A 72,089-nucleotide genomic window follows, 5' to 3' on the forward strand; every position below is an offset into this window, starting at 1 on the left:
ATGCATTGAGACTGACTTGGTACTTAATTTTGAAAAATGTCATTTTATGGTTGAGCATGGTATTGTTTTAGGACACAGTCTCTAAGAGAGGTATTGAGGTAGATCCTGCTAAAGTTAGAGCTATATCTTCTTTATCTTACCCCGCATATGTGCGGGATGTTCGAGCTTTTCTTGGCCATGCAGGATTCTACATGAGATTTATTAGGGACTTCAGTAAGATTGCTCTTCCACTGTCTCAGTTGCTTCAAAAAGATGTGGAGTTTCAGTTTGATCAGAGGTGTAAGGAAGCTTTTCAGAGATTGAAGGAGGCTTTAATTTCTGCACCTATCATTAGACCACCAGATTGGGCTTTACCTTTTGAGCTGATGTGTGATGCTTTGAATTTTGCCATAGGGGCAGTACTTGCACAGAGAGTAGAGGGAGCACCACATGTGATCTGTTATGCATCGAAGACCTTAGATTCAGCTCAAGCAAATTACACCACGACAGAAAAAGAGCTTCTTGCCATTGTTTTTGCTTTAGATAAATTTAGATCATATTTACTTTGTTCTCATGTGGTTATATTTTCTGATCATGCAGCTTTGAAGTTTCTCCTCAAGAAGCCAGATGCTAAGTCCAGATTGATTAGATGGATGCTTCTCCTCCAGAAGTTTGATTTGGAGATTCGTGATAGGAGTGGGAAGGAGAACTTGGTTGCAAATCATTTGAGCAGAATTGAAGGGGATTTGGACGACACGGTTATTGATGATGATTTTAGAGATGAGCAGCTCTTCAGGGTGCATGGTGAGTCTCCATGGTATGCAGATCTGGTTAATTTTTTAGTAGGTAATGTTTTTCCTGCACAATTTTCAAAAGCTCAAAAGGATAAATTGAGAAGTGATTCGAAATATTATGTGTGGGATGATCCTTATCTGTGGAAATTTTCTAGTGATCAGATTATTAGGAGATGCATACCTGATTTCGAGTTCCAGTCGGTACTTACATTTTGTCATTCATTCGAGTGTGGGGGACATTTCGGACCACAGAGGACTGCAAGGAAAGTTTTGGAGTGTGGATTGTACTGGCCCACCCTTTTTCATGATGCCTATGTTTTTTGTAGATCATGTGATAGGTGTCAACGAACTGGGAACATAGGACCTAGAAATGAAATGTCTCAACATTTTTTGCTATTTTGTGAGGTCTTTGATGTGTGGGGTATTGATTTCATGGGCCCATTTCCTGTCTCTTTTGGATTTTCATATATTTTGCTAGCAGTTGATTATGTTTCCAAATGGGTGGAGGTCATCCCCACCAGGACTGATGATTCTTCAGTTGTTGTTAGTTTTGTCAGGACACATATTTTCTGCAGGTTTGGCATGCCCAGGGCAATAATCAGTGATAAAGGGTCACATTTTTGTAACAGCCGCATGAAGCTATGCTCAGCAGATATGGAGTTTCACATAGAATTTCTACTCCCTATTATCCCCAAACAAATGGACAAGCAGAAGTATCAAATAGAGAAGTGAAGTCAATTTTGGAGAAAACAGTGAGACCTGACAGGAAAGATTGGACGAAGAGATTAAATGATGCACTTTGGGCTTACAGGACAGCTTTCAAAACACCCATAGGGATGTCTCCATATAGGATGGTGTATGGTAAAGCTTGTCACCTTCCAGTGGAAATTGAACATAGAGCATTTTGGGCAGTGAAAGTTTGTAATTTTGATGCTAGCACAGCTGGAGAAGAGAGGAAATTACAACTCCAAGAACTTGAAGAAATTAGACTAGAGGCATTTGAGAACTCAAGGATCTACAAAGAAAAGACCAAGAATTTTCATGACAAGCACATTATAGGGAAGGAGTTCAAAATTGGTGACAAAGTGCTTTTGTATAAATCCCGGTTTAAATTGATGAAAGGCACATTGAAATCTCGTTGGGAAGGACCCTTTAGTGTGACTAACATTTTCCCCTATGGAGTCTTGGAGATAAAGGAAGAGTCTACTGATCGGAAATTTAAAGTGAATGGACATAGGCTAAAGATATTTCATGAAGGAGCAAAAGGGATGGTGATGCAAGAAATGAACAGTACCGAGGCCATCTATTCAATGTGAAAGGGAAGTCTTGTTATTTCTCATTATTTCATGTCTTTGAAGATATAAATGTCTTTACATATTTACATGAATAATTCACTTGTTCGTTTTAGTAGTCTTTATGTTTTCTAATAACGAATTCGGTCATAGTGAATAAGATGTCATCATTTGGTGGCCGGTTTAACTTCTTAGTTTTCTTAGTAGTTTTACTTTCACATATAATAATTCAAATTTTAGGAATCATGTCCCTGTAAAAACCATTGAATCAAATTTGGTAGTTTTGGGTTAATAATTGGTACCCCCCCTTACACTTCTTTATATCATTTCAGAGGTTTTAAAATAGAGTTACATTTGAGCATGAAGTTTCAAGTCTTTGTTGCATAAATGAATTCTAGGCTTGCGTAAGGTTAACATTTAGTGATGGATTCTAATTGAAAATTTGAGATAATAACTTTTGCTTGCCTAGTGAGGATTGAGCCTAATTGTGTGATGCACTGATGGTTTTTGTCACTCTAGTACTTGCTTGAATCTTTTCAATATTCCACTTGATCAGAGATTAAATCATTTGAATGAAGGTTATTCCAATTCCCCACTAGTTATCACTAATTGTCTTTTCCTAAATCATCATATCATTTATCTTTCCCTTTGTTTTATTATCTTGGATATGGTTACATGGGATGTTGTGTGATGCTTTTATTTTGACCGGGACGCCAAAAATTTAAGTGTGGGGGAGATATTTAGTCTTTGATTCAGCAGAAGTAATCATTTACAGCAAATGAAGGACCTGTTTTAAGGGAAGAAAGTTATGATTTCAATTTATGGAATAATCAGCATCAAGATTTGGATAAAAAGCAGAACTCAGATTCTGGAATTTGCCATTTTGTGAAGAAGAAATGAAGTGCTGGTACTTAATATGAAAAACATTCTGCTGATACTGAATTGCTGAAGCTGAAAAATGATGTACAGTTTCTGAAATTTTCAGAAACTGAACCTTAATTCCAAATTGCTGCAGAAGCATAATTCGTGTTCAATCTGTGCAGAATTGGAATGGAATTCTCAAGCAAATTGGAATGAAATGTCAACTGTTTAAGACATCAGATTAGCAAATTGAAAAAAAAAAATGGTGAAATGCAGAAATTGGTAGCTGAATTCTGGATTTGGCCAGTTGCATTCAGTGAAGTTGTAATGCATTGGAAGGAAGTTACAGTAGAATTCCATTTCTGAAATTGAAATCTATGGTTGCAGAATTCAGAAATGGCTTCATTTGGTTTAAACTTATGGTCGCAGAAATCTGTAGAAGGTTGCTGTTGTTTGTGTTTGCACATCATGTTTTTCAGTAGTCAGAGGTGATATTGATAGTTTCAGACAGAGCTGGAATTTAGTATCAAGGTGTATCGCAAATCTGATGCAGCATTTCAATGACTGAAACGTTCAAGGGAAGCCTTGCAAGATGCAGAAACAAATGGTATTTCAGATTTGTCATGTCCATTTTGATCTCGAGAAACTGAATACATGTGTGCAGGAAATAGTGGCCAGTTGAGGAATTGGATGAAGGCTAATCTGTGCAAAATTGAATAAAAAAAAAATGATCAAGAGGCAGCAATGCAGAAACAAAAACAGAATTGCAGGAACTGAAAAAAAAAATAGAAATGTATTCAGTTTTGTGCAGAAACACAAAACTGCAGATTTGTGCAGAGTTGCAAAAGCTGAGAGCTGTTAGCTGAAGTTGAAATATATTCAGTTTAATTGACTCTTAAGTGCCGAGGGAATGAAATGGGACAAATAAGATCAGAGAAAAGAGGGCAAAGATATTATTCCTCAGATGGAAACATATGCAAGGACTGTTAATCACAGAAATGTGATGTTATTTGCAGGAATGTGCAAGACTGCATACTGAGTTTTAGACATCAATTAGTTGAGCTTGATTGGATCAAATGAGAAGATAGTCTTTTGAAGGTTCAAGTTCAAACAGTTCGGGAAGGTTAAGAGCAATTAAACAGAAACAGAATGTTCAGAATTTCAGCTAATAGTCATTTCTGTGCCAATTTGGGGATTAAGTTGTAGCCATCTAGAATTGCTGAAACTTGTAATTCTGTGAAGTATGCATCAATAGGGATCACAAGAAGCTAGATGAAAAGGAGTTGAGATTTTAGGGCAGCTAAATGATGTGTAGTTGGTACAAAGTCAGGGCTGTAGAGGAAATTTAGAAATACACTAAAATCAGCTACATGTTATCAAGCTACTGGATACCTGAAAAGCATGATGCAGCTGTTGTTTGATTGTGGTGAAATAATGATCTTGTTTCTTTATAATTTGCATGGTTTTTAGACTTTAAAATGGTCACAAAACAGAAACGTGAGCTGAAACTGGGAACTAAGATTTTCAGCAAGGAATGCAGAATTTTCCACACTATCTCTAAGCAGAATCTGTAAGCTATCAGGAATTTGTTGTTTTTGATATAGAATGGATGGAATCAACAGCATGTAATGGCTGAATCAAATTACAGCTTAACCAAATGCGTGAAAGAAACTTTGGAGCCACCTGCAGAACCAAATCTGTTTTGGCTGAATCAACAGCATGTAAGTTCTGAAAAATTGTTGAATCTGCAGATTTAAAGAGGGAATGAAGGATATAGCAAGGAAATGTGCCAACTTTCGAATTCAAAGCAGAATGCTGGAAACATATGTGAGACCAACAAGGGAAGTGCTAATTGAAGTGTCTTCCATAAGAAAAATCTGCAAAAACATTAATCCAGACTAAGAGTACAGAATTGGAAGCCATGGCTGAAATTTAGTATCACATAGCATCCTAACTCCATGTCTTCCACTTCTACTTTAACCTCTGTTCTCTTTATGGTTTTTCTAATAATAATGATTCCATTGCATTTGCTTTTGTTTTCTCTTATACTTCTCATGAACCTTCATAAGAATGAATTTTGATATCTGTGATGGAGGTGAGAATTAGATGAAGAGCAAGCATATGGTAGTGCTTTTGCCATAAGTAGCTTGAGTGGTCTCTACCATTACATGAAATTGAAATTAGGATGAGAGCTACTGAAAAATACCATGTGAGAATTAGTTGTGTTATTATTTTCATTTTATTCATGATGGATGAAATCATTGAGTGAATAACCGGAGTAAAAATGGAGTTCATGATTGCTTGAATCTTTGGAACTTCATGATTTTAGGCGACTTCTTTTTTACTATCTTCTGAATATGATTAAGAAAGGTAAAGGGGGGTGCAATCTCGGTCATTTCTTTAGTTTGTATACTTGCCCGGGACGAGCAAAAAGATTAAGTGTGGGGGAGTTGATAGTTAGTATTTTTGTGCATAAATTTGGCTCTTTAATTGAGTATTTTGCATCTCCTCATATGATGAATTCTTGTTTTATCTTATATCTTATGAGTCGAGAATTATTTAGAGCTTTATTGCATTTTCTATATATTTCTTGAGGAATCCTATCTAACAATGGTATTTTATTTGTTTTGAAGGAATAGGCTTATTGGACTACAAGAATTTGGATTGGGCCCGATCCATTAAATGGAGCTTTCCTCTTGAGCTAACCCATGTCAAACCTTCTCATCAAATCCCTAATTTTCCTCCTAAACTAAGCCCTAAACCAAATGCAAATCCCGGTTCAAACCTTGGTATAAAACCCAAAAGAATTGCGGATGAACAGTGGCTGCGTCTACTGTTCATCGTGCCATCGGCGATTTCTTCTCCGTTAGCGCGCGCAAGCCCCCGATTCCAGTGATAATCTCATCTTGAGCTACAGATCCATAGAGGAAGATGCAAGGAAGCTGCTGACCTATTTTTCCTGAAGCTGGAAGTTCGCCGGAGAGGTCTCGACGGCAAACTTTGCTGGGATTCGATCTTCATCTCCACTCCTGTTTGAACGATGATGATAGCAGGAGTTCATCCTCTGTATTCGGGGAACATCAGAGAGGTTTCTCTGATGGATTTCGACTTACATCAGTCCGCCATCCACCATCCTGCAGCAAGCCGTTGCTGAGCACAGAACTGAATCTCAGATCCAGATTTCGACAATTCCACACAGATCTGAACCTGTACTCTTCCAGAGAGGTTTCTTTGGTCAAGATCAGCGGAGTTCAGATCTGAAAACAGATCAGTTGCGTTCTTTTTCTGCTTTTCTGGATTTCGCATTTGAGGTTTCAAGTGAGGACTCTTGTGTGACGACAAGAGTTGTGATTCAAGAATTGGTTGTGATTGGAATTGGTTTAGTTTTAATCCTGCATTTCATTACTGTTCTTAGCTACATCTAGATCTCGTTTGTAGCACAGTTTATTGCATAGATTAGTTTCTTTCCAGAATTTTGCTTTCAATCCCTGTTCTGTAATGCAGAAATACCATCAAGTTTCTGATAGTGTAATCAGTTTTCAATCTTTGAATTTGATGCGGTAATTTATAGAATCTGTTTAGTGTAATGATTTGCTGATTTTATATTTGCTGCAGATTTTAATCCCTGTTCTTTGCTGCAGAATTTCCAGCATGTTTCTTTTAATGAAAGTAGTTTACAATCCTTGTTTTAGATGCAGTAATTTCAGTAGTTTATGTTGGATTAGTTAGTTTTTATTTGTGTTCGTTGATACAGCAATTTCAACAGATTTCTTTTAGTGTAATTAGTTTCTAATTTTGTTTCAGAGAACAATGTTATCGTTTTATCATTAAAGAGTAGTTGTTGTTTGATTGCAATTGTTTTTGCTTGTTTAGAATTACTTGAATCGTTTTAATCTGGAGTAGTTGACAATTTTAGAGAATTGCTTAGTTTTATTTTACTTCTCTTCAGATTTTAGTCATGAGAATTCTGCAATTTATTGTTTTTGCATTTTGTTTCCTTAAGAACTTGATAACGAATTCCTTGTTTCTGCCAATTTGGACTGAGTAGTTATAGTGTTGTTACTCTAGATCTAATTTCTGCAAATAAATTTTGTTTAATTTGTTTCTTTAGCTGAGGATCTGAATTTTTTATTCTGCAACTTTTATTTCTGAAGTTACAATTCAGATTTCGAGTTCTGCAATTTAACTTTGTTTCAGAATTTTTGCATGCTTGTTTTGAAATTAATTCCTGCAAATTTCTGTATTAGCATTCAACTTAGATTCTAAAATTCTCTGTTAAGTTTGATTTCAGATTTTAATAACTTGCGTAGTTTCAATTCTACTACGTTGAAAATTGTTCTACAAGGTTGTTAGTTGATAAGTGGTTGAGTTATTCACTTAGATTTAATTTCTGCATTAAAGCACACTTCATTTCTCTGCCATTGTCTTTGTTAGTTGGCACTTCTTCCTTTATCTAGGATTTATGTCAAAAACATAGATTTGGATCTAAATCAAGCACTCACTTGCTAGGTTCCTTGAGAAATCGACTTGGGCCCTATGCCATATCTTTGAGTAGTTGAGGGGTTTCAAACATTGAATTAATTTGAAGTTCATTCGTGACACTAGTTATGGACGTACCATTCATCTCCTGATTAAAAAAATAAACCAAGAGATCTGCTCCTAGAAATGAGTGGGAAGACAAAGGATGCGAAGGTGAGTATTTAAAGAGGCACAAGATAATTTTCCTTATTCAACATCATTTTAAAAAAGTAAAAAAAAAATGTTGTCATATCCTTGAAAACGACAATTTACCAAATGACGCACCTTGAAATCTTAATTGACCAAAAGACATATGTTACTTTGGTATTTATCAAAGGACACTTTTTCAAGTGTACTTTCCTTTTTATCCTTCTGACAAATCTAATTTTTCTATCGTTTTTCTTTTCTCCCTCTTCTCTTTCCTATCTCCTCTGTCATCTCTCATATGCATGCAGCTTCTTTTATTTTTCCTTTCCTCTCTTTCCTCTTTTTTATTTGCATGCATGCATAGCATAAGTCTGATATACAAATCATATCAGTCCAACGATATTTAAGATTTAGTTAATTTTTTGATAACATTTTAATACATTTAGAGAATCTAAAATAAACCATGAATAACAAATTTGAACTCCTTGTAATCTTAGAAATCCACAAGAATTAAAATAAGTGCAATAAGAGCTCTCTAGGTCCATCAGTGAGTTTCGGTCAAAAACCACTGCTGGACCTAGAGACCTCAGATTGCACCCATTTTAGTTTCTGTAGAGTTCTAAGGTTGCAAGAAGTTCAAATATGTTATCCATTGTTTATTTTGACTTATTGGAGGTGTTAAAATAGAATAAGAAAGAACCGGTAAAAATTTTCACGTTGGGTCTGATATGTATTATATCAGGCCCAACGTGGAGAAAATTAATATACAATGCCTAATAATAAAAAAAATCTATTTTACTTCTTTGAGGATATAACAATGAAAAAATACTTGAATAAACCAACAGGTTTATTATCTGGACCAGCTAAGACCCATGATGATTTGAAGTATGGAAGGATTAAGTGCAAATATAAAGTTCTTCATTAGAAAAACAAAGACAATTAACTGACAATGAAATGCTCTAAAATGCCAAGCTAACAGGTTTGTGCTGAAATTATAAATTTTATACAAACCAAACAGTATAGAATTACTCATGGTTCACTAAGGGTTAATGGCACAAATTTTAGATAAGAGAAACTTGGTAAAAGTAGGTAGGTATCAACAAAACAACAAAACTATGCAAATAAATCAAAATTATTTAAGCATAAAAAGTTATAAATCTCTATAAAGAAACCTTATGTGGTTATAGAAATCTGATCTCTCAATATGGTAAGCTCGTATGAAGGTTCATATGGCTCCAAAAGTTTTAAATACTCCAATGCAGTTGTCAAAAGCCCTTGGTTAGCTAGTAATTCAGCATAATTCTCAAAAATCCTCAAAGAAGTATAATAGAATTTCTCATTAATAGGCATTGTACATTCATTGTCTCCACGTTGGCCCTAATATTTAATCATATTAGGCCCAACATGGAGATTTTTACCGATTCTTCCTTATTATATTTTAATACATCCAATAAGTCAAAATAAATAATGTATAGCATATTTAAACTCCTTGTAACCTCAGAAATCCACAGAAATTGAAATGAGTGTAATCTGAGGTCTCTAGGTCTATCAGTAGATTTTGATCAAAACCCACTGATGGACCTAAAGAGCTCCGATTGCACTCATTTCAGTTCCTGTGGATTCCTGATATTGCAAGGAGTTCAAATATGTTATCCATTATTTATTTTAACTTTTAAAAGGTATTAAAATATAAGAATAAAGAATTAGTAAAAAATCTCCACATTAGGCCTGATATGAATCATATCAGGCCCATGTTAGGCTTGATATGATTCCATATCAAGCCCAACGTGGGTCTGCTATAATTTTATATCAGACCCAATGTGGGTCTCATTCTTCATATGATATACTATTCTTCTGGAAGTCCTATTGACATGGGAGCATCATGGTCTCAATTATACATTGAAATATTTTCATTGTTTTGCACGTTAGTCAACAATGATGTTTGTAGTTTATCTTGTTGACATACAGTTAATCTTCATTCTTACCCAAGTTATACGATGTCTGTAATGAAAATTCTTTAACACCATTAATTCATTCTCTAGCTAAGCCTAAAGCTATACCATACTAGTGGTGACAACCCTGTCTTGTATGACCATGATTTAGAATGGTAATTAGTTTGCCTACATCTAACAACATGTTTTCTGACTCTTGATGTTTGGAGATTTGGTAGATGGTTATCAGTTTGATTATATGTTAGCAAAAAAGACCATAACTCGTAGAAGATGTGATTTTTACTACCATGAAGAGTTTCAATTAAAGTCTTTGGTACACAGGACGTCCATTTTTTTTTTTTTTTTTTTTTGCAAGATTTCAAAATATCAGGAAAATGACTATGTGTTTATGGTAGAAATTGGGTGGTCATCCTATAAGCTTGCGCCTTTGGTATAAACTCACAAGTTAATACTGTGAAAATTATTCTCTAGAAAGATTTCAAGAAAATTAAATCTAATATTCTCTAGAAAGATTTCAAGAATCATATCAGGCATAACGTGGAGGTTTTTTACTGATTCTTGCTTCTTATATTTTAATACCTTCTAAAAGTTAAAATAAATAATAGATAACATATTTGAACTCCTTGCAACATCAGGAATCCACGGGAGCTGAAATGAGTGCAAGCAGAGCTCTCTAAGTCCATCAGTAGATTTTGATCGAAACCCACTTATGGACCTAGAGAGCTCCGATTGCATCCATTTCAATTCATATAGATTTCTAAAATTACGAGTCCAATGGTGCTGTCCATTACATATTTCAGCATCTTGAAATGTGTTAAATTATTATCATAAAAACTAGCTAAAATATAAACTAATTCATATCAAGTTCACATTAGGCCTTATATATTTCATATCAAGCCCACGTTGGGTCTGATATAGAATATATCAGGCCCAATGTGGACCTAATATTAAATTATATCAGGCCCACATGACTTAATTTGTAATTACATAAAGTAGACTCCTATAAATTGCTTTGGAGAAGGGATTTTAATCTCCTATAAATATGCACATAAGAACTTTAAAGTGTATTCTACGCTATACTTGTGAGTTATCTCAACAAAATATAAAGACAAATATTATGGATACTTATGCTAAATTTGCATCTATAGTCTACGCTATACTTTGTTAATAAAAAGAGATAGCAAGACATACGGGAAAATATGTTACTTGGTAGCCAACATGGATATAGATCTAGGTGTTTGACATCTCAATTTCATAAAGTTCTTATGTGCATATTTGGTATTGGTACTCAAATCATCCATCATGCATATTAAATTCCAAATTCCTATATATTACATAAGGTAGACTCCTATATATTACTCTTATTTTCACTTTGGAGAAGGGATTTTTAATCTTCACGTTGGGCCTAATATCATTCATAAATAACCATTTTTCATAAATGATGGTCTTGGATTTAAACAAAACTCAAGGACAAAAAAAATAAAAATTTTAACATAAAATTGTTATCTTTTGAGTATTGTTAAATAAAAATTTTCTTATAGTTTTCCCCTCAAAGGATTTTGACGTGAAGTTTCTCTCGAAGATTCCAAGGATAACACCCATATAGTTGATGTCCCGATTGGAATGGGAATCATAGCCTAAGGCATTTTGGTTGGTCGAGTTGACCATTGAGGCACTTGCGGCACTTCAGCCTATCGGGGTGGCATCTTGAATGGTGGAAGATTGGGTACTAGCGATGTCGACTGTTGGAATTGTCCCTATAACATCGCCTGCACTGTAGCAGCAATTAGCTTGTCGAAATCATTTGTTTCCATGGCAACGATGTTAGATCTTCGGGTGTCATCTATCTCAATGTCTCAATTCAGGTCAAAACTCAATTTTTCCATAGACAGCTGCAATTTGATCCTACCTGAGACAGTCGATGAATGAACTACCAGTGAGTTGGCATTGAAGAGGACTGAATCATCGATCACCCATGAACAACAAGGACTAGTGGAGGGATTAGGCAAAGTCTAAATGGAAGAAAGTAGGAAAGAGAGCCTTAAAATGATGACGGGGTGCCCCAGTTAAGCCATTTCGATGCTTAAGTAAATCTTCAACAAAAAAGAATGGAGAAGAAGAAGAACAGTAGTTGGCTCTCAAAACCAAGATTTGTGTGCATGTCCTTGCACCCGCAAGAGTGAGCAACTTTTTATAGAGCTATAGTTGCGCCCTCACATTCTTCACATGTTCTGAGATTCGTGCTTATGTTTATCCACATTTTCTTAAATAAATGGCTACATTCTCTACCTTTTCCAAGATAAACGGTTGCATTTCTCATGTTCTTTGGAAAATAACGACTACATTATCTATATCTTCAACAAGCAATGGCTCAACGCCTTGGTTGTGTTATATTTGAGAAGTGTCCTAAGATAATTGTCTTATATATTATGTTATTTATTAGATAAATAAATTCACTATTTGAATATACATTCTCAATATATATGATTGAATCTTAAACTCATTTACTGAATGCCCGCAATATGATTCATCGTACAACTAGTGAGCATCTCTACATGTGTAATTATAAATATATTGAAAGATTCCTTAGTCGATGAATTGATGAGTTCGGACATCATCAATTCTGAAATACTAGTACGTGTTATACTTCTTAGTTTATTCAAGCAGTTGCTTCTCATTAGCTAGAGACATTAGAATATAGAGAGTTAAACGTAGATGCTAGTTAAGGGTAACTAGCTCATTGGAGTGACCTACTATGAGACTTCATACGGTTATATATATATATGGATATGTCAATGAAGATCTTATTGTGGCTTAAGTGTGAGTTTCCTTTGACTTGCGATATTTAAGTCACCTTGGTGATAGAGATTTATACTTTGATAACTTAAAGAAGCATTTCTTTTGATATATGAATCTAGGATAATTAGGTATAAGTTAAAATGATCGAAGATGTTTGAATAGCCCACAGAAAATTCACCGCTCTTTGTAAAAGGAGATGTATATACCTTATGGCCACTTGCCAAAATTGTTACTCGAAATCTTTGGTCAAAGTATCACATGTCAAGAGTATGGTACTCTTAAATACATGTTTGAATAATTTGAATCCATAAGATGAAGAAGTATAACTTGGGCTAGGAGTAACGTAGTCAGCCTAGTGAAGACTAACACATGGATCATATTCCGAATCAAGTAGGTATAAGACAAGTGAAAGGAACGAGGCATGACTCACTATAGCTTCCAAAACGTTCAGAAGTGGTTCTATAATAAAATGTGATGTTTTGATTAATTTGAGATCATGATGTACTACTAGGTATCACTTATTATTTGATCCTGCCCGAAAATGGTGAAGACAGCTGGCTAGGGATGTGGCTCCTCGGTTGACGACATGAAGACTCCGCTCGGCTCTACAACACAAAGAACATCAGTGCTTGGCCAGGGAAGAGGTCGTCGGCGTTGACCCTTCGACGCTCAAGGCAGTCATTGGAATAGTAGAAAGACGGTGAAACAATGTAGCGGTAATGAGAGCACAAGCACAAATAACTTATCTCACCTACCTCCATCGATGCATGGACCCCCCTTTATATAATGCTCCAGTAGGCAACGTGCATGCTCCTTAAGGCGCGGGCACATTTTCCCAACTGTCCTATGAAAAGAAATATCAAGAAAGTGTCTCTGATACCATACCTTAACAGAGCGTGCAAATCCCTGACATGATAGTAGAAGCTTCCGTCGTACGATTTATCGGTGGACCATGTCTTGTTGTCAGCAACACTAACTCCCAGAAGGATCTGATGAGCTACATAGGGGTCCCATTATTTGGGTGAGCGGGGATGCCGCACGGCCTGGAATCCCCCTTTGTTGCTCAAGTCTATTCTCCTCTACGGTCGCTCAACTCAGTAGGTCACCCCTTGCCCGACCAGACAGCTCAGACTATCATTCGCTTGGTCAGTTGTGAGCATCTAATGTCTTCTCTATGGTCATCTCGGTCGGATGAGCGATCTGCTCGGATGAGCCTCCGGGCCGCTCGACCCATTGCTGCCAGCTCAGCCAACTTTAGGGAGCTCGTTGGTTCCCTAACGTTGACTGCCTTGACTTTGACCTCCACGTCGGCCGCATTTCCTGCCTCTAACTCGTCCTTGGTATGCACCATTTACCACCGCATCACAAGTCTTCCCCTCAAGTCTAGTCAAAGGAGGCTGTAAATTCGATTAACTAGACAGGTAATGTCTTCAGTGACCTTTTCGCTTGTTAGACATTCTCTTTTCTAGAGCTGCCGATCGGCTCACATCTTCTTTATAGTTGTCACTTGACTTTGCGTCCCTTCGATCAAGGTTTTACAGTCGTCGGTCAACTTTATATTGCTGACTTGAGCTTAGAGTCACCGCTCGACTGTCCGTTGCTGACATGGGTTTAGATCCGTCGCTCGGTTATATCTTGATGACATGGGTTTAGAGTCGTCGCTCGGCTATATCTTGCTGACATGGATTTAAAGCCGCCGCTTGGTTATGATGAATGTTAACAATGTCTTCGCTCAACCGCTTCTTAGTCATAGATTTTTGCTAGTTGGGATGGTTGGCGATGACACTTAACAATTTTTTTCACTTCTCGCCGCTTCCTCAAACAAGTGCCTTTTAATGGTCGCTGACGTCCTTCCGATTTCTGGAAAACTATACAAATCTCGGGTCATTATTGCCGAGCGCGTTACCCATGCCTTTTAATTAAGCATCATTAATGCTTCCCGATCGGCAGCCACCACATGTCTTGCTCTCTGTCGTCGCACGCTTGATATGACAGGCGAATATATGTGATTGATATGATAAGCACGTTTTTGAATTCCATGGTTGGATCTTAGCTTTGTTTTTTGTAACCCTTGATCGGACAGCTCAGAGCAGCCGTCCCTAGGGTTTATAAGCCCTCACTCGTCGTCTTTCTCCTACTTCATTGCCCTTTTTCTCTTGTGCACGCTATCTATTGATTCCCTCCTTCCTCATCATCGCCGGCGATATTTCTCAGTAAGCTTTTTCTTTCTTGCTCTCGTTGAGTGCTTGATCTTCTTCCCTCTTTGTTTTCTATGGCCGCATATCCGCAGCCTCCTGAGTCCATCCCCGGGATGTAGTACACTTCTACTGGGTCTAAGTTTAACGGCGACGAAATCAATCAGATGAAATTTACCTATAGTTTCTCCACTGATTATCAGATAGTCATCCCCTCTGCTTATGATCGACCTTATTTGCCTCCCGACGATTTTTTGCCCTTTTTTAAGGACCAGTTTTACCCCGGTCTTCACTTTCCCCTTCACCCTTTCTTCTTAGAAGTGTGTAGATATTTCCACATTTTCCTGCACCAACTAGTACCCAACTCTTTTAGGCTACTGTGCGAGGTGGTCGTGTTATTCTGTTTGTATGACATCACCTTAGTACCTCGGGTGTTTCATTATTTCTATTATCTCAAATTGTTCGAGCCGAGGACCTTTCTTTTTCAGGCCCGAGTAGGTGCTGGCTTTTTTAATAAATGTCATCCTTCAATAAGCACAAGAAAGAGCATTATTTTTTTGTTCGTTTCCTCGTTCGACCCAACTTTCTGACTGGCTGGCAAATGAAAGTGATGAAGGCTCCATAACTTGGAAGATATCGAAGTCGATCAGACTACCTCCAAGCAGCCTCCAGTCTAGCCGGTCAGAAATATCACATACACCGGCTACTATTGGAGAGTGTCTTATATGTGTTCAGATTGAGCCCAATCCGAATGCGGCTGCCCCTTACCCTAGGTATGCCCTTTCTTCTCCCCATCTTTGAATCTAACTAATTTCTCTTCCTTTCTTGCAATTCAAATCATGTTGAGGGCACAACTGAGCATCAAATGCAAGCTCGCTAACACAGAAATTAACGCCAAGGGCATTGCCAAGTTGGAAAGTCGTGATCTATTACCGGTTGACCAATTTGATGATCCGACCAACGAAGCAGGAGGAAGCCACGTGGCAACTAGCAAGGCAGGAGGATGCTAGACGGCGGCTAGCGATGCCATGGTCGCCACAATAGAACTCCATCCTGAGTGGCAATCAATGGTGTCGATCGTAGTGCCCTCGTAGTCGGTCGCCTCGGGTGAGTCATTAATTTGACGCAAGAGGAATTGAGGGGAAGCTTCATCTCATTCAGCTACCTCTGCCCTGTAGAATTCTGCACCTATTGCCTCGCGTCTGCCATCCAAGAGGGAGGAGACCTCATCCCCGACCTTTCCTAAGTGGGGAACGATCGCGGTTCCCACTCTTATTTCATCCGACTGGACACTTTCGCTGTCTACACTGCCGTTGAGAACCATATGTGTGCAGCCCGTCGCGTACATGCTGCCCCAATCATCCCTGCCAGTCGCCCAGGTGCCGACTATTTGTTCCTCTCCTATGACCAAGTCCACAGGACAGACCACTTCCAAGCCATCGGGTCCGAACAGCCGTAGGCACATAACGACCATCATTCACCAACCAACGGACGAGTAGCGCCATCCTGATGATGTTGAGTCATGCTCCCCCGAACATCAAATTAAGATTCAAGGGTCGCTAGCACAAGTTTGGACTGATGCCCGGGCCCATGCGACGACCATTTCACCTGGAGAGCTTGCGAACGGACATACTCAGAAGTCCATCGGGGTATATATATTATCATTATATTTACTTTTGTATTTCTCAACCGGCACTCATTAACCTATTTTTACTACAATTCTGGGTCGAAAGACTAACCATGTGCCAGAGGTTGGCCTTCTTGGAGCACAAGCTGTGGCAGGTGCATGCTTCAAGTAGGCAATCAGAAACCTCCCACACACGCCTTGAGCAACTTACCACGGAGGTGACCCAATTGAAGGTCAGCCTACAAAGGAGCTCTGAGAAGCTAATAGACTCAAAGCGGGAGCTCAATGCTGAGAGGAGCAAGAATGATGAGCAGGACCTCCAACTCGTCCGGCTCACCAAGCAAGCTCATAGTTTTAAGTCTAAGATTAACTTCACCAATGCCAGAAAGCTCTGAGCTATCGAAGATATAGACATCAAAAACAAGGAGGCTCAGGTTTTGACCCAGAACCTCAAGGAGGCAGAGGCTGTTCTGATGACCGAACGAGATGGCCGATCTGCCGAGCAAACGGCTATGAAGCTCTAGCTCTATGCCAAAGACACCGAGCTGGCTTCGTTGAAAGCTGAATTGAAATCATCCTGAGCAGCCATCAAAATATACCAAGAGAAAGAGCCCAGATGGTTTGAAGTTTTCAAATGCCACTATCTCCATTCTGACCCCTTCAACGACAAGCTCACAGATCAGGCTCTTCGTCTCTTTAACTGCGGCATTGATGGGACCCTCCAACAATTGAAGGATGATGGCTATCTCTCTTCAATGCTGACCAACAAGATTATAAAAAGGGAGAAGCTTACCGAATCGCTACCAAATGTTGTGCTCGACTACCTCAAGTAGTCTTCTCTTTAAATTTTTAGGTTACCTCTTGTATTCCCCCCTAATATTTTGTAAAGCTTTCTAAGTATCGGTGAGTGTGTGCCCGTTCAGTGGTTTCCAACTTTTGTTATAAAGCACTGTTAAATATTTCAAGTGTCCTTCCATGCATCTCCTCTCAACTCCATAAGGCTGCTAAGTTTCCCCTCTTACAATCTTGTAATACTTGCAAAAATCTTCCAAGTGTGAATCCTTGCACTTCCATTCTTCTAAGTAATTATTTGGTAAGACATCCGGCTGATCATTTCAATGTAGGTTGAACGACATGTTTGCCTTTTAAATCAAAAATCTCGATGACACCTTCTAAGTTTTATATCCGTCATTCGGTTGTTGAACCGAGGTTTATAGTTGTCGCTCGACTGGTGTCATATCAATGTTCAAGGTTTTATAGTCACCACTCGACTTTTTGGTAATGAAGCACAAGAGTTTATAATCGTCGCTCGGCTTTAGTTGGCGTAAACTCTCAGATTTATAGTCGTCGCTCAACTTTAGTTAGCATAGACTTTCAGGTTCATAGCTACTACTCGGCTTTAGTTGGTGTTGACTCCTGGGTTTATAATAGTCGCTCGACTTTGTTGTCATCGACTCTAGGATTTATAGTCGCTGCTCGACTTTAGTTGATGTAAACTCTCGGTTTTATAGCCACCGCTCGGCTTTACTTGGCGTTGACTCTCAGGTTTATAATCGTCGCTCGACTTGGTTGTCGTCGACTCCCGGGTTTATAGTCATCGTTGGACTTTGTTGTCGTCGACTCCTGTTGACTCTCCGCAAGTGTATGGAAATGTCATAAGAAATAATAAAAGATATCGTATCCACAGGGACTGAAATAACCACTAAAGTTGTCTCAACGCGAGTTAGCTAAACAACTAATCAATTGATTCACAAAAGCAAAGTGTAACTATGAAAAGTAAAACATAGAAATAAAATAATAATAAACAAGAATAAGGGTAATGATAAAGGGATGTTCTAGGAGCTTTGGTTTCTTTGTAAGGATATTCAATGTAAATGATCTACCAAATCTTATTCCTCAATGGTCTGTCATTTGTAGAAGATTGTCAGTTCTCTCTTGCAATAGACAACCGGTCTAAGACTGAAATATATCTAAATGTGATCAATTAGGAATGAACCCTATGTTGTCCTTACACGGACTTGTCTGTCACGTGCATCCCTCGGATAATCAACATAAGAATTCATCACTTCTCAACCTCATTAAGATATAAAGATTAATGCATACAATCTATCCTACCCTCTTGAATAACCTAATTTCCCCTTCAAGATTACTCCTCAAACGTCCTTACACGGGCTTGTTCCTGTCACGAACGCCCCTCGAAAAATTGAATGAGAAACAATCTTTACAAAATCCACAAGATATTCAAACATTCAACCAAGCATGGTAATTAGGTCCAAACATAACAATCCACACAAGATCAAATGGATACAAATAAGACAAAAATCATAGAAATAGGAATTTGGCAAATCCACAAGAATTTTACATCAAATCTCCATTACAAATACTCCTTCCATCCTAGAACAAGAGATCTACTCCATAAAATGAGGTAAGAAATCCGAAGAGAAGAAGAGAGAAAGAAAGCTTATCTACAATGAAGAACGTCTTCGGATCCAATCCTTGATTCCGGAGTCGATGCCTTGAAGATCTCCCCTTGAATCGTTGCAAAATCCCTCTAAGATGGAGAAGAATCGCCCAAATCTTGCTCTCTCCCAAAGGCGAGAAGATCCCCTTTCAAATCTTGAAAAAGACCTTATATAGAAGGGGGGGGGGGTTTGGGTGTCACATGGCCCCGAAACACGGTCGTGTGAAGCTCACACGGCCTGGCTCACTCCCCTCACTGCCTATCTTATACGGTCGTGTGGTGTACACGGTCGGGCATGCATTTGCCACTGCTCTCCTTGCACGGCCATGTAGATCTACATGACCCGCACTGCCTCCAGCTCTGGAGCTCCTGCACAGTCGTGTGGTGCACATGGCCAAGACATTCTTGGGCTCTGGAAATGCTGCACGGCCGTGTAGATCTACACGGCTGTGTACAGCTTCAATTCTGGATGGATTGCAAGGTCGTGTGGTGTACACGGCCATGAACCTCTTGGCTTCAAAGCTGGCATGGCCGTGTGATGCTCACACGACCATGACTTCTTCCTTCTCTGCTGCAGCCACACGGGTGGTGATTACCACACGGCCTGGGCAACCCCCCATGTCATGGTCGTGTGGCACACAGGGCTTGTGTCTTCCTTCTTCGTTCAAGCGTCAAATCTTCTCCAAACTCGACTCCTGCACACAGAAAATGCCCAAAAAGTAGATTTCCGAACAAAAAGAGTAAATATACTGAAAGAAAAGCTAGAAGTACGAAAATGCATAGATAAAGCATGCTCGAAGTACGTGAATGTGCGTCAAAACATGCTAAACAAGTGTATACAATCTACGCACATCAACTCCCGGGTTTATAGTCATCACTTAACTTTATTATCATGGATTTTCGAGTTTATATCACCGCTCGACTTTATTATTGTCGACTCCCAGGTTTATAGTTGTCGCTAGACTTTTTGGCAATGATGTATAAAGGTTTATAGTCATCGCTCGACTTTTATCTTAGCCAATCGACACAAGAGTTTGGGACACTTGAGTTTTTCATTCATTATTTCCCTACACTTACAAAATATACGTCTTTACAAGTGTATCTGAATTTAATCACGCACCTCTCACCCCGCCCTATAGGGCTAGAGACCGCTTGCGCTCCAGGGTAAACCGAGCTTTCTCCCATCTTCATCTTACAAATAGTAAGCTCCTAAGCAGAGCTTCTGAATAACTTTATATTATCCTTCCCATGGGGATTCTAGCTTGGTAACGTCACCGACCGACTTCACTCTTTTCTATACCAAGTCGCCAACTTGGAATGACTACAGGATCACCCTCTGATTATAGCTTTGCTTCATGCGTTGTCGGTATGTTATGAGCCGGACGATGGCCTTATCTCGCACTTCATCCACCAAGTCAAGCTCCATAAGCCTTCGATCAGCATTTCCTTCATCGTGGAGTTGTACCCGGTCGGACTCTACTCTTACTTCAACTGGCACTACTGCCTCACCCCCGTACACCAGATGGAATGGGGTTATGTCGGTCGCCTGTCTAGGTGTGGTGCGATAAGTCCATAATACGCTTGGAAGTTCGTCGACCCAGCTAGCCCCCACATTGTCGAGCCGAGCCTAGAGCCCGCTAAGGATTTTTCTATTGGTGACTTCCTCCTAGTCGTTTCTCTACGAATAAGTCACTGAAGTGAAAGCTTGTACGATGTCGTAGCCCTCGCACCGCTCCTTAAGCTTCCACCCTAATAATTGCCTTCCCTTGTCAGAGACGAGCTGCGAGGATGTCGAACCACCACAAGATGCTCTACCATATAAATTTGTTACCATATGCTCAATTATCTTGGTTAGCAACTCAGCTGCCACCTATTTTGAGAAATAATCTACTGCCACGAGTAGAAATCTTTGTTGTCGGGTTACCATGGGAAACGGTCCAAAGATGTTCATGCCCCACTAGTCGAACAGACAAGCCACAGTGGATGCTTTCATCTCCTCGGTAGGTCGGTGCGAGATGTTCTGATATTTCTGGCATGACAAGCAAGTGACCATCATCCAAGTGTCGTCTTTTTGTAATGTAGGCTAGAAATATTCGGCCAATAGGATCTTACATGCCAATGATATGCCGCCCGGATGAATATCGCAGGAACCTTGATGAACTTTTTGTAAGATGTACTGAATGTCATCTGATCAAATGTACTTAAGCAGTAGCCTCAAGAAAACTCTCTTATATAAATGATCTTCGATCAATGTGAACCGAAAGGCCCTCATTTTTAGCAACTTGTCTTCCTCTGTATCAGGTGGCGTAATGCCCAATCGGAGGAACTTTATCAGTAGCATCCTCCAATCGCTCGAGAAGGTAATTCTAGTTGTCCTGTCGATGTGTGCCACGATAAAGTTTGTAGTTCTTGTCCTCCTGAGAGACTCCTCCCCAAGCGATATGGCCAGCCGAGCCTAATCGATCGGCAATACTTCATTGTCTGTGTTTCCATACAACGGGACATCATAGGCTACAATTCGCTTAGGTCGATTTGTAACTGGTCAAACGTCTTTTTGAAAATGATATTTACCGAGCTACCTGTATCCACGAAAGTTCAGTAATAGTATAATTAGCTATTACCGCTCGAATAATCAAGGTGTCATCATAAGAGATCTCTACTCCCTCTAGGCCCCGAAGATCAAAATTGATCTCTTGTCCCCCGACCTTCTCCTTGCTTCATCCCACAGCATATATCTCGAGTCACTGGGTGTACGACTTCCTCACTCAGTTGGAATCATCGTCGGTTGGTCCTCCGGTGATCATTTTGATTTCGCCCTGAGTTGCATTACTTCGACTTTCCTCTTTCCGAGTCAAAGGTCAAGCTCGCTTAGCGGAAGCTTGGGCGGGACTTGTATTTCCTCTTCATTGAGGCTAGCGTTGACGCTGCTTGACTACTGGACTCTCTTCTCCCCTTTGCTCATCTGATCGGTGTCGATGATGCTGATCAAGAGAGGATGAATGATGACGGTATCCTGGAGGAACCAGCCAGCTTGTAACTGGCCTCAAGTTGTAACAGTCCCAAGTATTTGTATCGCCAAGCGATGGTATGAGCAGATCAATGGTGTCCACGATCTGCCTTTCACAGCCTTTGGCCGTTCTGCTTCCACATGTTACATTGCATGGGCTCAGGGTTCTTGGTGCAGCTGTGTTGCTCCTGATAGGGGGCCCTTTAGGGGTTGATGGTTGCTAGCCGACCGTCATTCAAGGGGAGCAGTGTGTTCAGCGGGCACTTCCTTCCTTCGTGCCGTTTGAGCCTCCTCCACATTGATGTATTCAGTTGTGCGCCTGAGTAGCTAATTAAAGTCTTTTGGCGGCCTTCGGATGAGTGAGTGAAAGAATTCCCCTTCGGTGAGCCTCTGCAAGAAGGCATTCACCAATACCTCTGGGATGACCAATGGGATATCCATGGTCACTTGGTTGAACCGCTTGATATAAGCTCTCAATGCTTCCTTGGGCCCCTGCTTCACAGTGAACAAATTAACGCTTGTCTTCTGCTGGCGGCGACTGTTGGCAAAATGATGCAGGAGGGCAACTCAGAAATCCTTGAAACTGTGAATTGATCTGATTGGCAGTCGCCTGAATCATTGTTGCGCTAATCCAGAGAGAGTGGTGACAAAGACTCGACACTTCACTCCATCGATATATACTGATAGAGTGTGGTTGTGTTGGCAAACCTGATCAGATGATCCTCTGGATCGGTTGTCCCATTCTATTCCTCGATTGTCAATGGAGTATAATGTCAAGGTAGTGGGTCATCTAGGATCCTCTGAGAGAACTGTAAGTTGATCCATTTCGAAGAGTCATTAATCCTTGGTGCCTTTCCCTTCCGCCCGTCCTAGATAAGTATGTCATCCGAGGAGGATCCTTGTCCCCTATCCGCTCGGCCTTGTTCCTCTGAAGGAGTGTGGAACAACGCCCGATGAAAGGGAATCAACGCATTTGGCACATCCCCATATGTGTCGATCGTCTTCTTGTTCTGCCCCCAAACGGATATATTCTCCGCTCCGTCTCTATATCTGGCCTACTGTCCCTCTACTGACGTCGTGGGTTCATTTACCTAGTGTTCAGTCATCGCCTACTGTTGTTGCTCCACCATCATGGTAGCACGGGCTTGTATCAGCATGTTCAACTCCTCCTTTGTCAGTGTCACAGTCGTGAATCATCCAGCGTCTTCCATCTTCACGTCTTAGATATAGGTTACTTTCCCACAAACAACTCTAATATGATCATATCCAAAAACAATGAAGACGACTGGTTGGGGATGTGACTCCTCGGTTGACCGCGTAAAGACTCCGTTCCGCTCTGCAACACAAAGAATGTCAGTGTTGGGCCAGGGAAGAGGTCTCCGGCGTTGACCCTCCGACACTTAAGTCAGTCATTAGAATAATGGAAAGACGGTGTAGCAATGTAGCAACAATGAGAGCACAAGCACAAATAACTTATCTCACCTACCTCCGTCGGTGCATGGACCTAGACCTGACCATGGTTCGGAACCGATGGTTCGACGGTTCAGAACCGTCGGTTCGACGATTCCAAGCAGGTCGACCCTCAACCTTAACCGTCCAAGACGGTTACGGTTCATGGTTTGAAACTGTCGGTTCACGATTCGTCACGGTTCAAGATTATTATGTTAAAAAAAATTAAAAATTAAACATTACAAATTATAAATTAAAATTTATTAAAAAAAAAAGGCTTGCACTTATTTAAGTTGCCTACGTATCCCCTTAGGGGAATCAAAGATCACGTAGTTCTTTTACATTTTTATTCTTTTATATTTTCACTCACTTCCATTTCCCGTTCCTGTCATATTCATTCCTTCAGTATCAAAATCTTCAACTTCGTCATCTGAAAGTTGCATTCCTTAGATTCTTTTCTCCGCTCTGGTCCAATCGTCCAGTAATGCTTGGGTTTCCAATGAGTCGGGAGACAAAGTTGATCGTCGTTCATCTAATATGCTGCCACCGGCACTGAACGTCTGCTCCACAACAACAGTTGACACTGGACAAGCTAAAATTTCTTTGGCGATCACGAAGAGGACGGGAAAGCTTTGAGCCTTCTGTGACCACCACTTTAAGATATCGAAATTTTCACTATCTGCTTCATTAAAATCAAAAGAAGTCATAAAATAATTCTCAAGTTCCTGTGTGGAACTTGAGGATCCTCGTGGACGTTTTATCCGTTCTTTTAATAAAAGTTGTGCTTTTGTAAGTTTCAAATTACTACTAGTAGTTTGTTGTATTTCATAAATATTAATTTGTGTTCTATATTTTACATAATATTGATTATAAATATCATATAAATAAATTCTAACATTATATATAATATTAACTTGATCAAGAGAATAAGAATCTTTAATTGGAATTAAAGCGTCATAATATAAAGTTAACATTTCTTGTAAAACTTCTAATTTAAATCTAGGATCTAAAGCAAATGCAATTAAATAAATTTTAGGAATAGAATAAAAATAATTTTCTCATTTAGTTTTCATAGCTAAGATGCAAGGAGATAAAGATTCATTATTAATATGTTCATTTAAAACTAATACTATATTAGAAAAATTTTCTAAAATTAATTGAGCAGTGAGATAATAAATACAGGAAAGTTGTTCGATTGCATCATTAAATACTTTTAAAATTTCACAAATACTACTACAAATATTCTATTGTTGTGAAAATAAATATATATTAGTATTAGTATTTTGTGCAAAAAAATGAACATAAATTCTTTATATTCAAATGAATCTTGTAATAATTGGTATGTTGAATTCCAATGTGTTGGTACATCACGTGGAATTTTTTTAGGTCTCATTCCATTAGTTTTACAAAACCTATTCCATTGTTTCATTATAGATGGATGAGACCATAAATAAAAAATTACAATTCTAATTGGTTTAATATAACTTTCTAAAATTTTTAAACCATCTTGAACACATAAATTTAAAACATGGCATACACAACGAATATGAAAAAATAAACCGCAATAATAGGTTGACAAATAAATTTTAGATCATCTATACAAGCAGTATTGGAACTAGCATTATCTAATAATATTAAAAATATTTTATGAGTTAAGCCATATTCTTCTAAAACTAAACATAATAATTGTGCGATGTTATGAGCATTATGTGATTTATCAAAAACTCTATAAACTAATAATCTTTTTTGGAGGTTCCAAGAGTTATCTATCCAATGACAAGTCACACCCATATACGAATGTGTTTACCAATGATCACTCCAAATATCAGAACATAAAGAAACTTTATTATCTAATTTACTAAATTCATCAATTAAATTCTTTTTTCCTTATTTTACTAATTTTTTGATTGTACGGGTAAGTGTAGTTCTAGGAACACGTTTAGCACATGGATTAAGATATTCTTTTCAAAAATCTTCAAATGTGCATTTAGATCCAAAATTAAAAGAAAGATGTTCTACGGAAACAAATTTAGCTAACGATTCTCTTAATTTATTATCTGAATATAAAAATAAACCGGAATTGATATTACCGCCAGTTGAAGAAAATCTTGATAATTGTGTTTGAGAACGATCGAGTTCAAATTCCGTCGGGTGCTTCGTTTCTATATGTCGTTTCAACGACCCATAGCTGTTGCAGGCTTAGAATTTGTAGGAAGCATTGCAGTGCTTACATTTTGCACGTATTTCTCCCGACGGAAGAATGACCTTCTCAAAATATTTAGTGAAAATAGAAGACTTTAGAGGAGGAAGTTCCCGAACCTTAGAAGTAATTGCATCGGTACTTCAATGTGTTTGGGTGTCGAATTCGGAAGATGCTTGATCTCATCATCGGTGGATTAAATGTTGGGGTCCTCCTCCCATGGATTCATTATTCCTTTCCCTTTCGAGCTCGAGATGACGCACCTCCGTGACCTCCTTCCATTGTAATTGAAAATTGGAAATGAAAGTGTATAGAGAATATGAAATTGAGATTAAGAGTAGAGAAGATGTGTGTAAAAATGATGAAATAAGCTCTCTATTTATAGAGTTTTGATAGTAACGAACACTGAATCAAAGTCATTGATCAAAAAATGATTAAATGATCCTAATCGTTGAAAAAAATACCCAAAAAAAACCCACCCTCTCCCAACGGCTATGAACCGCCGGTTAATCGGCGGTTCAAGCCGGTAAAAAAAATTCAAATGTTGAATCGACGGTCCACCGGTTTTGCACCAACGAAATCGGAACCGGCCTGGCAACTTGCCGGGCTGGTTCCGATTCGACTCGGGGAACCGGGTCAACAGGCAACCGGCCCGTTGACCCGGTTACGGGCTCAGGCCGGGTGCGGGCCAGACCCGGCCCGGGGTCAGGTCTACATGGATCCCCCCTTTATATAGTGCTCTAGTAGGCGATGTGCACGCTCCTCAAGGCGCGAACATGTTTTCCTAACTGTCCTATAAAAAGAAATATCAAGAAAGTGTCTCTGACATCATACTTTAACAGGACGTGCAAATCTCTGACATAATAGTAGAAACTTCCGTCGTACGATTTACCGGTGGACCATGTCCTATTGTCAGCGGCACTAACTCCTAGAAGGGTCTGATGAGCTACGCAGAGGGTCCCATTTTTTAGCCGAGCGGGGATGTCGCTCGGCCAAGACTCCCCCTTGGTTGCTCAAGTTTGTTCTCCTCCACGGTCGCTCGGCTCAGTAGGTTGGCCCTGGCCCGACCGGATAGCTCGGACTATCATTCACTTGGTTAGTTATGAGCATCTAATGTCCTCTGTATGGTCGTCTCGGCCGAATGAGCAATCTGCTCATATGAGCCTCTGGGTTGCTCGACCCACTGCCGCCCGCTCGATCAACTTTGGCGAGCCCATTGGTTCCCTGATGTTGACCACCTTGATTTTGACCTCCACATCGGCTGCATTTCCCGCCTCTAACTCGTCCTTAGTACGCCCCATTTACCACCGCATCATGATTGATTTGTAATTAATGGTTAATTATGAACGGTCAACATAAATCGAGAATCTATTGATTCATACTAGTGATGTGATGTACAAGTGAATAGATCCACCTTAGAATGATCTATCTAGTCCGCAGTAAATGATTAGTAGTAAAGATACATCAAATCTGTTTATAGCTGGGGCTTTGCCAAAAAGCCCAAGAGGATGAATAGATCCATTAAAAAGGTCTATCTAATCCGCAGCAAATGGTTCACGGTAAGAACAACATCAAATTCACTTATGACTGAGGCTTTTCCAAAAAGCCCATGAGGGTGCATAGGCCCGCCATAAAGGTTTATCTAATCTGCTGCAAATGGTTCACGATAAAGGCACATCAAATCTGCTGATAGCTGGTCACTTACTTAAAGTAACTTCATGGGTCTTGGAGACGACACTAGGTGGCCCTAGACCCATGATACATAAGGAGGCAGACAAAGATCATTTGGAGTCGTTGGTGACTCATAGACACATGGTAGATGCACATGGCATGGAGGCTAACAGAGATCACTTGGAGTCATTGGTGACTCACAGACACATGGTAGATACACATAGCATGGAGGGTGCAAGGCACCCACTGATTGAGGCTTCAGGACATAGCGTGGACAGAGATAATATAAACACATGTACAGCATGGACAGACATCATGGATGGTGTTGGTTGATATCTTTTCAATATCTTATTTTGGGGATGAGCGGGCAACCAACATACATAGCATAGATAGCGAGAGATGGTACACGAGTAGGCACATGTACACGATCACGGTTCCCCTTCCAGATTTGACAGATCACTAGACATGACACAAGGGGTTCCATGATCACTTTTGTATAGATGTGAATTGTTTGATAATATATATTTACCTTTCATAAAAAAGACTTAAAATAAGTTTGAAAATTGAATTCTTAGATTGAGATAAACTAAGTCTGGTAGAATCAGGTGGGGAGCAAATATGGAAGGTGTTTGGCACAACGGAAGCGATGGTAGATCATGTCTCTTGTAGACAAGGTTAGATTCATTATGATTTAATAATAAACCAAAAGAGTTTGATTTAATTATGAACCGAGATGATTTAATGATAAATAAAAGGATTTGATTTAGTTATGAACCAAGATGGTTTGATTTTGAATCAAACTTAATGGTAATGGATCAAGTTACTATTGGATTTGAGAGATGACTTGCTCTGAGGTGTATAAGTATATCCCTCGTGCCTCTACGAGGAGAGTTATTAATTGGAATTGATTGGAGAATAACATAATAGGATTAGACCTCTTCTCATCTCCTCTCCCTCTTGTCACCAACCACACAAAGGAGTTCTTTGTGTCGTCGCTGCCCAAGCTTCCTAGGCAATGGCTAGCCACCACCTGCAATATCCTCCAATCAGTGGACAGAATCTGTCCGTCACTATGCAGTTGCGTTCTAGGCCTCCCCAAGCTTCGTTTTGGTGAGCAAACGTTGCTACCAAAACCCGAAGCCTCAAGGTACGTTGTCCCTTATCGACAGCGACTTCGTGGGCACCGGACAACGAGGAAAAGCTCTGGATAGCAGCTCTTTCTGGACCGGACAATAACTTCTTTGTTGCTTATTTCCCTCCTTTTGTGTCGGCCAAGTTGTTGATTGAACCTCGCTTTGTGTCGTCGGATTGTCCTCGTTGCCGAGCATAAAGTCAAGCCGGAGATCTCTCTTGAATCACTTCATCTCCATTCTTGGCTAGTGCTGATAGGAGATGAATAACTTGTGGCTTTGCAAAGCCATGTTAAAGATATCTCAGCATGGATATCAATAGAGGCAAGTATCATTAGGTTTGCTTGTTGATTCTGATAGAGACTAATCTTGTGAGGCTATCAAACGCTCTCAACAAGATTTGATTACGAACTCGTGGGTATAATTTCCTTTTTTGAAAATTTATGTTTTATAATTATGCCTTCACTTGTGTATATCATGTATGTATGTGTATGTTGCGTGTGTTGTAATAATTTAGAAAATTATAATGTTTTATTTTTGAAACAAAATTTTAAAAACACGCATAGAGACACCCAATAGGTTGCCAATAGTTGGGTGTACCAATCTGGCAATCCAGATCTGGGAAAGTCGGAGTCGAGGATGATTTGGAGTCGGAGACGAATCGTATACCATATGGAGTCACATATGGTCTGGAATCGGAGACCACACGGAGTCAGAAACGGTCTAGAGTCGAAGATCACACGGAGTCGAGGGTTGTGTATAGCCGGAGGGCAGCTTTTTGTTGACTTAAAGCTATTGATGATGCGGAACCAAGAGCGACACCAAGCTGGGGAGCGACTTGGAGCCGAGAGCGGCGCTGAGTTAGGCATTACATAGAGCTGATTGTCGCTCAGAGTAGGGAACGGCCTGGATCCAGGCGCAGCACAAAGTCGGGGAGCAGCCCTCTGTTGACTTTCACCACCACCTCAACAAGACTTAATTTTTCTTTAACCATATGGCACCCCTCCTATTACCTCCCCTATCATATAATATGATCGAATAATTCATGAGAGACTATATCTCTTTAAAATAAGTAAGCTTTTACATTTAACTATTTCCACTTCTTAAAATCCTCGGCGTTTTTTGGTACACTGATTGAAGCAAAAATGTTTCCTCCATTAACAACACCCCACATATCTTTAACAAGATAAACTTGCGAAGCCCCTTGATTTACCCCTCTCAAGAAATGTGGGCCCTATCTTTCAACTGAGTTGGACTTGGCAAGTGTTGTAGCATTTGTCTTTTTTCTCGATTGACTTGAAGACTTGTACTCCATCCATTGACTTGAAGACTTGTACTCCATCCATTGACTTCAAATAGTTTAACTGCCAATTTCCATTAACTCGGAGAATAATGGAGATTGTGTCTTTGGTAGTTCTGCTGCTGCTGCCGCCGCCGCCGCCGCCGCCGCAGCCGCCGAAGCAAGTACCGGCTGCTGAGTGCCTGACGAGCTGCGGGGATGTGAACATCCCCTACCCGTTCGGCATCGGCCCCAACTGCTCCTTCGGCAACTTCTACACACTCGCCTGCACGAAGAACGCCCACGGCCACGACCGGCTTTTTCTAGGTAGCGATGGCGCGGAGTCGGTGGAGATCATAGATATCTTGTTGTCGCAGGGCAAAATGCGGGTGTATAATCTGATCTCGTGGAATTGCTATAATCAAAGCAGCCCGGAGTGGTATTTCAAAATGAACGGATGGCCGTACAGATTCTCCGACGCCGACAACAAGTTCACCGTCATCGGCTGCGACACCTTCGCCTACATCAACGGCACCCAGGGCGGCAAACCGTACCGGAGCGGATGCATGACCTTCTGCCAGAACGACAGCCTCTCCGCCGGCGGATCCGGCTCGTGCGCCGGCCTCGGCTGCTGCCAAACCTCCGTTCCCCGGGGCCTCGACTACATCGCCGTCTGGTTTGATTCCGAACACAACGGCTCCAGCACGAGGAGCTTTAGCCCTTGCAGCTACGCGGTGCTGGTGGAGGAGAATAATTTCAGCTTCCAGAGCTCTTACATCACGACCACCGACTTCTTGGATGAGAGTTACCATGGAAGGGTGCCGGTGGTGCTGAGTTGGGCGATCGGATACACAACGTGCGAGGAAGCCCGGCTAGACTACAGCAGTTACGCCTGTGTGAGTGAGCACAGCAAGTGCGTTGACTCCTCCGCTGCTCCTGGATACCTTTGCAATTGTTCGATCGGATTCGAAGGCAACCCTTACCTCCGCAATGGATGCCAAGGTACTTTACTTGAGCTACTTGGACCTATATATATTCATGTTTTAGGCTCTGTTTATTCCGAGGTGAAAGAATAAGAAAAGAAAGGAAGAAAAAAAACTTAATAAAACAGAAAGAGAAAAAATATTTAAGATAAAAAGGAAAGAAAGAGGTGAGGAAAAAAATGAGATCGAAGTAGCTCGTGGCCACGAGCTAAGCCGTTGGCAGCCACGTGCAAGGTCGACCGCGGTCACGAGTTGCCTCTCGTGTGGTAAAAAATAAATACGTTGGTTCGTGTTCTTATCAATTTTCGAATTGTGGGTCTTTTGGATGATAATTTAGATATTTTATTATTGTATCATAGTTCCAGAAGTTATCAATGTTTTTATAAATTAATCTTGAGTAACGTTGAGGCCCTGCCGCTGCACTATAGCCATCAATTTTTTCATGATCAATATAGAGGAGGTAAATCATGGTGACTAGGAAGATAAATAGTAAGTAAAGTGAATTTACATGAATTACATTGATCTACACTCCATCGACCCCGAGATTCGAGACGAGTTGTCTCTCGTGATCACAAGCATTGTCGAGAGAGATTTGACTAACACAAGACGACAGGGGGAGAAAAAATCATTCCATTCAAAGTACTATTTGGAGAACGAAAATGTTAGCATCAATGATAGATCCAAGAATTCAAGTATGGAGAGATAATTTTTATACGAAACAAGGGGTAGTATCCTCTATCTTCACTAGTAAAATCCTATAATACTAGGAGTTCCACCGCTAATAAGGAGGGATGATCGCCGATGCCCCTCCCCCCACTAGATCCGCCCCTGGTTAGCATACCTTAACACATTATGCACAACATTGTTATTTTACAATTGATATCCACCTCTTAAAACGATTAATTCAAGACATATTTCTAGCGATCTATTTGCACATAACCTTTGCAAATCTAGAGAGTCAAGCCGATCTAAGCATGATCAAAATGTTCGTGCCACTTTGGTATCTAGACGAGTACAATCGTCACTTATCTAATAAGATGAATAAAATGTGGCCAAGTTTTATCTAATAAAAGGTTATCTAATAACGTGATCAGGTTTTATCTGTTAAGATATTATCTAAGAATGTGGGCTTCATTCGTTTAGAATTGTTTGAAAAATTCAAATAAATATTAGATTAATCATTAATCCAATAAGTTTAAGATCTAATTAGATTAATCCATTAATCTAACAAGTTTAAGATTTAAAACAAATCCTGAGTCAACTTATTTCTTACTCACTAATCAACTGGAAACACCATCAGTCGATTGATGTGTCCAACATAATCCAGGATTCTGCTAATGACTCTCTACCAGTCGACTAGAAACATCGTCAGTCGACTGGCCTTCGCAACCGTCGAGCACATAACCTTCTGTGCCCTCATGATCTTGCTTCAGTCGACTAACAATATCATCAGTCGATTAGTCTCTCATCCTTTTCAGAGTTTCCCTTGAAGTCCTCTTCCTCAGTCTTTGTTCCTCAAATGCACTTGAGCCCGCGGCTCTTCTCCGTGTCATCCTTCATATTGCTTTGAAGTCCGCTTCCCTAGGCTCCACTCCATTGTTCCTCATCCGACGATCCCTCGGATGCTTTCCATACCATCCTTCACCGATCTCAAGGACCCAAGACATAGAATGAACTTACCAAGCTTGGCTGCACCAAGTTTTTCATATGTGATTCACCAAGTTCTGCATGACTCAAACACATATATCAAACTTATATGAAACATAACTTAAACTTTTTGATACACACATCAAAATTATAATTGTACCCAATCAAACCTGGATTGATTACACTCAAAATCTCCTCATTTTTGATGTGTGGCAATATGTTTACGTTAGACATAAATAAAACTTAAAAATTAAAAGGAAAGTATAAATATATAAGCACGAAGCATAAATCCAAGCTTCCTCATAACTTATGTTCTATTACTTAATTTCTAAGCTCCCCCTTAACTAAATATGATTTCTAACTTAAACTTTATCATCCCACCCTTTGACACCATTAAAAAGATTACATCCAACCACCAAGCACACTATGATATCAACTTTAACTAAGAGTGAACCAAAATCAATTTCTAAAACAAAGTCAGAATTCAAAAAATCAACTATTAGTTAACTGCCACACCTTCAGTCCATATTCTGATTTCTGAAATCAACTTCAGAAATACGAAAAAAAATCTAGAAATATAAAAAAAAAATCCTAAAATTTTGATAACATATTTCTTTTAAGCTCATTTTTAACAAGGAAAAATATATTTTTATGAAAATTCATTATATTTTTTAAGTTTTGACAAACACTCAAAAACCTTAAAACCATTCAATGTTTTATCAATTTTGAACATTTATTTTGAATTCTTATGTTTTAAAAAGCTAAACCACAGTTTACAAAATATAAAATTATTTTCAAAACATTTAAAATGTCCAACTATAATCTATGAGCAAGATGCACATTAATTGCATTTCATAATTCATCAACTTGTTATAAGTATAAGTGAATTAAATATATCATCCTATCATTCCACATCCATGACTAGAATTATAAAGTAAGTCATGCTTATAGTTTGTTATGAGATATAATGAAAGTAATTTCTACTTAGGCTTTTTATCATGAATTTTTATCCAAGCCTAAGTGTTCCCCTTTAGATCTCAAATTAACTATTTATAAAAGATTTGAATTATGTCTTCTATGGTTGACTATTGTTGGCGCAGCGAGGTCGGCAAGAGGGGGTGAATTGCTTGAAAAAATAAATAACTTTTTCCTGTTCTTTCAAGTCAAATTAAAGGCAACAATAATAATAAGTTAAAGAAACAACTAGAAAGAAGAGACACAAGATTTACTTAGTTATAACCTACATGGTTGTTAATTCAAGGTAAGTAAAAGCGCTAAACAAATCTTCTTCATTAAAGGCAGAGAAGCCTCTTACACGTTGAAAAGTTCAGACAGTTGCTAGGAAATGATTACTAGAGTTGTACATATTTTCTAGGTCCAGTGATCTTTTTATAGCCCCTGAGAAAATTTATCCGCTATTGGAATAGGGGTGGAAGGCGCCTCCAATGAGGCAAGCGAGGATAAAGTTTTATGCTCGCTAACGTTCATTTCTGCTTGGTCGAAGGCGCCTTCCATAAGATTGGAAGGTGACTTCATATTATTCATCGAAGGCGCCTTCCAGCCATGGAAGGCGCCTTCCACAGTGAGGTGCAGAGGCGCCTTCAAGTCCCTTTGAAGGCGCCTCTAGCAGCATCTTTAACCTCCTTTTGCTCTTCTGCTACTCCGATAGCTTGGGTGATGTGGGCTAACTGAAAGAGAGTTCACCCAAACTCAATTTCCGGCCTTCTTCTCGAGCAGACTTTCGCTCCAGCTTCTCATCACTCGGAATGTCACTCACGTCTTTCTTGTCCACCGGTGTACTCTTCCATAGCACCTCATCCCTCGAATGCACCGAGCCCGTCGGCTCCCTTCCCGTACCATCCTTCTCACTAGCTGCATCTTCTGATCGACTTCTTGTGTTCCTAAGCTCCTGCAAACTTAGACACAAGGATCAAACATAACAAGACATAACTTAACCTAGTTGATCACATCAAAACTATCATGAAGTCCAACAACTATCCCAAAATCCTTTAATCCTTAAGGATTGACTTTGACACCTAATAGAAATTCTTTCTAATTGAATTAACAAAATATTCCTTAGGGATCCATTTTCTATCTGCCTTTTTCGTTTTTGATTACCCCTAGCAATTAGACACTGGTAGGATTTTTTATTGTTTGATTTCTTGTATCCTAACCCCTTTTTATTAAAACTTGCTCTTTGGTTCCCTATGATCATATTTAAGGTATTGGAGTCAATTGTGAATTTTTCAAGGGTCTTCCTAAGGTATTCTACCTTTTCTCTTAGTTCTTTATTTTCTTCTTCTTCTAAACATAAAACATTTATACTAGAAGAAGCATATCTACTAGCGGAATCATTAACCTTAGAAGACATGGATTCTAATTTTTCCTTTAGAAAACTAATATCATTTTTCAAAGATTTATTTTTCCTTTTAGCTTTAAGCAAATCTCATGAGTGGGAAGACTATATACCTTACTTATCGAAAAATCTAAATTGGAAGATTGTCCTCCCCCTTCATTTGAGCTCCTCTCTTCTTCGCTTGGACTCCTTTCTTCTTCATTTTCGGATGAGGTAGAGGCAAGGTCATCAATTCCTATTAGAGAAAAATGAGATACATGGTGTTCTTCTTCCGATGATGATGGATCATCCCATGTTGCTTTTATGTTTTGGGTCTTCTTCCGTTTTCTTTTGTCTTCTTTTTTTCTTCCTTCTTCTTCAATAGAGGACATTGATCCTTGTGTGCCCTTCTTCTTGGAAATTATAGCATATGATCTTCTTTGTTCTACTATTCCCCCTTGAACTTCGCCTAGCATGTGATTTGTTAGATTTAAAATTTTTAAATATTTTTCTCATCCTTCTTACCATATATGTTTGTTGATCGCTATCTATTGAAGTACTTGACTCCTTGGAATTGGAGAATGGTGGAGATGGTGACTTCTTCTTTTTTCCCTTCTCCTTGTTAGCCACAAGTGTTACTCCCCTTGATCTATGAGCGTCTCCATCTAACCCTTCAACACAAGTTTCATGAAGCTCTATAGTTGAAAAGAATTCATCTAGGATACATACCTTTAGATTCTTTGAAATGTAGAAAGAATCTACTATTGACATCCATGTGGAGGTTCTTGGAAAGACATTGATGACTTTCATCATCACATCCCAATGTGTAAGTGTCTCACCTACACTTGATAGTCTATTGATGATTTCTTTAATTCTAGAATATAACATGGATACCTTTTTCTCCCCTTTCAAGCTTGATGTTATTGAGTTGAGATCAGAGAAGGTCTCTTCTTGCCAATTTTGCTTATGATGTCCCTTTGTGAAGCTCAACCAATTTTTCCCACATGTTCTTGGAACTTGAGTAATCTCCAATCCAATTGATTTCTTGTTGAGGAAGCACGTTTAGGAGATAATACTTTGCTCGAGTTTGCTAAGTGCTCTTTCTTTTGCTTCTTAGTCCATCTTGATTTTTCAATTATCGCATTGTTTTCATCCCTAGGCATCTCAAAACTATTTTTTATTATTAGCATTATTTCAAAGTCGGTTTCAAAAATACTTCAATTTTCTTCTTCCATCAAGATAAATCTCCTTCAAACTTCGATGGTTGAATGCTTAGGTCGGCCATTGTGTTGATAGTGCTCTTCTTAGCGGTTAGTCCGATGAAGGGTGAACCTTACTCTGATACCACTTGTCTTAGATCATGGTCTGACTTGAAGGGAAGTTGAATAGACGGTCACTCAATCCCTTCTCTTCCTAAAATTTGTTAGTATGTAGTGGAATAATGAAAACAAATAAGGTAAGAAGACAAACTCTAACAAGGTTATTTAATGTGGTTCAGATAAAGCTTTTACTCCACGATTTGTCCTTGAGGTGGACGACCCTTCAATCTGTCGGTGGATTAGTCCTCGACAATCTCCGACTAATGCATACTCCTTCTCGGTGGAGCAAACTTCGCATAAAACACTCTTCTTCTTTACAAGATTGAGAATGAAGTTTAGGAAGAAGAGTATTAGACTTGGAAGCTTGAGGGCAAAGACTTAAGAGTATACAACAACAATCAATACCCTTCTTCATGCCCCAAGCTTCTTTAAATAAAATGGAAAGAGTTGATCCCAAGTCAACTCATTTCTTGCTTACTAGTCAACTAGAAACACCATAAGTCGACTGATGCTAATGTTGGACACAACCAATGGTACTCTACAGAATCCGAGATTCTACCAACGACTCTCTACCAGTTGACTGGAAACATCATCAGTCGACTGACCTTCGCAGCCATCAGGATCTTGCCTCAGTCGACTAGTCTCTCATCCTTTTCAAAGTTACCCTTGAAGCCTTCTTCCTCAGCGTTCATTCCTCATATGCACTTGAGCTCATGACTCTTCTCTATGCCATCCTTCATGTTGCTTTAAAGTCTGCTTTCCTTGGCTCCACTCCATTGCTCCTCGTTCAACGATCTCTTGGATGCTTTCCACATCATCCTTCACCGATATTAAGGACCCGAGTCATAGGATAAACTTACCAAGCTTGGCTGCATCAAGTTTCTCATATGTGGTTCATCAAGTCCTGCATGACTCAAATACATATATCAAATATATATGAAACATAACTTAAACTTTTTAATACACACATTAAAATCATGATTATACCCAATCAAACCTAGATTGATTGGACTCGCATAAATAACTTTACATGAATCTTGCTTTGGGAGTTTTCTTGTTGTTTGGAATTGTCTCTTGTTGGTATGACTTCACCAATTGATTGTTATCGAATCCAGCCGTTTAAACCTACATAATGATTTTTTTTACCTTACCAACCAAATGGTGAGACTCACCAATTGATTACTTGCCTCCAATTAAATCGAGCAATCGATTCGGGAAGCTTCTATTTACTACTACAATGTCATTGATCAATTGATAGAAGTCCCCAATCGATTTACTACAGTAGCAAAAGTACTATAGTAGAAATCCTAACATGATTACTCTTAAAATCACTATATCAAACCCTAATTTTTAAGGTTTAAGGTTTGAAGTAGGCCCCAATACTATAGTAACCCTAGTTATTATAACATAAACCTTAGTTACTATAGCAAATGCTAAAAACATCTCAAAATATCAATTTTGGGGTTTAGAGTCTATCGGTTGATCAATACACCTTATTAATTAAGTAATACTCCTATTTCTACCTTACCAAGTTGAATTCTCATAATCTCATCTTGCCTGGTATCTGATTGGTTTCAACCTACCATGACTTTCTTTGCTCAACATTCAATCAACTTTGATCTGCCGAGACTTCCTATTACCTAGCATCCAGTTAACCTTGACTTACCGAGACTTCATCGTTGTTTGACATTCGATCAATCTTAACTTGCCAGGACTTCCATCATCACCAAGTGTTTGGTTCTCTATGATCCATTTTGATTTCACTTTTCATGCGAAGTGTCTGGTCCTTTATAACCCTCTTAGAATTCCCTTCTTGTGACAAGTGTTCGTTTCTCAACGACCCTCTTCGACTTACCTTCTCATGATAACTCACTGTTGGACTTCTGACCGTCAAGTATTCGGTCAACCATGATCTACTTGGACTTCTCATCTTCATGTCAATTTATTGTTAGTTTTCTAATCATTTAAGTGTCTGGTCGACTATGATCCACCTAGACTTTTCTTACATCATGTCAATGTCACGTTAGACTTCTAACATCGTCAAATATTCGGTTAACCTTGACTTACTCGACGTCTCACTTTACCACCTATATATTGCTCAAATATAAAAACTCAACTTGAGTTAACTCAAGCTTGACCAACCTAATCAACCTTGACCAAATAGGGATGATAATTTTCCCCGCGGGTTTGGGGTCCCGCGGGGAAAACCCGAAATGGGAATGGGGATCCCCGATTTATTCAGGGATGGGGATGGGGAAGGGTTCGGGGATTTTTTTCGAGGATGGGACGGGTTCGGGGCAGGTATGGGGATATTGTCCCCATCCCCGAACCCGTCCCGAAAATAATAATAATAATAATAATAATAATAATAATAATAATAATAATAATTTTAAAAATATTAATAATAATATTGATAATAATATTAATATTAAACAATTTTAAAATATTAATAATAAAATTATTATTAATACTATATTAATATTAATAGTAAAATAATAATAATATTAAATTAATTTGAGGATGAAAGCGGGGATGGAGTCGGGGATAGGGATTTGATCCACGATAGTTCGGGTTTGGGGAATCCCCGAACCCGAAAAAGTGGAGATGGGGACGGAGATGAGGACGGGGGTGAAATTCGAGGGCGGGGATGGGGATGACAAACCCGTCCCCATCCCACCCCATTGCCATTCCTATGACCAAAGATCAATGACACTACCAACAAAAAAAAAACCTAAATTTGTATGTCTATTATTTTATAATAGATAAATAAAAAATAATTCATTTTTTATAAAATAAAAAATATATACTAAAATTCTTTCTCTATTATAAAATTTTTATTTTCATCATCCCAAATAAATAGAAAGTTAGGGTACCTTCTCAATTGACTCATTCTCTTAAAATGTCAAGTTACCCTTAGGTTACGGTACAGTGGACAGACGTCAAGTTATCATCCAAATATCTATAGTTTAATCTCCAATTATGATACATTTATAGGGAGTTTTTCTCTAAATGGAGCGTGCAACCATGGGATACTAGACTTTTGAACCACCCACCGTGAGCGCTTCCCCAATTTATCCTAATGACCGGTAGAAAATTTCCGTAGAACCGAATCGATTATGCTAGACTCGGTGTTACTTAGTTTAATATTTTTTTTAGGTTAGCATGTCAAGTTAGACTCGGCTAGAGATAGAGCTAAGGGGCAATGATGTGACCATCCTCCTTCAATTTTCTAATGTAAGAATTGATTAATCCTGAAGGTAAATGGGCTGGTTTGATATAAATTTTCTATCCACTATTAGAGTAAATCAGAAAGTAATAATGGAGGTCCATAAAAAATGACTAATATTCTTAGGTCTATTTTTTATTAGAGAGAAAATTTTATATAATGTATCGTAGCTAAAGGCATCTTCAATCGTTAAAATTCTAAATGAGTTTTTTTTATGATTTCAATATGTCATGTCAATATTATAAAATCTAGTTGAAACATCCTCAATGGTTAAAGCTCTAAATAAATTTTTTTATGATATATATTCATAGCATGTAATTGCATAACTCCATATATATACATCAATTTAATACAAAAGAACATGTTTAAGTTTTCATTACTACTCTTGAACTATAAACCTTAAATCTCATATATATATATCTACCATGGTTTAAATTTTTTTATTCAGCCTTTTTGATTTTAAAAAACTCTCACAAACTTTCATTAGAGATGCTGTAAGATTCAAATCTCTATTTAACTATTTACAGACATTGATGAGTACCATCAACTTCATCCAAATCTGTGCAAAGGCTATTGCCACAATAACAATATATGTTATTAACTATTTGCAGACATCAATGAGTGTCAAATTCATCCAAATCCATGCAAAGGCAATTGCTACAACACGCTCGGTGGCTATAATTGTTCTTGTCCGCAAGGCACAACGGGCAATGCTTCCAGCACTGGCTGCTTCCGTCTCCCCACTCCCATCCTCATCCCTATACCACCCATACGGCGACTGCCCTTAGTGATAAAGATTGTGATAGGTATGTAGTTACCATTAATTATTGGTACTTTATCTACAATTAGTAATTGCTTGCTCTTTGAATCTGAGAATGATAAAAGTTAAAAATTAATGATAAATCTGTACATCTAACTCAATTATCACTAGACTAAATTAATTGTCCCTCAGACATGATTGAATGAACAATCTCTCGCAGTGGTCAACTATAACTTCTCGTAGCACCGATCATGTAAAACTATTGGGTGATAAATTCTATCTTTTACTACAACTAGACTAAATTAATTAGCCTAACAAATCAAATTGACCTAGCATGTCAAACCAGGTTAACCTCCTAGTCTGAGTCATGTTGTTGAAATTTATTTTTTAATCTTTATGCATTTTAGTAATGAAATGGTATGAAAAAAAAAATATGTATATGAAAATTGATATTTCTTTGTATGGGTTTTTATTTTACATATCCTACTAACTTAAAAACTCCTTATTCGAACATTGTGCAGGCGTCTGTGTCGGTATCATTTTCTTGCTATCATGCGGTTTGTGTTTTTATGTGATTTATCAAAGAAGAAAACTTGAAAAGATTAAGAGAAGATATTTTGAAGAGCATGGAGGTATTGACTTAAAGAAAAAGATGAAGGAGGAACAGAACCTTACATTTCGAATATTTGCAATCAAAGAACTAGAGAAAGCAACAAATAATTTTGATGACAAACAAATTCTGGGTGAAGGAGGTAATGGAATCGTGTATAAAGGAGTTTTAGAAGACAAATGCATCGTGGCTATAAAAAAACCAAAGCTCATCGATGAGAGCCTAAAGAGATGTTTTGGAAATGAAACACTCATTTTATCACGCATCAACCATGACAACATAGTAAAGCTCTTGGGTTGTTGTTTGGAGATAGAGATGCCAATGCTGGTCTATGAGTTTGTCCCCAATGGAACTCTATGTCATCTTATTCATAAAATTAAGAATCAATCTCGAGTTTCTTTGGACACTCGACTAAGGATTGCATATCAGTCCGCTACAGCTTTGGAATATTTGCACATGGAAGCTTCTCCTAGTATTATTCATGGAGATATAAAACCTTCCAATATACTTCTAGACAATGATTACAATGCCAAAGTTTCAGACTTTGGGGCTTCGAAGCTAATACCCAAGGATGAGCAACAATTCGCTACACTGGTGCAATTCACTCACGGTTACATTGATCCCGAGTGCCTTCAAACATATGAATTGACCTACAAAAGTGATGTTTACAGCTTTGGTGTGGTTCTCCTGGAGTTGTTTACTGGTAAAAAAGCAATTTCTTTTGAAGGACCCGAGGAACAAAGAAATTTGGTGACAACTTTTGCTTTGTTCATGAATGAGAATCGTGTATTTGATATCTTCGACAATCAAGTGAAAGAGGAAAGTAATATGGAATTTATTCAAGAACTTAGTGAGCTAATCAAACGATGTTTGTACTTGAAGGGGGAAGACAGGCCTGAGATGAAGGAAGTGGTTGAGGAGCTGCATACACTAAGAAGGTTCATGCAACACCCATGGTCGTCGGAACATGAACAAGACAATGTCGAGAGGGAGGGCCTGCTAGAGGAGATCACAACTCAGACTTATGGAACAAGAGAATTAACCGTTTTCTATAGTTGCGACGCATCTGAAACATTGCATACGGAAGGTAATTAGTTGAAGACACAGTCATACCCAATCTCATCTTCCTCCTCATCAGTTAATGATGCCATAAATATACAAAAGACATCTTGAATACACAACTTTATGTTAAGTAAGCTTGTATGTGTTTTATGTATTTATTGTTAAGATTTGTGTACGGTGAATCAGTGTTATGTGTGAATTTTGCAAATGTTATAGATTTGGACAAACAATTTGTAATATGCCTGGGACTAAAGTTTCATTAACAATGGAGAACTTTTTCCCTCTTCCATATCTTCTCTATTCACATATGTCCAATAATATATAATATATTTACTAGTTCATTACTTCTTTTTTTTTTCAGTTCAATTTAATTTATCGTTGATGTATATACATAATTTTTCCTTTCCTTTCATCATTCTTTATTATCTCTGTGGGTCAAACAACACTATCTGAATTGTTGTTAGTGTTCTTCTTTGAAATAATCTTGAGTTAAATGATAGTTTCGAGGTGGCTTTTGTTTAAAATTAAAGTGTCTCTTAACGATTTAAGCTAGTGGACTAAGTGGGATTGGATTGGCTTTATATTATGCTTGTTTGGATTATATTTGAATACAAATGGATTTAATTAGGGTTGAACGCGCGTTAAAATAAATGAGAGTTTTATTTGTCCCTTTTAGTGTAGTAGGGTAATAAAATATTTAGAGAAATAAATAGGAGCATTGAATCTCAATATAAATAAATATTTTGAAAATCAATTTTTAAGTGGGTATAAATTGTACTTTAAGATACCATCTATTTCAAAATTAGTGATGAAGTATGGACATCTAAATTATAAAAAAATAATTAATGTTTATTTATCTCATTAAATTTTATCTTCTACCTCCTTGCTAAATGTGACTTTTAATAATTTGTAATTTTTATAGATGCTAAAAAATAACTAGCGTGGTAGAATACATTCTCAGTTTTTTAAACATTTAAAGATCGAATATAGACCGTTGATCTGGATCAACTAAAAAAATAAATAAATAACTCCAAAAAGAAAATAATAAAGTTAGATTTTATGGAATTTATTACTTACTAGGGTTATTATGGAAAAAGAAAAAAAGAAAGAAATAAAAGGTCTGTCGGGCCATCATTTATCGTGTACCCTAACGCCTTCGGCCATTGCTCCATCTCGCGCGATGCCGATTCTGGCCGCTGTCTCCGGTTCTCTCTTATCGCCGGAGTCCCTCTCGGCCGCCGGGAGGGACGCCGACAAGATCAGCCTCCCGTCGCTGCAGTCGAAGATGAAGTGCGACCCCGAGGGGTACGAGGCGGAGCTGCTACTCCTCTACCGCCACTTCGAGTCCTCCCTCAATCTTTTCCACCACCAGTCCGCCCTCAGCACCTCCTCGGACCCCGCCGTCGCCAAGGACCTTGCCGACTTGGTCCTGTTCCTCGCCCACGTCACCCCCTTTTACATGGATAGGCTCTCCGACTTCCCACGTAAGATCGCGGACCTCCTCCGCACCAACGCACGATCCCTTCCGGCGTCACTCAGGAGTCATCTCGCCCAGGCCCTGATCCTCCTTGTGAATAGGAAGGTATATGTTTGTCATATCACTGAACATGCTTTAAAATGGTCCTTTGAAGATTTCGTAGCATGCATATTCTATCACCTTTCTGTTGTGAAATTATTTGGTTCAAAATGCTCCTTTGAAGAGCGATGTGTTAAGACTACATTTTTGTGATGTTAAGTTGTAGCCGAAAGTATCTTTAACAAAGTGTTCCTTTGTTCATCTCAAAATGTTCTAAAAGATGTTTCTTTTCCTCAATCCTATAGTTCTATAAGTCTGACTGACTTATGTAGAGATTGATGCTTTAACAAAATTTGAAAAACTAAATCTTGTGCTACCTTTATAAGCAAATAAGATGAGGTTTTGTTCTATTTTGCTTTTCCCCAATATTGCTCTCAAAATCAGGACACATATTGGGTTTCATGATGTCATTCGTCACCAGCCATTATGCACCTTTTATTGTATCTGATAAGTTTCTCTTGTTTTCAGATTGTTGACGTTGAAGAAATTCTCGAGTTATTTATGGAACTTCAGATTCTTGATGATCGAGTTTTAAGAAAATTGGCCTTTTCACATATTGTGCACTACATTCGGCGCATGAATCAGAAACATAAAAATGAAGCCAATAACCGGAATCTGCAGAACATTCTATTTTTGATGCTGCAGGTTCTGATATTTTCATCAGATTCTTATTGTTTCTAGCTTGAATTTTGGGTATCATAACCTTTAATTTTGCTTGTATACTACCAACAAATAATTCATAGCCTCTACTATTTACCAACATCTGTTATGTTCTTTTTCATAGGGTGAGGAGGAACTGAAGGCTAAAAGGTCCCTTGTCATTCTTTGTGATCTTCATCGAAGAAGGGTTTGGTTTGACGACCGTACTGCTAATGTCATTTGCACTGCATGTTTTCACACATCTTCAAGGTATGTATTTAGATTATCTGTTTTGATGTACAACTGAATTTGAGCTGATTTTGAATCTCAAATCACCTGGGTTCAACTGTGAAAATGTTGTCATTGAACAACTAATCTGGGTGAAATTAGTTATACAAAAACTACAATATTGTTTGGATTAACCAGAATGACATGATAAAATAGGAGTATTTGCTTTCAAGCTATGCTGAACATGAAATTAGCTAGGCTTGAATAGGATGTAATGCTAATTGGCTCATCTGCTCAAAGGTATTTACAAAGGGATATATGTCTCCAACTAAAACCAGTTGATAGTCACAATGTCTACTCTTACTTTATTTTTTTAATTCTAACGTAGTTTTCAGTGTTTTATTATTCACAATGTCAATGAAATGACATCCATTAGTAAAGGCAATTCTGATGCACGATACTCATGCATGTTATTTAATTTTGAAAGTATAATTATGTAATCGAGGAAGCTTTAAACGAGGATCATATAAGTCTTTGATACTTGTTTTTTTTTTTTTTAATATCTATCAACTGCTAGATGTTGTAGAATAATGGTTTTAATTGGGCTTCTTTGTTTGTGGTCACCTGGTCATTAATTTTCGGGTTTTGACTATTGTCTTAATCTGGAAATCAGTTCAAGTTAGCTTTTTAATGGATAAACACAAAAGTTTAGAGTTAAGCTGCAGAAACGTTGGTGTCTAGAGCCCAAACTTATAAAATAACATCATGACAAGTGACATCAAAGAAAATGTGTGCACTTCGTTGACCTGCTTGAAGCCTCATGCATTTGACTTGCTCTTCGTCTTGTTTTGTGTTATTTCACAAGTCTTGTTCCTATTTTGTTCAGGGTTATGATATCTTCTCTTTCGTTTCTTCTTGGTTATGAACGGGTTGAAGTGGACGATGACAGTGATGCTTCAAGCGGTGAAGATGATACTACTCAAGAACCAATCAATCTTAGCCGAGAAGCTATTTATAAGGTTTTTATACTAATCCTTTCATCTGCTCATATGTTGGTTTGGGATTTTGCAGTGTTTTGTCTATGGTTAGGCCATATGCATTTGAAACCGCTGTGAACAAATGCCCTTTTCACACAAGATATTCTCATAGTTGTTTTACTTGCTTCGAAAGCAGTTTTATCAAGTAATTGATGAAAAGATGAAATACTGCAATTTTTTTAGAAACTTGTTCTTATGCCTCCAATGCAATATCATGAATATGCACTCATCCTATAGATTAAGTGTTTTAGCTTTTGGTTAGCTTTATAAATGACTGGTATGGTTACATTATTTAATCAACGATTATATAGTGTGTACTGGATGTTGAATTTGAAGTATTCAATTTTGAATTATTTCACTCGTAAAAGTATAAGCTCTTTTGTTACTTTCTTTCTTATCTCTCTTCAAAATTTTACAAAATGATTCAACTATAGAAATCACTCTTTTGTTGCAAGTTGCTAAATATATTATTTTCCACATCAAGTTTTATATGTCTGTTGAAATGCAAATGTTTAGTAAGTGAGCAAATGACTCCCATCACAAAGAGTATTTTCAAGTAGGGGTGAGTAAAAGTTCGGTTAAACCGAATAAACCGATCGAATTTAAAAATTCGGTTCGGTTTATTCGGAAATTCGGTTTTTTTCTCCAAAAAATCGGTTAATTCGGTTCGGGTTCGGTTTTGAATTTTTTTATTCGGTTAAATCGAATTGACCGAATAGACCAAATTTTTGAACCAAATCAGTTTTTTACACCATAAATTTTAGACTGAACCAAATTTTTATTAAGTCAAACCAAATTTTTAGAAAAAAATCGGTTTATTCGGTTTGTTCAGTTTTATTGAAAATCCGGTTCGGGTCGGTTCAGTTTTTATCAAAAATCGGTTCGGTTCGATTTGTTTGAAAAAATCGGTTCGGTTCAGTTAATTCGGTCCGGTTCGGTTTTAACCGAATACTCACCCCTATTTTCAAGTTGTGACTTTTCCATTTTTTTTTCACTAAAATATTTAGTAAATAGGTTATAAGATGATATGGAAATGTTCAAAGATTAGTGATTCTATAGTTAGGTAAACTTTGTAATTAGAGTTGAAGGTGCAATGAATAAACGGAGACCAACGGAAATAATGTTAGCATATTAAAATGATATAAGAGAGCTGAGTATTAATAGCAGTAAAGCATTGAACAGAGTTTACTAGAATGATAAGGTCCATGTAGTTGGCCACGAATAGTTGGCACTAAAACAGTTTGATGATGCTAACTATTCTACTTTAAGATATGTCTCCCTTTTTTTTGTTTTGTTTTATTGCCTTTTTTTGAATAAATCCACTAGCCTCTTTTCTAGTAGTCTAGTATTTGTTAAATAAGCTAACTTGAAGTATTTGTATCATACTCTCCAACCATTGATCTAGGTGAGTTTGGCTTACATTTTCTTGTAATTTTCTTCTTACACTTTGAATATTTATTTCTATTACTTACAGTATAGTGACTAAAGTTTAATCTTCCTTTTCATTAGGAGCCTGCAGTAATCATTGGAAAGTCTTCTCTATAAAACTGTTGTACTAACTGTTTCTCTTTGATTTCCTAGGCACAAAATAAAGGCACGAGTGCTAGCAAGAAAAAAAAGAAGGCAAAGCTGCAGCGTGTAATCCGCAACATGAAGAGACACCAACGACTAGCATCACAGAATAATAGTTCCAGTTTCTATTCACCTCTTTCACATTTAAAGGATGCACAGGTTGAAAAGTCCCTCTTCTCTAGTTCAGTGAACAAAGTCCTTGTATGATCTTGAGTTCTTGACAAGTTTCAATGGATCTTAGGGTTTTGCTGAGAAATTGTTCTCCCGTCTTCAGAAATGCAATGAACGCTTTGAGGTAGCTTTTTTTATCTTTCTCTGAAATTTGCTTTCCACTATCAAGCAATTTGTGTTGAAAATTTGTTGATTAATTGTTTCTGTACGTTATTATTAAGCTGATGGAATATCTTCTTAATTGCATTTGTTGTTATTTTATGATAGTAATAGAACTCTTAATTGTGGCAGTGCCAAGACATCATCAGTATGCCATATTTAGTAAAATAACTCCATTTCCACCTAATTTTCTGAGGAAATAAAATGGAGGAATTGGCTACAATTCAACGCCTTACTCTCTCAAAATGATAAATTGTTAATTAATTTATTTTCATTTACCTCGTATTTGCAACCAAATAAGCATATTTACTGAGAAATATGTTAAAACAGTCAATGTATAGTCGTTGTTGATGACCTTTACTCTAAATCTCACATAACCTTTACTCTAGATCTCTTATAGCGCTTTACTTTACTAATTTATATTAATCTGATGCTAGTTAAATGAGCTTGGCTTTCTGCATGTTGCTTAGTATTTGAACTGTGACATTTCTTTCATTTTTGCTTTGCATGCAGGTTAGGATGATGATGTTGAAAGTAATTGCCAGGACTGTTGGAATGCATCGTTTGATTTTGTTGAATTTTTATCCTTTTCTCCAAAAATATGTTCAGGTATTCGATTATTTGGATTAATAATTTTCTGTTTATCATATGTTAGCTTGAGGCTGAGCTAAGTTTTTATTCTCAGCCTCATCAACGTGATGTCACAGAGTTGCTTGCTGCTGCAGTCCAGGCCTGCCACGATATGGTAATGTTTTCTTGTTCATGCTTTAATGTCCTCCGTGTAATCATAGTCAAGCCAATCATTTAAAAATGTCTCCTCTTCGAGTAAAATTGGTTAATAAAGCCAACTTGGGTTTTAGGTACCTCCTGATGCAGTTGAGCCATTATTCAAACAAATTGTTAATCAGTTTGTTCATGATCGATCTCGCACTGAGGTATTATTGAACACAAACTTTGAATCATATATATATTGTTATCTATTGCTATTATTTTTGTTAATTAGTTGAGCAAAATGCAAGATAAGATTGCGTACAATAGACAACATATGTTCCGTCTCTTTTTCGGGACCTTACATTTGCGGAAGCTTCATGCACCGGGCTGTCCTCTTTTTATCTATTGCTATTATTTTTACCATGTTTGAAGTTGAACTATTGGCCTTTTCTATCTTGTTTGTCAGGCCATCGCTGTTGGACTGAATGTTGTCAGAGAGATATGTATCAGAATGCCTCTGGTATTGCTTTTCATCTAGCCAACTGTTCAAATTTATTGCTATTTTTCTGTGCATCAACATGTATGAAATGCATTATTTTTTATCGCTATTAAATATGCATGTTCATTTGTCTCTTTTTCTATACAGATGCAAATTTTTCTTAACCATGTTTAGCTTTGCAACATGCCATCTGTCATTAATCGTATTCTTCTTTTTCTTTTTCTTTTTTTGTCAAACTTTGGGAGAATAACACTGTTATATGACAAGTCAACTACAAACATAAAAGAAGTTGTTACAGTCTTGACATAAATAGTTGGCTTACTAGACATTCTTCTTGTTTGCAGTTAATGAATGAAGATCTCCTTCAAGATTTGGTCTTGTACAAAAAATCTCATGAGAAGGCCGTTTCCGCAGCAGCTCGTTCCTTGATGACTTTATTTAGAGAGGTTAGAATATTCAAAAAAAAAAAAAAAATCTAATTTTGAGTTTTGACACATGTCGAGTGATTGATAAACCTGTTTCATTTATCCACAGATATGCCCTTCATTATTGGTCAAAAAGGACCGTGGTCGGCCAGTGAATCCCAAAGCTAGGCCTAAAGCTTATGGAGAAGTTAGTGTGCCTTCTGATGTGCCTGACATCGAGCTGCTGCAACATGATGACAACTCAACGGCTTCTAGCTCTGATGGGGAAGCTTCTGCATCAGATGTGGAGGAGGATGGTAGCAACAAAGAGCCAGAGGGCGAGAATGTTTCTTCAGAAGATGGAGAAGAAGATGATGATTTTTCAGATGAAGGAAATGAAGACGAGGATGAGGAAGAAATTGATGAGCCAGAAGATGATGATAGCATTGGTGTGGATGAAAATGATAGTGATGATTCTGATAATGATGATGAAGCAACCCAGTACGACTATGATAGTGATGCCAGAGATATGGAAGAAACTGACATGAATGTGGATTCCTCCAAGTCTTCAGTGGAGAAGATGGCTAATAAGAACTCTGATGAAGATGATGACAACATTGATGCTCAAAGTAATTCAGATGATGATAATGATGAAAACAAGGACGAGATCAACACCAAATCAAAGAAGAGGAAGTTTGTGGATTATATTGGGCAACTTAATGCTTCAGAATCAAGTCTTCGTGCCCTTAAAAAGCTAGCTATGGTCAAGACAGCACAGAAAGCATCTGATGAGACTGATGGAATTCTTTCTAATGAAGATTTTCAGCGCATAAAAGAATTGAAGGTATGATTATTGGAAACTTCTTGCTAAGTTTTGTGTGCATTTGCTGCATTGTTTTGGTAAACTTCTTGCTAATTTACCATGTAGGAATCTCACAAGCCTTCCGCCATATTTATTTTCTTTGTTCTAACATGGATGCTATGAAAGCTCGATTGTGTGTACTGTACCGATGTGCCATGCAGGAATCTCATAAGATTTGCTCTTTGTTATAAATCTGTAGGCAAAGAAAGAAGCAAAACTGGCTATGGCTCAGCATGGAATTTTACGACACAGTTCAGACTCCAAAGGCTCTTCTTTTAAAATCCCTTCTTCTGAGAAACTGAGTATGAAACCTGTGGATCCTGCTATGCTTGAAGTGAGTACTCGATACCATCTTTTTTTTTTTAATCTCTTTCTGTAATACTGCTGCATATATACAAAGCCAATCAACATACTCAAATTGTACCAAACGAGACCTCCCTGTTTGCAGCTATCGATCTTCATACAAAACCTGCATGATTGTTTTGAACAAGCAATGATTGATAGTTATAGTCAATACTTTCTTGGTGCACTGAACTTCAACTTGTAAGATATACTAATTCTCATTGTAACTCCTTACCTGTTTTCCTATAGGCCCACATTAGGCGAAAGCTTACCAAGGAGGAGAGATTGGCAATAGTAAAGGCTGGGAGAGAGGATAGAGGGAAGTACCAAGCCAGAGCTGCAGTGAAACAGAAAAAGGTGAAGTTTGTTTTTTGGTTTCAATTCTTTCCAGGACAATATGCAGTTTTTTCTAAGGCCACAGCTATATCTGCTATTCGCAATGGTTGATTGAGTTATATTTATGATCCACATATCCATTAGAGATCCTATTATATGTTGAACTTTTTCCATCAGTTGGCATGCTAACCATCTAAAATTCATGCATCCACTACCCTATGTGGCTAACCCGCCTGTCGTCCCTCTTATGAGTTACTCCTTTTCACTCCCTGCACCGAAATGTACATTCCTACTTGCTGTTATAGACTAATACAGATACGCTGCTGGTTAATAACAGACTGGTGGCATGAGCAATCGGCAAAAGGAGCACAAAAAGAAGATGCCTCTTGCTGCGAAACGAGCAAAGGTGGCTCGATCCAGGCAGGAAAAGAAGAAGCAAGACAGGAGAACAGGGAAGCAGTTCCGTGGAAGGAAAGCCTGGAAGTGAAAACTGTCAGATGCTTCTCACCCCCATTTGCAATCAAAGGAAAATAATTTATAACCGCGGGAATTCCTTCGTCTAAAAAGTTCCTTTCTTCTGCCGCCTTCCACTTTATTAGGTGATGGTTCTTTAAGATGAGCTGAGTAAATTTTGAGTTGATTCAAGTAAGATTCAGTTACCATATTTAGTCCATGTATTTATAGTTTTAGTCAGGCTGGGCCAGTCACTCTTTGGAGGTTGGTAGTCGATTTTCGTACGATCGGACCAGTCACTCTTAGAATAATTTTCATAATTTTTATGGGATTGAATTGGTCATCCCATCCTTAAAATTAATTAGTTGGTGTAAATTAGAGAATATCAATTTTTTAAAAAAGCTCAGCATCAGAGGAAAACTTAGGACATTTTCCCCGCAAGTTTGATGAACCCTATTCATCCTATCTTTATGAGCTTCACACAACAGATTGAGGCTAGGCCAGGCTTCATACTTCAGAAGGGTTATTTTATGCTTCTGAAACTGTCTATGGCGCACTGTAATTGATGGCGTACTATACGTAGGATGAAAAATCTGGTACCGTCTTGCCTAGTTCCTCTAAAACAAAGATATTTATGACACTTAAAAATTGAAATGAATATAATTAAATAACTGAATTAGGTAAGTCTAAGGTCTAGTCCAGACAAACAAGTAGGATGACAATCGATAGAGTAAATCGATCCAATCGAGGAAGTAGGTGAGCTTCACTTTTTGCTGTTGACTTTAAGGGTAGATCCATGTGAAACGTAAAATGTGTTTCATGGACAATATTGTGAGATTAAAGATGGTTTATTCATAATTAAAAATGATTTATTTATTAAAAAAATGTGAGGTTAATCTTTATCAAATTCAATTCGAAATAAATGTTATTTATTATACCATTTTAATTACAACTTTAAGTCTAGCATTTTTTTATATATATTTTGATAAAATTTTAAAATAAGACCATAATGATTGTTTTTTAGATTAAATCTTCAATAAAAGTTAAAATTATGGTACGACTTTTTTATATTAACAATGTCATGCGATTTGATTTCTTGAAGACTTATTGCAAATTTAATTATGATTCACGGCAAGTTCTTTTATGGTGTTGTTTTTGTTTACGATAATTAAAACTTAATAGTGTGTTTTGTTGAATTAATGAACCTTTGTGATTTGATGATGTGAATCATGCCTCAAGTAAGATTTGACTTGTTATTTTATCTATATATTTTATTAATGTTAACTGTAGATTAGATCATCGATGATTCAACTTAACTTGACTCCATGTAGATTATGTGTTGACATAAATCATGATCTAATAAAGGTTAGCCATGGATAGATTAGCTCCACTCAATCCCATCTCGCATGTTTAGCGTGTTATTATTTTAATTGATAACTTTTTCAAATTTAGCGTGTCATTATTTGGGTAAAAAAAATAAAAGAGCATTTCAAATTATATAAATCATTAAAACAGCGTTCTTAAAATAAAAAATAAATAAAAAAAATATATCAAAGGATGTCTTATTAAATATTTTATTTCGAGGATACTCATGAGGGCACCCACATTCATGTATTATTTGATGATTAATAACATCAAATAATGTGTGCGTATCAATATGGGTGCATATAGTTCAGAAATCAAATACTATTAATCCGTTAATTTGGATTGGCGTGGCAGTCCAGAAATTTAATACTATTAATCTGTCAATACTATTAAATTTTAAAATAATAATATTGTGTTATTTTAAATAATAATGATTTGTATTTTTAAATAATAATAATATATAGTAAATAGCCCCAACCGCTCTCTCATAATTTCATTTTTTTAAATAATATTTTAAACAAAATTAAATTACTTTTTTTTAAAAAAAATCATTATTTATTTTAAATAATATTAATTTAAAGAATAAGGATACCATGGGTCATGAGACCATAAATAATGTGTGTTGATATTATATAAATATAGATATGTATTAATAATAAGAATGTGTTAATATAAAGAGTATATGGCGCGATATTTTTCTCTTGAATATGATTTTAAAAAGTTTTGGATTGTCTGTTATTCTATCAATAAGTAATTCAAGATTCCAGATATTTATTAAAAGTGAAAGAGACTCATCAGGACAAAAAATACCATAGATGCAAGATAGGGAAGGGATGAACCTACTTCATTCCTCGACTTTATCTGACCCTAGCTATACTTTTTGAGAGAGTCGAATATGAATTAATGAGACTAATTTGTACCAATGCGGGTACACATACTTTTAGTATTATTATAGGATTTACATAATAATTATTATATGGTATAATAATTAGTTGTAGCTGTTACAATTTGTAATCGTTGAAGGATTTTAACGAAATTTAAATAATTTGGATCAAATGAGTAAAGAGTATTTTTTTTATATAATAGTGTTCCAAATTTAAAATTTAGGATTTAACTATAATTATAGTTGTAATGATTATTAAAATGATTTTGACCCACTTAAATAATTTAAATGAGGTTTAAGTAATTTTGATCAAGTTGACCAAGTATCTTTTAATATGATAATTCTTTGTGTATAATATTTTTTATTAAAATAATATATATATATATATATATATATATATATTTATATTATAGCAATTATTCATATTATAGTAGCATATATATTTTGTAGTAATTATTTATATTAGAGTAGTTATGAGTGAATCAACTTGGTTTATTTTTATAAATTTATTATATGATGACTAGTTTGACTATGCTATGGGGCAAATTAATAAAAATATTAATGGAAGAAAAAAAAATGATAACGCCTACAACGCAGCTCAGAAAATAATAATAAACTCATTACTAAGTGGATGTGTCACAATTTTGAAAAATTATAAAGAGTATTTTAACACTTTTGAGAGCAATTTTTAACATGTCAAATACTTTTATTATATTTTAATTTTACTTAAAATATCGATATATATTTAAAAGTTTTAATAATCACGCGACACGTGATGCCCAATAATGATAATAGATAAATGAGAAGAAAATATTAATAGATAAAACATATATGTATTTATATAATTTTTAATATTTTTCATGACATGAATCACGTTTAAATGGCTTTTCGTAATAATAATGATAATATGTTAAAAATGACATAATATTGTTCAAGATAAAACGTGGTTTATTCGATTTTTTCGAATATATAAACAGAGCATCCACCACCGCCCCCAGGATTGCAATTGTTCCGTCTTTCCTCTCTCCACCGGCGATCTCCTTTTGCTCTGCCTCGCCGGCGTCGATTCCCTCCCTGAAAAGCTGTCTTAACCAGGAAAACTAAGACGATCCAGCGTGCGAAGGCTTATCCGTTTGGTCTCCTGATTCTCCTTCGCTTAAGAACATTCCTACGCTGCGATTTCCGACCCCTTTTTGGGTACGGGAAAAAGGTGAGTACAGAATCGTGGCTATTTGTTGTGTCTAGAATCTATCTTTCCTTGGGGCCTAGATTGGGGGTTTCTGGTTGACTTCGAGCTCGAGATGTTTGTCGATATTGCGCTCGAAGTTCTGCTAGTTCTGGATGCAAGATCTGAAAGTTGTTTTTCTTTTTCTCTTCGTCTTCTTTGCTCTCGGTGGGCGAGTTGAGTAGCACGAAAGGTTTTTTGTTTTCAAGTGCATAATTAGATTGTTTTATGTTGCCTGATGGGTTATATGCTGCTGTTTGAGCGATTTTGATCAAAGATGACTCTTGTTAGTAGTTAAGCTTTACTACCTTTCTTCGAAATTCTGTTGTTAGGAATCTTATATTTAACTCGCGGCCCATTTTAATTCTCTCCACATCAAATTGAATGAACTTCACTTGTGTGGCTACAAAAATTTGAGAAACTTTACTCCTTGCCCTTCTGCTGTTTTTCATGTTCTTCGTTTCTGCAACATGTTAACATGAACAACTTGTTTTATGTCTCTTGTCTTCCTCGATCAAACTGTTCTCTGCAAGATTATTTTGTTTTTTTTTCATGGTTTTTTAATCAATTTTTAATGGAGAAGGGCTTCGACACGGTATGCACTAAAGATGGTACTAGATTCTTTATAGTGGGCGGGACCTATCATTGTCTGTCTTTTTCTCTTAACCTTCCCCATTATCTATCTCACCAATCCAATCAATCTAAAGGAGAAAAAGTAGAACAGGCAAAAAAAACTCCCCAAGCAAGTACCAGTTGACACTTAATTAAACGAATCGTTGGCGTGGGGAATTGAGCCAAAGTTAGTTGTTTGAAAGCTGTTTTGGAATTTTATGGAATCTCTTTACTTTCAAGTTTCCATTTGCGTTGTTTTTTAAGCCTTGTTATAATAGTGAGCTTTTTGTATTTAGCTGGCACAAAAAAGTCAAAATCCTACCTTGAAAGACTGACTCAATCAAACGTGATTTTTTTACTTGTTACCTCTCCTGAACCAACTGACCAAGCTTTATGACCATTCGATCAATAATTTTTAATTCTGTTTCCCATGTCATTACCTAGAGGATCTATATAAATAGGTGTACGTTCATCTACTTCAACATGCACATCACCATCTTTCAATGTGTCCCTTCTTATTTAAATTTCTTTAACTTGTATATCTGTGTGAAGAATTTATTTATTGTTACAGTAGTTATACAGCAGTAAACAGCAAGTCAGCCAGCTGTTAAGAACTGCCTAAATCTCAATTGTTGAATTAGTTCTTTTCCACAAACACACGTCTCCCCTGAATTGGCTTTACAATGATTCCTTGGATCAGATCATGCTCACACATGTTTTCTACCTAATGATCGGGTGTGCTACTGGATAATTTTCCCACCTTATTTCTTTACACAAAGAATATTGACACAAAGATCTAGCTTACATGATACCATCAATAAGTTTTATACTGGCGCATAACATACCTCCAGACATGACAAGCATGTAAATCTACCATATCATAGAGAAACAAATTTTCAAATATTTAGCAGTTCTCTGCTAATCTGAATACCTTCAGTTTTTTATGCAACACTTGAAATCATTCTACAGATTTACATAGCATTATGATCTTTTGTTGCAAATTTTCTTCCTTTATCTGAAGGGGAGCAACAATCTACTCAAGAGAGAACCATGTCAATATCTACCAGCCCATCATCAGTTTTGACTCCAAAATTGCACTATGATAATGATGAGGATGTTGCTTTGCTCACTGCTATTAATGATGAGCACGGGGGTGTCATTGTTGAAATGAAGGATCCCATGAATTCTACAGATTTCAGTATTTCATTAAGAACATCCTTAACAAATTGGAAGAAGCAGGTATTATGCCTATCACTAAATTGTTGGGTTAAATCATTCATTCCCCATCTGCTTGGAAAACAGTTCTAGTATGTAAACCGGTTAGTGAATACTTTGTGAAAACAAGTGTTTCATATGCCAAGTTTATTAATAGTTTAACGTAGCTGTTAAATGTGGACAGATATATGGTTACTCATAATTATCAACACACACAGTTCAGACCTTTCCCCTTGTTTTAGAAAATATGGTATATTTGAGTGCATTAGTTTATAGATAACGATTAGTCAGTTCCATAGCACAATTCTGATGTGATTCCATGTAAACTGCTATGCAACTGACCTTGCGTGTGATTTACACTAATTGTAAAATGTATAGTAACTTTAATCAAGGATTCAAACTGTCTTACATTTTTAGAACTGGCAAATGTGAAAAATGATATCAAAAGATAATAGTTGAGTCTACATAGTATGACACGAGAACAAAAGCTACAGTTAAAACTTGAATGCCTCACTGTTTTCTCCAGAAAATTGAAAAGTGCTAAATTGGAAGATAAAGTTGAGAGTATATAGTAGACAATTTAAATTTGAGTTAAAGTCACTTTAATTTAGGTACCTCCTTGGTGGCCTACACATCTTCCCTGTATGGCTATATCACCAATATCACCTCTATGCTCGTAGATTGTTTTAGGAACTTCAACTGTGCGTTTATCTTAATTTTTGCACCTTCACTTGGAAAATTTTTACACAGATTAGGTTTTTTGTGTAAAACAAAAATTATTTCTAAAATTCTAAAACTTGAATTTCACGTGACAATAAATATATCTCTACCTTGAAGGAAATGGAATCATTTTACCTATTATTTATTTATTTTTGTACATTGAGGCTTGAGCAACCTTGCTTTCTTTTCTTTTCTTATGTTTAGAAGGTTAGTATACACAAAATTTATACAAGCTTCCGTTTTGAAGTATAACATGGATTAGGGAATATCCAATGAGTACAAGGTTTTTTGTTTCTTGGGTTTTGTTAACTTCACTTTTATTGGTCAACATTTCTTGGAGGTTAATGGTTGGCATTACTTTTTCAATTCCTTTTTCAGGGTATAAAAGGTGTGTGGATTAAGCTTCCAATAAAACTTGCAAATCTTATTGAAGTTGTTGTTCAGGTAATTAATCTCTCAAGATAATTACTAATACAAACATATTATCTGATTCTTATTAAATGTATTGTCGTATCCTTTCAAATATTAAACAAGAAGGGCTCCCTAAATAATTTCAAATGCTATGCAAATCTTACATGTCCTAGCATAATCATGGGGGTATGTTGGTCAACAAAATTTCTTAACCATTTGTATTTAGACTATTCATAGATGCAGATGTCCTATTTTAATGCTTAAATTTTATGATATCATGTTTTTCACACACACACACACACAAAAAAAAACATTCCCTTTGTGGATAGACACATGCTGCATGATTTATCCTACATCTCTTCACATAATTCTTACTAGCATTGCTTTTAACACTGTAATTTATGTTGATGCAGGAGGGATTTTTATACCACCATGCAGAACCAACTTACTTAATGCTGGTTCGTTGGCTTCCTAATACTCAACACACGATACCTGCGAATGCCTCACATAGAGTTGGAATTGGGGCTTTCGTGATGAACGATAACAGAGAGGTATCTTAAATGAAAAAAAAAATGCTTTGCTTTTCAATTTTATACATGACAGCTAAAACCTGGCATGGTCCTTGTCTATCTATGATCTATCTAATGAAGATGAACCACTATTGTCTTTTCCTTTGTATATCAATATATATTTTATGATGTTGCTTTTATATTTTTCCTGGCTTACCATTGTTTTTGGATTGTTAAATGTATTGCTAGATTTTGGTGGTCCAAGAAAAGAATGGCATACTTAGAGGATCAGGGTTTTGGAAATTTCCTACGGGAATTGTCGAACAAGTTAATATTCCAACCTCAAATATAAGGCAAAATACTAATGCTTCTGGACAAGAATTTCTGTCTAATAAAAGAACCTCGTTTGTCATTGTAGGCTGAAGATATACATGTGGGAGCAATAAGGGAAGTAAAAGAAGAGACAGGAGTATGTAATAAATATGAACCTTTATTTTGATTTTCAATACACAAAAGAGAAAAAAAATATACAAACTTGGGAGATGTTTTGTAACATCAATCAGTCTAAATGAGTTTTCTGTTTTCTTACAGATTGATACTGAATTTGTTGAAGTTCTTGCATTCAGGTATTGTTATAGACTCATACTTTTGTAATGATCATTTATAATCATTGTTCTGAATTCATATACTGGTGAAATTCCATGGCATTTATATCAGTGTATTTATGCAACCTTAGGGCCAATGGAACATAGGTTGATAGATTATTCTAGGAACATCTTTCAAATTCAATCCTCTTAAATGTATCATTTCGACTGATTACAATGCCAGTAAAAGTCACTATGTCGTTTTGTGTTGATTGTGATACCAATTGATGCTTTTCATCTGTTTCTTATAACATGAACAGGCAGACCCATAAGTCATTCTTCGAGAAGTCAGATTTCTTCTTTTTATGCTTGTTGCGTCCTCTTTCATTCGACATTCACATACAAGAACTAGAAATTGAAGCTGCCAAGGTAGAGATCTTTTTAATTTCATCTTTTCTTCACCTTAACTACATTCCTTTAGTTACTGATACATTCAGAAAGTAACAACACATTGTGTTCTCACATTTCTTTAGAGAAAGAAACATATGTTTCAGATCGGTCCAGTATCTTGTTTGCTTCAATGTTATCGAAAATTAATGCAGATGCAAGATGTAATCATACGATCAATTTCATTATGCAGTGGATGCCAATTGAGGAGTATGCAGAACAACCTTTTGTCCAGAATCATGAGCTGCTGAAGTATATTCTTGATGTTTGCTTGGCAAAGATCGACAAAGGCTACTCTGGATTCTCACCTGTTCAAATAAGCGCAACTTTCTTTGGCCAAGAAAGAGAGGACTGCCTCTTCCTAAACAGCAGAGACTTCAATCATTAAAGACCTGTTGAATCCTGAATTCAAATCCTGTAGAGCGGCCCTCTGTAGGCCTCTTTTCGGTTCCAGTCATGGTGGACTTTTCTTGAAGACCAAGATAAAAATCTGGCCAGATTGGATAGCCAAAAAACGGCATATGAGGGGCTCCTCTAGAGGATTTGTATTCTTGTAAATGTTTGTTTTTGATGTTTACTGTTCTCAGTTGCGATATATGACTTCAAAACAACTATATGTCCATTTTACATGAGCTGTACTGTGAAATCTTTATGATTAGAGGATGCATTCGCTTTAGTTTTGAAATGTAGACACTTAAGTCAAGTGGGTCGATTTTCTAGTTGATTCGGACCAAAATGTGACCCAACTGATTTTTCTATCACTGACCAGATTATTACCCATCGTGTCGTGTGTTTTTGATCATTGTTATTGATATACCCTGGTATATCCATCTGGGATATGAATCGCGTGGGGAGTATGTACCGCTCGGGCATATCTGCCCTGGAGCATGACTTGTTCGGGTCGATGTTGTTGGATCTCTATCTATAATTTATTGGAGGGATAGTACTTACTATATGTCAAAATGATTTGAACTGATAATTTCAAATTTTCAATTTGGCTGAGTAGGCTGTTCGTCAACTTCATCTGGAGTTGTCCAAGTTCGAATGAGAGAGGGAATTTGTCGAATCATTGATCGTTACCGAGTTAGCGAAAGCTCCGAATGCTGAGTTGAGAAAGTTGATGTCGAAGGCTCGAAACGAACACCGAACAAATATGGAGTCTAAGTCCCAATTATGTGAGGGGAGTCATCCAAGGAATAAAGATGCTGAGTCTTACAATGAGATAGATCCTTTAAAATAGATTTATCGCCTTCGATGATATAAGAGATCATGCTTAGACGTCTATTTTTATGATAAAATTGTGAGATCATAAATATAACCTAGCATAAGTTATTATGGAGAACTGAACATATACGTGAGTAATGGATATCTATCTAATAAAAAATTGTACGATAGAACAAAAGGAGGAATAAATGAGGGACAGAGATGGAATGATCTCTCATTTCTTTTGATGTTACTTTGTTAGAATTCTTCACAGAATTCAATCAGTTTGCTCAAGGAAGTAAGTCATCCTTTTATAAACCAACATGTTGTGGCAACGTTCCAAGCAGGTGGCACCCATGCAAAACCAAGCAACGTGGGTTAAGCATGCACAACACGTGGCACTTGAGCACTTGAGCATGACACGTGGCACGCTCATGCAAAGCATGTGTCACGAATGCAAAGCCATGCCATGTGGCATCTTTTGCCTACGCCATGCGAATTGAGTATGAAAAAGAGATTCGTGGCCACTTCTGGTGGATTCATATAGACACACTGTGTCCCAATTGCAGTCCACTTCGTGTAACATATAAAGAACTGTTTTTGGATGAGTACAATTTGAATTCTAGATTTACACCCCTTTCTATACTCGATATCAACCTTCATGCCACTCTTCCCATGGCGGACTAATAACCCATAAGTTTAATTTCCATTCATTTTTTTCCAATAATTTCTCACATAAATAAAAATAAGATATATAATAGTATTTAATAGTTGAATCATCTATAGGATAAATAAATATTATCTTTGAATCTTTTCTTATGAAAATCTATCTGTTCACTAGTTGATCAGTAAACACAATATCTTTGAACTATTTTATTATTTGTGTAAGTATGGACAGATCTCTCCCAAGAATTTCTCTAATATAGCTCAGGTCTCATGAGTATGTTTGTTCATGATCATGAATATGCCTAGTTCTGTGAGAAGCGCTAAGAATTGTATTTTCAATTCTTTTTGAAGTGACTCCACTTTTTTCTCACATAAGTGATCTCTCAAGAGTATTTTTCATTACTTCACTACGATCATTATAAGCAAGAATGCTTATCCTTCATCTGGTCCTTGATTCATCAGGTCATTCCCCCACGGTGATGCCTTTTCATTGCAGTTATGTTGTCCCTTTGAACCTAGTTCTTGGGATCTCCAGTCAGCATAGATTGAGTTTCCTTTGCACCTAGAGTCAGCATCGATATTACTATCAAGCCTATTCCTCACGATGAGCTAGCAACTAACTCTTTATTTAACCATTTGGTCTGCGGATCGGTCTGCGGATCTACTAGATTATCCTTTGACAGTACATAGTCAATAGTGATAATTCTCGTTAAAAGTAGTTGCCTAATAATATTAGGTCTATGATGTATATATCGAGACTTACCATTGTACATATGGCTTTGTGTCTGAGTAATAGATGATTAACTATTGTAATATATGCAAATTATCGACACATTTTTTAGTCATCCAAGAATATCTTTAAGAATTGTCGTAATTATTCAACCTCTTCTCCACATTTATTAAGAGCTACAAACTCTGACTTCATAATGGATATGGTGATTACGGTTTGCTTAAAGATTTCCATGAAATGGATGCAATTCTCAAAGTGAATATATATTCACTTGTAGACTTAGAATATGTCATTTCTAATATTCAATTCGCATCATTGTATCATTCGATCACGTACTCTTGTTATCCCTTTCCAGTACGGGATTACTCGTATTTTTACTTAGTTTACTTACTACGTAGGCCAAATCTAGTCGTGTATAATTTATTAATTATATTAGACTTCCAATTATCTACTTTCATTTTAATTTTTCGATAGATGTCGACTCATATTTATTGGAGTTCATACCAACGCAATATCACCCTTGATGAATTTCTCAAGAACTTTGTTAATATAATAAGACTACTAAGAACAAGTCTTTTGTTGCTCTAAAAATTTTAATTATTAGAATTACATCAGTTGGGTTCATATCTTTCATGTCAAATTTTGAATTCAATATAAATTTAGTGGATTTGATTATATGATCATTACTCCCAATGATAAATATGTCATCTATATAAAAATATAATATGACATAGTCATTTTCTGTGTATTTCATGTAGACATATTTTTCACATTCATTGATTCTAAATCTACTTTTTTTCATAGAAGTATCAAATTTTTCATGCTATTATTTTGAAGCTTATTTCAAGCCATATAATAACTTGACTAATCTACGAATAGGGCTATATATGAACCGAACGTTCATGAACAATCTTAGTGTTATGTTCGTTCAATACACAAAAGATTAATTAAATAAACAAGCATAAACAACTTGTTAAACTAAACAAACAAGCTTGAACACATATGTGTTCAACTTGTTAACATTCATGAATAACGTTTATGAATCATGTTTATTAATAAAACTTTTATCAACATGCAAACTTTTAAAATAAATAAACAAGTTTAAATTATCAAGCGTAATAACCAATCAAATAAACAAAAGTTTCAAACAAATTTGAATTGAGAGTTCAATAATATCTGAACAAACTAAGCTCAAGCCAAACTTGAATTAAAAGATCGATAACATCTAAATGAACCAAACTCAAGCTCATCAAAATTAACCAAATCAAGCTTGAACAATCACTTCAAAGGCTTGATTCATTTTAAGCTCGAGTTGGCTTAACTCGGTTACCTTATCAAACAAGTTTGAAGACCCCAAAGCTTGGTTCAGCTTGGCTTGTTTAGAATTCTATTTACAAACCTTATTTTTCTGTTTTGACACAAAAAAATCCTTCAGGTTGCTCTATGCAGATTTCTCCTTCTAAATCTTCATTTAGAAAAGTAGTCTTGATATTTATTTGATGTATTTTCAAATTTTCTAGAGTGACGATAACCAATAAAACTCTGATAAAAGTTATTCTCGATATTGAAAAATATATATCAAAATAATTAAGGCATTCATGCTATCGATAATCTTTAATTACTAATCTATTATTATACTTATCAATCGTGCTATATGATTTTATTTTCTTCTTAAAAATTCACTTGCAACTGAGTGATTTACTTCTTGGAAAAAGAACCACAAGTTTACAAGTGTGATTTTGCAAGATAGAGTTGATGTTGTTGGACCCCGTGAGTGTTTTGATGTGATCAACAAAGTTGGTTAGGTCCTACTTTGTGTTTGATCCCTGTGCCTGAGTGTGCAGGAGCTTAGGAGTGCAGGAAATCGAACGGAAGGCGCAGCTAGCGAGAAGGACGACACGGGAAGGGAGTCGATGGGCTCGATGCGTCCGAAGGATAAGAGAGCTGCGGAAGAGTACACCGGTGGGCGAGAAGAACGTGTGCGACGTTCAAGAGACGTTAAGCCGGGACAGAAGCCTGCTCGAGGAGAAGACCGAGAATTGAGTTCGGGTGAGCCCTATTCTAGTGAGTCGGAATCACCCAAAAGAACGGAGCTTCAGAAGTTGAAGCAAAGAAATAACTGAGCTGGTCAAGATTGCTCAAGGTGCCTTCATCTTGACTTGAAGGCGCCTTCACCTTGAAGGCGCCTTAAAGGCTTGATGAAGGCGCCTTCATCTGGTCAAAACTGACCGTTTGCGCTACGGATAAAGTTTTATCCACCCACTCAATAGAGGTGCCTTGGACCTCAGTTGGAGGCGCCTTGGACTTCCGAGATAGAATTTCCAGATACTATTTAAAGGCCCCTAGAACTAGGAATTATCAATCAATTCAGTATTCAACTCTGTAATTAATTCCTAGCAGCTTGTGAGCTTTCTCAGTGTGTACAAAGGCTTCTCCGCCTACAGTAAAGGAGACTCATCGTCTTGGATTAACAACATTCTTGGTTGTAACTAGGTTAACTCCCGAGTCTCTGGTTTATCTCTGTTTCCTTCTTGTTTTATTCTTATTATAGTTGCTTTTATTTTGAGTTGAAAATTTCGAGGAGGGTATACTTTTTATTTTTTCAGGCAATTCATCCTCTCTTGTCGGCCTCCACTGCACCTACAGATGTTAGATGCAATTATCTCTTTCCATTGAGGCCCCTCAAAATAACTTACTGTTTCTGAATAACTTTGTGGGATAAAATTTGTTCCAAATGATTTTTTCCACCCAAGTTCTTTTGCTTTATCAATTTCTTATTTTCCTTCTTCTTGTGGTTCTAATGCCCATTTAGAAGAACTAGTTTCCTCTTAGGTTTTATATGGAATCATATGTTCAAAGAACGAGACATTTCTCAATTCAATAATCAAGTTATTGTGTATCTCTGATATTTAATATTGGTGCAATTAATATCAATGGTCAAACTCAAGTTTTGATGAATAACAAATGAATTAAAGTAGATGTTATGTTTATCTAATTTTTCTATTAAGTGTGATGATATGAACTTGATGGGTCTAGAGGACCGAAATACTAGACTGAAGTCCAGATTGGTTGAGATCTGGCAGAAGGAAGTCTAGTTGGATTGACAACTGCGGAAGTCCAGATTGGTTGAGATCTGACATAAGGAAGTCCAGTTGGGTTGACAACCACTGAAGTTCAGATTGGTTGAGATATGACATAAGGAAGTCCAGTTGGGTTGACAACCACTGAAGTTCAGATTGATTGAGATCTGGTAGAAAGTCTCGATGGATCAAGGGACCTGACATCAAGGAAATCTACAATTGGTAAGTGGATGTATGCAATTGGAGGAGAGATACAATGAGGACGCATAGACTTTGGCCCAACTTAGAGTTTTAGTAAAACTCAAAGTTAGGACTGGATAGTCCGGAGACTGTCAAATGCATTATTACTAATTTTTTTTCATATTATTGCTTGTTAGCCTAACTTTGTATTTCAAAAAATCAAAGGCTGGAAAAAGGGTTCTAGATGCCCGAAGCTTGTCCAGGAACCCGGAGTTGCTCCAAGCACCTGAACAAGTGGATAGGCACCCGGACAATGGGCTGCAGTGGCACGTTTCGACTGGCCAACCCACAAAAGTGGTCCAAGCGCTCGAACTGGTCCGGGGCGCCCGGAGGTCGATAAAGTTTGCGGGATAAACATTCGACGAGATGCAGCCACTTTAGCATACTCCAGGAGCCTGAGGGTGGTTCTAGGCACCCGGAGAGATCCTATATAAAGGCATTTGAGCAGCAACTTCAAATAATCAATTATTCCGACTTTTGTTTTCACATGCTGCTCCAAGAAGCTCTCCATGACATTGAAAAGCTACTACGACAACCGATACTAAAGCTTAGACTCTACTTGTTGTTGGTACATTTTAGTTTATTACATTGTACTTATATTCTTATAATATTTTCAAGCTTATAGTGATTGTCCAACAAAAGCATTCAAAGAGTGTGAGCCTTAGAGTAGGAGTCGTCGAAGGCTCTGAATCAAGTAAAACTACTTGTGTTAGCACTTCTTTCATTCATTTATTGTCCGCTGAGTATTCTCATGATTTTTGAAAAAACAATGAACGCTATTCACCTCCTCTCCTCTAACGTCTTTTCGATCCTACATTTAAGACTTAAACACAAAGAACTTGTAAACATTATTGCTATGAGCATATCTAAGAAATATGTAATCAATAATCTTTAGTCTTATCATAATCATCTTCGGATTAAGAAGTAATACTTTAGCAAGACACTCCTACACTCGCAAATATTTATAGGTGTTGATTCAGTTGGCATCAATGATCAAACTTGAGTTTTGATGAATGACAAGTGGATAGAATTAAATATATTTGTGATCAAACCTTACTACCCAGTGTGTAGGTTAAAGAAAAATAATCAGTTATAGGTTAAGGAAGTTAAAAATTCAATCTCGTAGAAGTTTTCTTCTTTATTATATGCCATAGAAAAATAATCAATTATTGTTCAACTAATATTCATAATGCATAACTTCCCTCAAACAACATGCCTGCTATTGTATAAACCATGATACAAGGAAGTTTGATCCGAAATCAAGGCCTCTTAAGACTATAGGTTAATACAAGTAAAGGCCAGTTGAAGAAAAAATATTATTGAAATGGGCTTTAAAGCAGCCAACTGCAATACAATAGTAAAAATAACATGGAAAGGAAACTAGTAAAGAAATACCATCTTTTGTTGATCAAAGATATTTGAAGAAGATAGCCTCATCTTTGAAGTTGAAAAGAAACCTTTGCAATAAGAACAAAACCCTAGATCTTAACCTCATCTCAAGTACTGCAACCATTGGCAATTTTATGAATTACTTAAGAGATGAAAAATAGACAGTGAAATGGTTTGAAGAACATTTTTGCATTTACAGTGCACCATGTGCTTATGAAGAGAAATGAATGCTGAATGATGAAAGGGAAATTTGGGAGTATTTTTTTTTTTTAATTTTTGTGATGATCAACTCTGATGAAGAAATCCTTCGACTATTCACAACGACTTTGCAAAGGAACTAAAAAAACACACAGACACATTCAATGAGTTCATCTCGAATAGTGCTGAAAAATTACTCATACTTGAAGCAGCAGAGAACAAAGCCACACACTTGGCATAGGAAAGGAACAAAACTAAAGATAAGGACTCCACAACTCAAGAGGAAATATGAGATTGTAATTGCAGAATGATCTCAGTAACTAATTTAATACAGTATCCAGAAATTTTGTGACAGAAATGGAGGACACAAGTTGAACTAGTTTCCAAGCCTTTGGCAAGCCATTGATAGTGAAATGAAGCAAAATAATTAAGCAGTTGCTTGTAAGCAAGGTTCTAGTGTGTGGAACTCAACCTATTTGGAGAAGCAAAAGCCAAAACTTGCAAAAGAAAATGCAGACTAAAACCAGAATCAACTAAGCAGAAAAAACACTAAAGAAATATTAATCAAGAAAATGACACATTGGTAGAATCAACATTGAAGTAAACAAGAAATGTCAAAGAATAAAGGTTTGTCTCAACAACAAGCATTGCTATTTGAAATGGACGTATGTTGAAGTTTAATCCCATGAAAATTTAGAAATTTTCAACATAAAGATCATATTTTGCAGAAGAGAACAGATTGTCAGTGGAAAAAAAAATCAATCTTTAGTTGGAAAGCAAGAAGAAAATAAGAAATGTAGAGGAAGTAGATCGTCGATCCAGTAGCCAACAAATGCAGCAGCAATCGCACCAAAATCAAACCCTAATTCAACACGAAATGAAATGTCGCCCAGCAAGATAGCTTCGTTTTCAATCTGGCCAACTTACCTATTCCGGCAGCCGCTTCTTCCACTTTCGGGCGGCATTCCTGCGGCACATCGAAGGCGGAGGCGGCGAGGCGCTTGAGCGCGACCCCAATGTCGAAGAGGATCACGCCAGAGGCGGGGGAGCCAAAGGAACAACTCCTCTTGCGACCACCCGACCACCCCGCGGAGCGCGCCGTAGCTGAGGTTCCCCCGCACCTCGCTGTTGAAGGAGGTGAGCCCGTCTTCGTAGTACGAGTAGCAAGGGCCGTAGAGTCGGACCTCGAGGAGACCGGAGGCGTCGTCGTGCCGTAGGAGAAGCACTCCACAGACTGGAGGATTTAAAAACTTTAGATTATGTAATGCGATTTGGGGAAAGAAAAAAACCTTGATTTGTTCGCTTTCGATCTTAGCGAAGGTGACGATGTTGAACACTGGAGGCTTACTAATGTGGCTGTGAAATGGCTGCGGGCGTCCTTGTCGCCGTGGCCCAGGTGCCCTCACCACGACGCCGCGAGGTGCGCGACCTTGTGAGGAGGCTCGCTTATGAAAGGAAATTAAGGTTAGGAGTGAGATACGAGGGGAAGAGAAATTGATTAGAGTTAATAAGTTAAAGGGAAAATAAAATATTTATTTTTATATGTATATAATATTTGTTCTTTTAATAAATTTATATGAAATATTATTTTAAATTTATTTTATATTTTATTTTAAATTCTTTTTGGATATTATAAATTTTTAAATGAAATACATTTATATTTTCTACCAAACTAACGCGTGTAAATTTTAAATGGATTTTTTTCCAACTTAATATTTTAAATGAATTTTTGATAAAAAATTATACGATTTTAAATTTTATTTGTAATTTATATTTATTTATATTTATTAAAATTTATTTATAGTTTTGTTGTAAATTCATGTTAATTTTTATCTTTATTTTTATAAATATTATATTTTAAAATAGACAATTAATTCGATAACAAATTAATTTTTTATTTACATAAATTTGAAATAAATTTTATTTCCATAAAAAAATTATTTCCAATTTATATAAATTTAAAACAGATTTCTTTCCATTTTAGTTTTTTTTATTAAATTTTATATAAATTTTTTGACAGAAATTATATCGTTTTAGATTTTATTTGTAATCCGTATTTATTTCTATTTATAAATATTTATCGAGTTAGGTCTCAAATTCACCTTGTTTAAAGATCGGCTACTCACAAGTCACATCTCGATCCCTCCTTTTCTCCGTTCCGCTGTGAGACCGACCGAATCTATCACGCAGCCGACGTTGTGAGGAAGACCGTTCCGCTGTGAGGAAGACTGTTCCGCTGTGAGCATGGGTGACCGGATATCTTCCCGGCGCCATGACCGAAGCCGCCGCTGTGAGGAAGACCGAGGTAAGAGGGCTAAGCGGGATATAAAAGAGGAAGAAATCATGGATTACATGGTGAAGAAGGCGCAGAAGAAGGTATTGTCTAAATTTCTTTTGTGGACGTTTATTAGGGTTTGTGGATGTTTTCGGTTGGGTAATTGTTGGTTGCTTCTTTTAGGCTCTGAAGGTTGCTAAGAAACTCAAAGCAAACGAGGCTGGATATTCTAACGATTCCAATCCTTTTGGAGACTCTAATTTGACTGAGAAGTAAGATTCTTTTTCCAAATACATTATATTTTTTCTCACTTTGCATTACAAAATCACAAGGGAAAAATTAATTATTTACTTGTATGATTGTAACTATGATATTGCATGAAAGATATCGAAGAGTATTTGTAATTTGCAAGGAATTATACCACTAATCATTTGAATGTATCAAATATCAGGACATAGTTGTATTTGGATATAAATTTTTTCTTTTTTGTCTTAAGTATTCATTTCCTTATTTCTACAAATTTTTTTTAAAAAATAGACATATATCCTTGCGTTGCATGTTAGTTCCTGTAGAAACATGATATCACTTTGTACTTATTACTTTATTTATTTACAAATTGGTAGGTTTGTATGGAGGAAAAAGATAGAACGTGATATTATGCAAGGTGTACCTCTTGATATATCCGTGAAGGCTGAAAAGAAGAGGCAAAGAGAAAAAATGGTATGTAATTATCATAGATAGTGGTATAATTTGTATTAGTTAGATTTTTTTTAATATTGTATATTTCATTTTGCTTGGATTGATCAAGGAAGATCGCATGATCTTCAGATGGCTTTAGCAACTAAAGAAGTATAATTTTAAGGTTATTCATGAGTGTATTGTCTTAAAACCCATAGTGGTGTTTAAGGTTTGCTCCACCTGTCACTAAAATGGTTGCATCAAATACAGAGTTGTTTCCTGTTAGATAATATACACCTTAATTCCATCTGCGTATAATTTTACTACATCTCAACTTCTAAGACAGTTCGTCTGTCTATATTTGCTGAATTTATAATTTTGAGCATGATTTTTCATTCTGTCCTGAGACATGTTGTGCTAAGGGAAATGAATGATGGTTATTGTTCATGAATAAAGATAAATCTTTCTAACCTGGTAAAAAAAGTGTATGTCATTGCTTAAACCTAAGTAGATTTTCTTGGATTTGTCTCTTTTAAGTATTTCAGTTTAATCTTCTATGTTCTCTTTTAGATAAAGAACTGATTAAAATTTTATAGGAGTCAGAATTTTGTCTAATTTACATAGTTCTTTTATTTTGCTACATCTTGAAAGTTTGTCTGTAGGTATTTAGTATTTATTATTGCATACTAATTTAGTTTTGATGCAGGCTGAGATTGAAAAGGTGAAGAAAAGAAGGGAGGAAAGGGTAATTGAAAAGGCACAACGTGAGGAAGAAATGGTTTGTTCAAATTTTCAATTTTCTACAAATACACTTATTTGAATCTTTGGAGATGTTTTCCTTAGGATGCTTTAGTTAAGCCTTCTCATACTTTCTTTGGTAAAATGTTGCAGGCAATGTTGGCAAGAGAGAGAGCTCGTGCTGAGTTTTTAGATTGGGAGAAGAAAGAAGAAGAGGTGATTATATTCTTAATTTGCCACATTTTTTCTCCTCCTAATTTTGAAGTCTTTCATGATATTCTTTTTATCTGTTACTAATCTTTTCCTACTGTGCAGTTTCACTTTGATCAAAGCAAAGTTAGATCTGAGATTAGACTGCGAGAAGGGCGTGCAAGACCAATTGATATGCTTACCAAGACCCTTACCAGTTCTGAAGAATTTGACTTTGATCTAAATGAACCCTACATTGTATTTAAGGTATTTACCTCTCAAATCTCAACTCTTTGATAAAATTCGAATTTAAAATAGCTAATGCTAATGGTGACATTTAGAATAGTTTTATTGAGTGCTCTCTAACATTAAAGTCTATATTACTGCATATATAGCTTTGAGTATTGTTGATTGCTATAATAGTTATGCCTTGATGTGGTTATCTTTTCTTTTAAAAAAATTTTGAGTTGATTATTCATGGATGTTAAATATTAAAACTACAGGGGCTTACCGTCAAGGATTTGGAAGAACTTCGTGAAGACATTAAAATGCATCTGGATTTGGATACAACGACACCAATTCATATCAGATATTGGGAGGTAAAGTCCTTACTTTCACATCTTTCTTTGTGCTTACAACTTGATTTTATTTTTTTATATTCCATTGTACCGCTTTCACTCTCATTGACATGTAGAAGAAAGTATCTTCTAGTTTTGTCCTTTCAAAATTAGTCACTTCCACAATTTTTTGTATTTTTTTCAGCACTAATGGCTTAACATTTTTAATCTATAGAAGACACATGTTCCTAAAATTTTCTATATAGTTGATGTGACTTAATTTGGGCTTCTGATCACTAGATAATATTAATGAATCAAAATAATCCAAATAAAGCCTGGGATTTCATTTTCATTTCAAAGTTGATGAAATTGATTGAACTTTTTCTGATACTCAAATGATAATAATCTTCAAATTAAGCTATTGATAGCTCAACACTAATTTGTGAACTATGGTTAAGTAATAACTTTGATCCTTTTATTTTATGTCCATGAATAGGCTATCACTTAACTATAATTCACAAATTTCTTGAACTTTCTGTTAATCAAATGATAATATTTTAATTAGAGGATGGAAATTTTATCACAATTTGTGTAATAACTTCTTGTCTTCTTTTATCTAACTATATTTCATAATTTGAATAAACTCATTCTTTTACTCAAAGGATAATATTCTGATTAGGCTAATGACAATTCGACACTGATTTGTGAACTATTTTTTATGGTCACATAATAACCTTAATATCCTTTTCTTACCTCTGGATAATTTTTCTCTTTCTTTTCTCTTTAGTTGATATCTGATGTGTTCCTGATGATGAACAGGCATTGATGGTAGTTTGTAACTGGGAACTTGCGGAAGCTCAGAAAAAAGATGCAATTGATCGAGCTAGAGTACGGGGCGAGCAACCACCTCCTGAAGTTCTTGTAGAAGAAAGGGGTCTGCACTCGAGCATTGAGGCTGATGTGAAGAATCTATTGGAAGGGAAAAGGTCCAAGGAGTTGGAGTTGATGCAACAAAAAATTGAATCACAAATGCGATCAGGCACTGCTAAGGTTGTTGAGTATTGGGAGGCTATTCTGAAGCACCTCCAAATATACAAGGCGAAGGTATGCTACCAATCTTGATGATGAGATTAAACTTCTTTGGCATTGATTTCTTCTAAAGCTTTATACTTATTCTAGTATCTAGTCTCTGGTACAAATAATTGCATGCTCTGAATGATTGGAATCATCTACTACTGTTGTGTTCTGCTAGAGTTGAATCAATCCCATAATCAAACGTGAATATTTATGCCTCTATTATTTTCCATCGAATTGGTCTTTTAATGGACTTATCCTTAATCTATGTCCTCTGCTAGTTACAATTGATGTTATACTGAAATTTTTGCTTGCTAGCTACTATTGGAGTAAACCATAATAAGTGTGTCTGTACCTTGAGTTATAACATTAATGTTGTGTTAACTCGAGTGGATATGGAAGAGAAGAAATAGAATGAAATGATTGATTTTCTTGTTTACTTAGAAGTAAATAAAAAAAGAAGGTAATTTAATCCTCTAAATTTTCTCTTCATTTTTTTTCCACCCAAGCTAGGTGGAAATTGATGGAAATGGAGTTTACACATCTCATAAATATAAATGTGTATTTCTCTCATTTCAATTTTGTCTAAACAATCAAATAAATGAAAAATTGAAAATAAGATACTATTTATTTCTTCTTTTCTCTTCACTTAAATTATTTCATTATGTTCTATTTCCTGGTTTCCAGCAAATAAATATAAGGTATGGATAACACGCTTCCCATCTTGTAAGCTATGGTTAATGGAACTCTTCATTTATCCTCTTTGTGCCTGTGTTGGGTTTGGACATCGTTACTCCGACGCCAACACT

The 72,089-nt window shown here is 36.8% G+C and overlaps 4 protein-coding genes across 6 annotated transcripts in view; all 4 read left to right on the plus strand.

Annotated features, from left to right (window-relative positions):
- The first annotated feature begins 29,449 nt into the window (after positions 1 to 29,449).
- Positions 29,450 to 41,590, plus strand: LOC122009241 (wall-associated receptor kinase 2-like). 2 transcript variants are annotated; one of them, XM_042565322.1, is made up of 3 exons: positions 29,451 to 30,363; positions 39,483 to 39,677; positions 40,153 to 41,590. In XM_042565322.1, exons 1-3 carry the CDS (start codon positions 29,475 to 29,477, stop codon positions 41,334 to 41,336), a joined length of 2,268 nt encoding a protein of 755 aa, XP_042421256.1. In that variant the 5' UTR covers positions 29,451 to 29,474; the 3' UTR covers positions 41,337 to 41,590. The 2 variants fall into 2 exon arrangements, with proteins under 2 accessions (XP_042421257.1, XP_042421256.1); XM_042565323.1 differs by lacking the exon at positions 39,483 to 39,677 and having other exon boundaries at positions 29,450 to 30,363.
- An 835-nt stretch (positions 41,591 to 42,425) lies between these two features.
- Positions 42,426 to 50,653, plus strand: LOC122009239 (protein SDA1 homolog). The gene is made up of 15 exons (XM_042565320.1): positions 42,426 to 42,885; positions 43,348 to 43,524; positions 43,664 to 43,788; positions 44,633 to 44,765; positions 46,365 to 46,514; positions 46,597 to 46,650; positions 47,199 to 47,294; positions 47,371 to 47,430; positions 47,546 to 47,620; positions 47,863 to 47,916; positions 48,240 to 48,341; positions 48,430 to 49,143; positions 49,361 to 49,495; positions 49,753 to 49,860; positions 50,177 to 50,653. Exons 1-15 carry the CDS (start codon positions 42,484 to 42,486, stop codon positions 50,324 to 50,326), a joined length of 2,535 nt encoding a protein of 844 aa, XP_042421254.1. The 5' UTR covers positions 42,426 to 42,483; the 3' UTR covers positions 50,327 to 50,653.
- Positions 50,654 to 53,518: 2,865 nt separating this feature from the next.
- Positions 53,519 to 58,939, plus strand: LOC122009261 (nudix hydrolase 2-like). 2 transcript variants are annotated; one of them, XM_042565358.1, is made up of 9 exons: positions 53,519 to 53,750; positions 55,399 to 55,616; positions 56,691 to 56,756; positions 57,137 to 57,274; positions 57,482 to 57,559; positions 57,651 to 57,701; positions 57,824 to 57,858; positions 58,137 to 58,245; positions 58,457 to 58,939. In XM_042565358.1, the coding sequence occupies exons 2-9, from the start codon at positions 55,428 to 55,430 to the stop codon at positions 58,649 to 58,651; spliced, it is 861 nt and encodes a 286-aa protein (XP_042421292.1). In that variant the 5' UTR covers positions 53,519 to 53,750; positions 55,399 to 55,427; the 3' UTR covers positions 58,652 to 58,939. The 2 variants fall into 2 exon arrangements, with proteins under 2 accessions (XP_042421292.1, XP_042421293.1); XM_042565359.1 differs by lacking the exon at positions 53,519 to 53,750 and having other exon boundaries at positions 55,376 to 55,616.
- An 8,930-nt stretch (positions 58,940 to 67,869) lies between these two features.
- The window catches only part of LOC122009250 (cactin-like), a 7,031-nt gene continuing 2,811 nt past the window's right edge, over positions 67,870 to 72,089 (plus strand). Inside the window, exons 1-8 of the mRNA XM_042565339.1 lie at positions 67,870 to 68,145; positions 68,228 to 68,316; positions 68,668 to 68,764; positions 69,429 to 69,500; positions 69,614 to 69,676; positions 69,776 to 69,916; positions 70,153 to 70,248; positions 71,026 to 71,310. Of these exons, the coding sequence (XP_042421273.1) occupies positions 68,014 to 68,145; positions 68,228 to 68,316; positions 68,668 to 68,764; positions 69,429 to 69,500; positions 69,614 to 69,676; positions 69,776 to 69,916; positions 70,153 to 70,248; positions 71,026 to 71,310 (975 nt within the window). The 5' untranslated portion in view covers positions 67,870 to 68,013. The remainder of the gene's footprint in view (positions 68,146 to 68,227; positions 68,317 to 68,667; positions 68,765 to 69,428; positions 69,501 to 69,613; positions 69,677 to 69,775; positions 69,917 to 70,152; positions 70,249 to 71,025; positions 71,311 to 72,089) is intronic.

The sequence above is a fragment of the Zingiber officinale genome, chromosome 8A (genome assembly GCF_018446385.1).
Source record: "Zingiber officinale cultivar Zhangliang chromosome 8A, Zo_v1.1, whole genome shotgun sequence".
Lineage (NCBI taxonomy): Eukaryota > Viridiplantae > Streptophyta > Magnoliopsida > Zingiberales > Zingiberaceae > Zingiber > Zingiber officinale.

Bases quoted from the DNA above. Each gene is read 5' to 3' on its own strand.
- LOC122009239 (XM_042565320.1), top strand. From the start codon at position 42,484: ATGCCGATTCTGGCCGCTGTCTCCGGTTCTCTCTTATCGCCGGAGTCC. The intron at 46,651-47,198 runs GTAGCTTTTTTT...CTTTGCATGCAG, and splicing joins AATGCAATGAACGCTTTGAG to GTTAGGATGATGATGTTGAA. The intron at 47,917-48,239 runs GTATTGCTTTTC...TCTTGTTTGCAG, and splicing joins TATGTATCAGAATGCCTCTG to TTAATGAATGAAGATCTCCT.
- LOC122009261 (XM_042565358.1), top strand. From the start codon at position 55,428: ATGTCAATATCTACCAGCCCATCATCAGTTTTGACTCCAAAATTGCAC. The intron at 57,560-57,650 runs GTTAATATTCCA...TTGTCATTGTAG, and splicing joins CTACGGGAATTGTCGAACAA to GCTGAAGATATACATGTGGG. The intron at 57,702-57,823 runs GTATGTAATAAA...GTTTTCTTACAG, and splicing joins AAGTAAAAGAAGAGACAGGA to ATTGATACTGAATTTGTTGA.
- LOC122009241 (XM_042565322.1), top strand. From the start codon at position 29,475: ATGGAGATTGTGTCTTTGGTAGTTCTGCTGCTGCTGCCGCCGCCGCCG. The intron at 30,364-39,482 runs GTACTTTACTTG...AACTATTTGCAG, and splicing joins CCTCCGCAATGGATGCCAAG to ACATCAATGAGTGTCAAATT. The intron at 39,678-40,152 runs GTATGTAGTTAC...AACATTGTGCAG, and splicing joins AGTGATAAAGATTGTGATAG to GCGTCTGTGTCGGTATCATT.